General features: G+C 42.9%; 1 protein-coding gene and 12 non-coding genes across 13 annotated transcripts; all 13 read left to right on the plus strand.

The window, feature by feature from the left end:
• Nucleotides 1–3,979: 3,979 nt before the first annotated feature.
• TRNAL-UAG (transfer RNA leucine (anticodon UAG)) lies at nt 3,980–4,051 on the plus strand. Its single transcript has one exon. It is a non-coding gene; the product is annotated as a tRNA-Leu (tRNA).
• Nucleotides 4,052–10,097: 6,046 nt separating this feature from the next.
• On the plus strand, nt 10,098–10,169 carry TRNAL-UAG (transfer RNA leucine (anticodon UAG)). The gene has a single exon. It is a non-coding gene; the product is annotated as a tRNA-Leu (tRNA).
• Nucleotides 10,170–23,530: 13,361 nt separating this feature from the next.
• On the plus strand, nt 23,531–23,602 carry TRNAP-UGG (transfer RNA proline (anticodon UGG)). The gene has a single exon. It is a non-coding gene; the product is annotated as a tRNA-Pro (tRNA).
• Nucleotides 23,603–23,689: 87 nt separating this feature from the next.
• On the plus strand, nt 23,690–23,761 carry TRNAP-UGG (transfer RNA proline (anticodon UGG)). Its single transcript has one exon. It is a non-coding gene; the product is annotated as a tRNA-Pro (tRNA).
• Nucleotides 23,762–23,848: 87 nt separating this feature from the next.
• TRNAP-UGG (transfer RNA proline (anticodon UGG)) lies at nt 23,849–23,920 on the plus strand. Its single transcript has one exon. It is a non-coding gene; the product is annotated as a tRNA-Pro (tRNA).
• Nucleotides 23,921–24,802: 882 nt separating this feature from the next.
• Nucleotides 24,803–24,874, plus strand: TRNAP-UGG (transfer RNA proline (anticodon UGG)). The gene has a single exon. It is a non-coding gene; the product is annotated as a tRNA-Pro (tRNA).
• Nucleotides 24,875–35,475: 10,601 nt separating this feature from the next.
• On the plus strand, nt 35,476–35,547 carry TRNAP-UGG (transfer RNA proline (anticodon UGG)). The gene has a single exon. It is a non-coding gene; the product is annotated as a tRNA-Pro (tRNA).
• Nucleotides 35,548–35,793: 246 nt separating this feature from the next.
• TRNAP-UGG (transfer RNA proline (anticodon UGG)) lies at nt 35,794–35,865 on the plus strand. The gene has a single exon. It is a non-coding gene; the product is annotated as a tRNA-Pro (tRNA).
• Nucleotides 35,866–35,952: 87 nt separating this feature from the next.
• On the plus strand, nt 35,953–36,024 carry TRNAP-UGG (transfer RNA proline (anticodon UGG)). The gene has a single exon. It is a non-coding gene; the product is annotated as a tRNA-Pro (tRNA).
• An 86-nt stretch (nt 36,025–36,110) lies between these two features.
• TRNAP-UGG (transfer RNA proline (anticodon UGG)) lies at nt 36,111–36,182 on the plus strand. The gene has a single exon. It is a non-coding gene; the product is annotated as a tRNA-Pro (tRNA).
• Nucleotides 36,183–36,587: 405 nt separating this feature from the next.
• On the plus strand, nt 36,588–36,659 carry TRNAP-UGG (transfer RNA proline (anticodon UGG)). Its single transcript has one exon. It is a non-coding gene; the product is annotated as a tRNA-Pro (tRNA).
• Nucleotides 36,660–36,746: 87 nt separating this feature from the next.
• TRNAP-UGG (transfer RNA proline (anticodon UGG)) lies at nt 36,747–36,818 on the plus strand. The gene has a single exon. It is a non-coding gene; the product is annotated as a tRNA-Pro (tRNA).
• A 16,466-nt stretch (nt 36,819–53,284) lies between these two features.
• LOC149925032 (uncharacterized) lies at nt 53,285–54,680 on the plus strand. Its single transcript, XM_090160488.1, has 5 exons — nt 53,285–53,957; nt 54,016–54,148; nt 54,207–54,313; nt 54,376–54,472; nt 54,536–54,680. The coding sequence occupies exons 1-5, from the start codon at nt 53,404–53,406 to the stop codon at nt 54,644–54,646; spliced, it is 1,002 nt and encodes a 333-aa protein (XP_090016614.1). The 5' UTR covers nt 53,285–53,403; the 3' UTR covers nt 54,647–54,680.
• The last annotated feature ends 16,718 nt before the right edge of the window (nt 54,681–71,398 follow it).

Below are 71,398 nucleotides of genomic sequence, written 5' to 3' on the forward strand. Positions count from 1 at the left end.
TCCAAAATAACTACCGTCCGATCTCCCTATTATCTATATTCTCTAAACTCTTCGAAATTATATTGGAAAATATCTCAGCAACTGGTTTAAGCCTCTTCTCTCCGCCGATCAACACGAATTTTGTCATAAACGCTCCACCCTTACTAACCTAATGACCTTCATGAATTACACCGCCCCGAATGTGGAGAATCAAAAACCCGTGGACGTACTCTACCTCGACTTCATTAAGCCTTCGACCGAAAGCAACAACAAATACTACTAACTAAACTAGAAGCATATGGCCTTGGAGGGAATATTAACCGAACTAATAACTTAAAAATAAATGACGTATTAACCAAGACTACATATCCAACGTGGGAGTACCGCAAAGCTCTGGTCTGGGACCACTTCTTTATAGAATATTTTCTAACGATATCTTCTGGGATTTGGACAACAGCAACCGTAATAGGTCCAACACCACCTGCCGGAAGGGTTTCGCCGACGACGATAAATTATACCGACAAATAAATAAAATTAACGACTGCCTGGCACTGAAAAAGTAAATAACTGGAGTGTTAAAAACTGTATCCCACACTAATGCCTTTTACCATAAAGCATAATATAGTTAACCACCCTTACAAACTGGGTAACATACTAAATAAACGGAAGACCATGGTAAAAGACTTGGGAATAATTTTTGATAATAAACTACAATTTAATACTCACGTTAATAACCTTAAAGCTCAGTGGACCTCTAAACTGTACGCGATTGTAAAATTAGCCAAATCGATCAACTCACCGAAATGATTAACACTATTATGTGTCTCATTAATCCGTTCAAAAATCGAATGTTGTTCATTAATATGGAGTGGTTGCAACCATTATATAAAAATCTAAACCGGAAGAATCCATCGTAAATTTGCATACCTGTATAATAAAAACTTCTGTAACCTAACCTAAGTTAAGACTGTTAAAATGTAAAATTAATACCGTAATTACTAATTAACCGACTCGATTTTCAAGAGGCTGTATTCTTGCCAGTAACGTACGTTAAATCCATTAACCCCATTACTTGAATTCAAAATAATTTCAACAAACTTTATAAAAATGACAAATTCCCCTTAGACTTATAACCAAAATATTAATACCTTTAAAAGAAATGTAATGGGACGACTAAAAGAAACTGATTTCAACAAACTGGAATTGTTTCTAAAACATCTTTCATCTTTCATTTTTTTGTATACTTAACTTTAAGTAATCGATTTGAACAAATTTTCCGAATACTAGTATTTTTTCAATTGTATTATTCTCTTTTTTTAGTTACCAATGTATGCACGTATATTGCTTTTTTTGTTGAACACTAACGAGAAACTGTTTGTAAATCTAAAACTAAAAAAGAAAAAAAAAGAACCATAAAACATAGTTAAAAAAATTTATATAACAACAAACCTCTGTACAATTTTAAAAGGTGTAATAACATGTTATTGTACAGAATAAAAACACATTGAATTGAATTGAATTATTATTAGGGTTAAAATCCCGGACGGCCCCGCGAAAAAGTTGTTTCCAACCAGATTTATGGAGAGATTTCAACGGGTTAGGCACGATATTTACATCTTGAGTACGAAGTATCGTGTTCCAAGGGGTATGATTATCGCTTTGGGTGCGAGAGGTTCTGGGTTCAAGTCAAGGACGGACCCCGCGAAAAATGTGTTTGCCAACCGGATTTATGGAGGAGATTGCAACGGGTTAGGCACGATATTTACATCTTGAGTACGAAGTATCGTGTTCCAAGGGGTATGATTCTCGCTTTGGGTGCGAGAGGTTCTGGGTTCAAGTCAAGGACGGACCCCGGGGAAAATTTATTTTCCAACCGGATTTATGGAGGAGATTGCAACGGGTTAGGCACGATATTCACATCTTGAGCACGAAATTACGTGGTCCGTTGGTCTGAGGGTATGATTCTCGCTTTGGGTGCGAGAGGTCCCGGATTCAAATCCCGGACGGACCCCGGGGAAAATGTATTTTCCGACCTGATTTATGGAGGAGATTTCAACGGGTTAGGCACGATATTCACATCTTGAGCACGAAATTACGTGGTCCGTTGGTCTGAGGGTATGATTCTCGCTTTGGGTGCGAGAGGTCCCGGATTCAAATCCCGGACGGACCCCGGGGAAAATTTATTTTCCAACCTGATTTATGGAGGAGATTGCAACGGGTTAGGCACGATTTTTCCATTTTGATCACGAAACTACATTTTTCGTTGGTCTAGGGGTATGATTCTCGCTTAGGGTGCGAGAGGTTCCGGGTTCAAATCCCGGACGGACCCCGCGAAAAATGTGTTTTCCAACCAGATTTATGGAGGAGATTGCAACGGGTTTGCCACGATATTTACATCTTGACTTCAAAATAACGTGGTCCGTTGGTCTTGGGGTATGATTCTCGCTTTGGGTGCGAGAGTCCCCGGTGTCAAATCCCGGACGGACCCCGCGAAAAATGTGTTGGTCAACGAGATTTATGGAGGAGATTTCTAACGGTTCGTCACAATATTTACATCTTGACTACAAAATTACGTGGTCCGTTGTCTAGGGGTATGATTCTCGTTTTGGGTGCGAGAGGTCCCGGGTTCAAATCCCGGACGGACCCTGCAAAAAAGGTGTTTTCTAACCAGATTTATGGAGGAGATTGCAACGGGTTAGCCACGATATTTACATCTTGACTACAATATAACGCGGTCCGTTGGTCTAGGGGTATGATTCTCGCTTTGGGTGCGAGAGTCCCCGGTGTCAAATCCCGGACGGACCCCGCGAAAAATTGTTTTTCAACGAGATTTATGGAGGAGATTTCTAACGGTTCGTCACGATATTTACATCTTGACTACAATAGAAGGTGGTCCGTTGGTCTAGGGGTATGATTCTCGCTTTGGGTGCGGGAAGTCCCGGGTTCAAATCCCGGACGGACCCCGCGAAAAAATGTGTTTTCTAACCAGATTTATGGAGGAGATTGCAACGGGTTAGCCACGATATTTACATCTTGACTACAATGTAACGTGGTCCGTTGGTCAAGGGGTACGATTCTCGCTTTGGGTGCGAGAGGACTCGGGTTCAAGTCCAGGACGGACCCCGCTAAAAATGTGTTTTCCAACCAGATTTATGGAGTATATTGCAACGGGTTAGCCACGATATTTACATCTTGACTACAAAATAACGTGGTCCGTTGTCTAGCGGAATGATTCTCGCTTTGGGTGCGAGAGGTCCCGGGTTCAAATCCCGGACGGACCCCGCAAAAAATGTGTTTTCTAACCAGATTTATGGAGGAGATTGCAACGGGTTAGCCATGATATTTACATCTTGACTACAATATAACGTGGTCCGTTGTCTAGTGGAATGATTCTCGCTTTGGGTGCGAGAGGTCCCGGGTTCAAATCCCGGACGGACCCCGCAAAAAATGGGTTTTCTAACCAGATTTATGGAGGAGATTGCAACGGGTTAGCCACGATATTTACATCTTGACTACATATAACGTGGTCCGTTGGTCTAGGGGTATGATTCTCGCTTTGGGTGCGAGAGGTCCCGGCTTCAAATCCCGGACGGACCCCGCGAAAAATTTGTTTTCCAACCAGATTTATGGAGGAGATTGCAACGGGTTAGCCACGATATTTACATCTTGACTACAAAATAACGTGGTCCGTTGTCTAGTGGAATGATTCTCGCTTTGGGTGCGAGAGGTCCCGGGTTCAAATCCCCGACGGACCCCGCAAAAAATGGGTTTTCTAACCAGATTTATGGAGGAGATTGCAACGGGTTAGCCATGATATTTACATCTTGACTTCAATATAACGTGGTCCGTTGGTCTAGGGTTGTGATTCTCGCTTTGGGTGCGAGAGGTCCCGGTGTCAAATCCCGGACGGACCCCGCGAAAAATGTGTTTTCCAACCAGATTTATGGAGGAGATTGCAACGGGTTAGCCACGATATTTACATCTTGACTACATATAACGTGGTCCGTTGGTCTAGGGGTATGATTCTCGCTTTAGGTGCGGGAGGTCCCGGGTTCAAATCCCGGACGGACCCCGCGAAAAAATGTGTTTTCTAACCAGATTTATGGAGGAGATTGCAACGGGTTAGTCACGATATTTACATCTTGACTACAAAATAACGTGGTCCGTTGGTTTAGGGTTATGATTCTCGCTTTGGGTGGAGTTCGGCTTGAGTTTTTGGAGAGTGCGCTTCGTTCTTGTTTTGCTCTCTTTTTTTCTCTAGCTAAGCCTTAGCTGCATTTTCAGTGCTTTTTTTTCTAGTAGTTTTGTTAATTATCTTGAATTGGTTAGTAGTTATAGTTACTCGTGTTTTCTCCTGGTTCTCTCTTTTTTGAGGTACTGGGATGGATGTTTTAAAGCGGTCTACTTTTTTGGACTGCGATGAAAAAGTATTTTCGAAGCTTCAAGTTCTCGAAACGTTGAAAGTTGATTTCGGGCCTAACGCCGTTTCGTCTGTAGTTCCGGCCGATGGGGGCTTTTTCGTCACATTTTTTCGGGAAGAGGACGCTAGGATTTGCGCTGATGCTGGTGTGGACTTGAATGGTCAGCGCTATGGCGTGTCTGGAGTGTCAAACAAAACAGTCGTCGTAAGTCTTTTGGATTTACCTGAATTTGTGGCGGATGACGCACTTAAGGAGAAGCTCCATTCGCTTAAGTGCGAATTAAAAGGCGAAATTTTATGGCGTAGAAGAGATGGGGTTTACTTTGGTACTAGATCTATACGGGTTACATTGCCGGAGGGAGTCAATTCCCTACCTTATGTGTTGAAGTTGAAGGATATGCTCGGACGGGAGCGATTTTATAAAGTTCGTCATGATCTGCAAACCAAGGTTTGTAATGGCTGCCTCTCCTCTGACCACCTCTACATTTCTTGCCCTGAGTTCGTTTGTTACAAATGTAAGCGCCAAGGCCATATTGCTCGCGTTTGCCCAAACAAGAAAGATAAGACTGGCGATGAATCAGCAGCGTCGGCAGGTCTTCCTCCTGTCGGTGCTAAGGATCCAATGGATGTTACGGTTGCTGTTATAGATGGAGTAGAGACCCCCAAAGGTCAGGTTTCAGTTGTTATGGGAAATAAACACACGCTTTCATCTGGTCACTCTGAGTCGGATGGTTTGGAACCACCACGAAAGAAACTGGACTCCGTGCTTTTGGACCGGCCTATTCCACCTGAACCCGGCGACGCTCTATTATCACGGTCTACGGGGGAAAAGTCTCACTTGTCTCTAACTGATGACTCTTCGAACCATCTCGCTTAATGTTAACGGACTTCGGAACGACGATAAGATGCTGGAACTTGTAACTTGGATAAAGGACTATGATATTGTATTTTTACAGGAAACTCATTGGACTGGTTTTCACGTAAGCCGTTTTAAAGATTTCTATCGCGGCCGTGTTTTTATTGACAATGACCCCGACACAAAGTTTCGCGGTGTCGCCATTTGTTTTCGCGCAGGTCTCGAAGTCATCCCGCGTCGGGTTTTCCGGAGTGGCTATGGTCGTTTTCTACTTGTTTCCGCTGACATTGACGATATCGCTGTTGATTTTTTGAATATTTACGCACCCAATGATGCTCCGTCGCGTGCCGGGTTTATGTCCTCTGTTTCTCAGTGGTGTATTAATCTGCACCGTCCGATTATCGTTGGCGATTTTAACGATGTCTTAGATTTTCGGCTCGATCGGCGTCCTTTTGCGGATTTGCGTCACACTCTTCGGCCTACGCCTCTAAAGCTCTGGACTTCGGAGCTTAATTTGCGAGACCCTTGGAGGGCTACCCATGAAGATCATTTTTCACCCACTCGTTCTGGTTTCGTCTACGGTAATTATGTCATGTCGCGTATTGACTACGTTTTTGTTCGTCCACCAGACCTTCATAATATTTCTCGGTGCACCATCTCGCCGGTGCCATTTTCGGACCACAAAGCCGTGTCTTTCGTGTTTGACCTGAGCGGCGTTCAGAGAGGTCCAGGAGTTTGGTCATTTAACGCCGCGCTTCTCGAAGAGGAACGTTTTTGTACCGCGATTCAACGAATTGTTGAACGCAGTCGGGATTCGTTGGAATGGCGGGACGACATCTTTCTTTGGTATGAAAACTTGAAAGTCACGGTTAAGAACTATTCAATGTTTTACGCGAAATACCGCGCTCAGCAACGCCGAATTCATCGCGCCGCTCTTCTATCGAATATCGCTACCCTTGAAGGTCAGTATTCGTCAAACAACACCATTCTTCCTGAGCTATTGGCTGCTCGTAACGCATTGCTGGAATTGGACTTGGAAGTTCTTCGAGGACAAATTCTTCGCTCGAAGACTGAATATCAGGACTTAGGTGAGAAGCCTACTAGTTATTTTCTTCGCCTAGAAAAATACCGCCAGACTGTCAAAGCTATTGGTACATTAACTTCTTCGTCCTGTGACCAATTACGCGATGGCCACGAAATGCGCCAGGAAATCTTTGATTTCTACCGTACTTTATATGCCGCTGAAGATTTGTCTCCTGCGGCGACCGATTCCTTTACAGGACTGGTCCGCAATCGTGTGATAGCCGCTGATAAAGACGAGCTTGATTTGCCCGTTTCCTGGGCTGCCATAGTAGACGCACTGCATCGCATGAAAAAGAACAAAAGTCCTGGACTTGATGGACTTACCGTTGAATTTTGGATATTTTTCTTACCTCTAATTAAGGACGAATTTCTCCGGCTGGTGTCAATAATTGACGACACTGGAATACTCCCTGGAAGTATGAAAATTGGTCTAGTTATTTTATTGCCCAAAACTGGGGATTTGTCACTGCTGACGAACTGGCGACCAATTACTCTTTTGAACGTTGATTACAAGCTTCTCTCTAAGATATTCGCCGCCCGCCTTAGTCGTCTCTTACCGTTGATTATTTCCCCCACTCAAACGGGAGCCGTTCGTGGAAGAGATATTTCGACCTCGACTAGGACTTTTTCTGACGTGATCGAATTATTGAAATTACGCCAGGAGGAAGGCATCTTGCTCCAAATTGACCTAATGAAAGCCTTTGATAGGGTATCGTGGAACTATCTTTTCGGCCTCCTTGCTGCAATGGGTTTCGGACCCCGTTTCTGTCGCTAGTTGCAAGCATTCATTGTTGGATCTAAGGCTTGCGTCAAGGTAAATGGATATTTGACGGACATATTCACGCTCGGTCGGTCGGTTCGACAGGGATGTCCGCTTAGTCCCCTGTTGTATATACTTTCCACGGAGCCCTTGTTTGTGGCAATTAACGGTCATGGAAAAATACCGCCAATAATACTCGTGAATTCTTGTCCGCTGCCGAAGCTCTTTCAACACATGGACGACACAACGATTCTTCGGTTTCAGCCGTGTCGTGGGTCATTTCGGTTTTCCGGGAATTCGGCGAGGCCTCGGGTGCTCTTATCAATCCGGCTAAATGTCGCGGCAAGTGGCTCGGTTGCTCTCACGGTCGTGTCGCTGTCTCGGAATGTGGCATCGAAATTACTAGTGATCCTTTAAAGATTCTCGGTGTTTATATTGGGTACGATGTCGCTACGATCTCTTCGTTGCAATGGGATGAACGGTTACGCAAATTCGGCGGAGTTTTACGAACTTGGAAGGGTCGTTCTTTGTCGCTTCTCGGTAAGGTACTCGTGGTTAATACACTCGCGGCTTCTTTGCTTTGGCATGGATTGAAAACTCTAGTTATTGCTCCGTCCTGGGTTGCCAAGTTTCGCGCATCGGTGATGGACTTTTTCTGGGGTTCCGGCCCACACCACGTCGCTTACAACACTCTGGTCAGAACTCGGCAGACGGGCGGTTTCGGTCTTGTCGACATCGTCACAAACGAACGGGCGTTTCGGGTCCACGAGGCCCTCTCGTGGTTTTCGGATGCCTCGCCGACTTACGCGCATTATCTTTCCTCCGAGATTCTTGACTATTACGGTGGTGGTACAAAAGCCGGGCTACAAGTTCTACGTCTCACTATCACGGGGTACTACGCTATCGGTCTTCCGCCTCGATACCAATCCTTGCTTCTGTCTTGGAAGGAGAACTGTGCCGCCAACGTCTGGTCCTTCCCGGCGCTCAGAAACTTTATGGACGAACCTATTTTCCTTAATCCTCGGGTCTCGCTACCGTCGTTCGGTCGATTGGAGCGTAACATTTTTTGTCGCGCGGGAATGTGTCACGTCCGTGATATTTCGTATGAATTTCTGCCGGGCTTTCTTCCACTGCAGGCCATTGTTGACAACATTGCTGATATTTCAAGTACATTATCGCGGCACCGCATATCAATTTTGTTCAATGAGATAAAGCGCTCGATGCCGGTTTCGTGGCACAATTCCATAACAACGCGTAGCGCCGAAGTTGATGTAAAAAGTCCTGATTGTAGTTACCCAATTCTGACTGCATCGGGTGAAAAAGTCTCAAGTAGTTCTGTTAAGCTCGTTTATATTAGTCTCACGCTTAAATTTGATGTGGAATCTAATGGGGAAGAACGTTGGGGTCAATATTTTGGTGGTCCGTTGTTGGCCGCTCGTTGGTCTCTATTGCGGTCTGGGTTTCTTGGCCCCCAATTGTCTGCCATTAATTTGCGTGTTGTTCACCAGGCATTTCCGGTCCGTTCCCGTCTTATTCACGCCAACGTTGTTCAAACCACCGAGTGCTTATTTTGTGGGGACAACCCAGAGACTGTATAGTCACTCAGCAGTGGTGGCGATGGTTATTTTACGAATTGTTTGATTTGTCAACTAGCAGTTTTGGTAATGAAAAGTCGTTGTTAGAAAAATTTATAATTTTTGGAGTTTATCCAACGAAGTCGCTTAAGCCTAAAATGTTTTGGTTAGTTGTTAATTATTTATGTTCCGTTGTAAAACGTGAAATTTGGAAAACCCGATGTAATTTAAGTCTAAATGGTGACCTGTTTAATCAGAATGTCGCCTTTAAAAAATTACAAGCTATTCTGCGACGTGAGTGTCGATATAAACAAAAAAAAATGATAATTAAGGTCCCGTCTGATAAAGTTGTGTACCACCTTTTTGATTTAATATTCTAAAAAACAATATGCCTACAATTATAATTTAGACCGCTCATTCTAGTAGTACATGGGTTTGAAGGGAAAAATAACTTTTTATACCTTGTACATACTTTACTTTGTGTTTTAATGAAAAAATATCGCTTTGGGTGCGAGAGGTCACGGGTTCAAATCCCGGACGGACCCCGCGAAAAATGTGTTTTCCAACCAGATTTATGGAGGAGATTGCAACGGGTTAGCCACGATATTAACATCTTGACTACAAATAACGTGGTCCGTTGGTCTAGGGGTATGATTCTCGCTTTGGGGGCGAGAGGTCCCGGTGTCAAATCCCGGACGGACCCCGCGAAAATTGTGTTTTCCAACCAGTTTTATGGTGGAGATTGCAACGGGTTAGCCACGATTTTTACATCTTGACTACAAAATAACGTGGTCCGTTGGTCTAGGCGTATGATTCTCGCTTTGGGTGCGAGAGGTCCCGGCTTCAAATCCCGGACGGACCCCGCGAAAAATATGTTTTCCAACCAGATTTATGGAGGAGATTGCAACGGGTTAGCCACGATATTTATATCTTGACTACTAAATAACGTGGTCCGTTGGTCTAGGGGTATGATTCTCGCTTTGGGTGCGAGAGTCCCCGGTGTCAAATCCCGAACAACCCCGTGAAGAATGTGTTTGTCAACGAGATTTATCAAGGAGATTTCTAACGGTTCGTCACGATATTTACATCTTGACTACAAAATAACGTGGTCCGTTGGTCTAGGGGTATGATTCTCGCTTTGGGTGCGAGAGGTCCCGGGTTTAAATCCCGGACTAACCCCGCGAAAAATGTGTTTTCTAACCAGATTTATGGAGGAGATTGCAACGGGTTAGCCACGATATTTACATTTTGACTACAATATAACGTGGTTCGTTGGTCTAGGGGTATGATTCTCGCTTTAGGTGCGAGAGGTCCCGGTGTCAAATCCCGGACGGATCCCGCGAAAAATGTGTTTTCCAACCAGATTTATGGAGGAGATTGCAACGGGTTAGCCACGATATTTACATCTTGACTACAATATAACGTGGTTCGTTGGTCTAGGGGTATGATTCTCGCTTTAGGTGCGAGAGGTCCCGGGTTCAATTCCCGGACGGACCCCGCGAAAGATGTGTTTTCCAACCAGATTCATGGAGGAGATTGCAACGGGTTAGCCACGATATTTACATCTTGACTACAAAATAACGTGGTCCGTTGGTCTAGGGGTATGATTCTCGCTTTGAGTGCGAGAGTTCCCGGTGTCAAATCCCGCACGGACCCCGCGAAAAATGTGTTTTCCAACCAGATTTATGGAGGAGATTGCAACGGGTTAGCCACGATATTTACATCTTGACTACAATATAACGTGGTTCGTTGGTTGCAACAATCTTTTGGTTGCTCTAGCGAGAACTATCACGAGCGACCAACTTACTAGGTATTGTAGGCATATTATAAATATTAAATTATATTAACTAAGTAATTAAATTAAAAGGGCAAGATTTCCAAGTGAATAATTAAACAAGTTTTAATTATAAAAACAGAATATCATTAATGAAATAGCAAATACAAAATAAACAAAACCTATAACCCTAACCAATTAATACTTTTCAAACCAGCTAACTTATACACTAACCCCCAGGAATATTCCTTTAATTATATGGCCAATATTTAATAATTTAAAATTACGGGTTAACGCTTATACACGTCACTAATTAAAACTAGAGAATTACGGTTAATAATTCCTTATGGAATTTTAACTAAATACAGAGCTCCTTATAGAGATGTAAATTTTTAACAATATGTTAACTACGTAACCTCCTTACTGAGTGATATCACTCATTAAAATAGTGTGCTTAATAATAATGCGGTTTACCGCCACAATTAGGTTCTACTCATCGTTATAGTTTCGGTGGCTCCCGCCTGAAGGCTTGGTGATCAATCCAATGAAGAGTCCACGGTTCGGTACGACTTTGACGGCACACATTTCACTTCTTTAACGGCTCTTCTAATAAGTTCGCGTGTTTAAAGTAATAGTCCGACGCATCACGACTAACCCTTTTCGGGTGGCGAGTACAGTTGCGAGACGAGTGGTTTCGTTGGAGTTCACGACAGTTCTTTTTCATTTCTTTATCCGAGCGCGTTTAAGAAATCTCGGGTTAAGGTCACGTGACCAGGTATAGCTTGACGTCGAATGACGTTAATGGAAAATCCTAAAACACATTTCACCACTTTTGTAACCTTTGCAGGTGAGTCCGATACATTTTTACAATAAAACACTTTATAACGTATATACATGAAAAACCCTTGGAAATCTTCCACGCTCAAAATCTACTTAAGGAAAACTTATCTCTCAAGCATTCCACAGAATTATTACAATGCACGGGAAACCGTTGGACGCTCGAGGTAGAAACCCAAGGGACCCCCCTACGACCTAGCCCATCTCTCTTTCCGTATATCTGTGATAAGCCTATATTTTATATTTTCACTTGGAATATTTTTATTTTTAAACTTACAATATTATAATATATATTTTTATGCAATTAAAAATGGTTCGACTATAAAAGATCGTTACACTTCCCCACGACCAGTTCCGAAAGACCCGAGAGGACACTAACAAAAACTTAACTTAACTACTCAAAGGAAAAGGAGAAAAAAAATTACAACGATATCTATGTACACATATCTGCATTAGAACCCTAAGAATTTTGATCGAAGGTAGATTTAGCACGCGAACGTAATACCATAGGATGTTCGCTATGATTAACTGGTTCGGGGCACTGTGGCTTAGCCTTTTCCGTAACCTGGGTAGGGACCTCGTCCTCGCGACTATGGAACAACTTAAGTTGGTCAATGGAGAACGTGCCCTTTAAGACTTTATCGGAATTGCATTCTTTAAGCCTATAGGTAACTTTAGAGAGTTTCTCATCTATAAGATAAGGACCATCCCATTTCTTAGCTAACTTAGCCGAAATTTTATTGGCAGCCGACGACTGAATATGCGTTTTCTTTAAGACTAGTTGACCTTCTTCAAATTCAATATCCTGACGTTTTTGGTTATAATAATGGGCCTGTTTATGTTGAGCAGCCTTTAAATTTGCTTGAGCTATGCCAAGTCTCGATTGGAAGCGCTTGACTAGATCTTGAGCGTCTTCCTTCGTAAGCTGAACATCGATATTGCTAAGGGCATCTGGGCCTGGACATGGCTCTCCGGGTTCCCTGAGTTCCCTCCCTAGAGTAAGTAACGCGGGAGAACAACCGGTCGAATCGTGGAAACCCGAACGCATTGCCATTGCGAATTTTTGCAAATGGACATTTCACACATCGTGAAAGTCCTCTACGTAACACGCTATCATGAATGATAGGTTCCAATTAATTCGTTCAGCCTGGTTTGGCTGCGGATGGTAAAATGACGTAAATTTTTGTTTCACCCCCATAGCTGCTAGGGTAGCGTTCATTACATTGGAAGCAAACTGAACCCCGTTATCACTGGTTACAGATTTTGGGAGACCGTACCTAGTAAAAACCTCTTCCACCAATTTCTCAACGATTAGTTTAGTGGTAGGGTGCCTGAGGGGAAATACCTCGACCCACTTAGTCATATAGTCGACTATGACTAAAATATAAGTGTGGCCTTTGCGGCTTCTAGGAAATGGGCCTTTTAAATCAATGCCTATGACGTCCCAAGGGGAAACTATCTTACTGGACTGCATTAATCCTAATGGCTTGGTATTTGGATTTTTGTAGGCTTGACACACCTTACAGGAACTTACATAACGAAGGACGTCTCGAGTTAAACCCTCCCAAGTGTAAGCCTTTCGCACCCGAGAGAGAGTTTTACCTCCACCCTGGTGACCGCTGCTAGGAATGTCGTGAGCCGCTGCTAAGACCATATTAGTTAAAGACGGGGGAACTAAAATTCGGAAATCAGAACCAGAACTATGCTGGGCTTCTATAAGCTTATTCACTATGGCATCCTGAATTTCGTAAAAGGGAGCGACCCTTTTTACCCACCGACTAGAAAGACGATCCGCTTGTAACGAGCCAGATTCTAAAAATCTTTTAATTAATTTAATTTTGGGGTCCTTAGACTGATGGTCGATTATGACCTCCCTATCTAACTCAATAAGTCCATCGCTAGCTCCAGACGTATCGCGGGTTTCAGCTACAGTCACACACCCATCAGAATCTGCCGGCAGAGACTGATTTGCGCTTGGAATGCGTGACAACGCGTCAGCTACGACATTACTTTTGCCTTTAATGTATTTTATTGGGAAGTTAAAAGCTTGAAGTTTTTCGATCCACCTCGCAAATTTGCCAGTGGGATCTTTAGTTTTTAGCAGCCATTGCAATGACGAATGGTCGGTCCAAACGTCATATTCCGCGCCTTCTACATAAGGACGAAATTTTTCTAGGGCCCAAACTATACTTAAGCATTCACGCTCTGTGGCGGAATAGTTTTGCTCAGCTGGGTTAAGCGATTGACTAGCATAGTGAATAACGTGCATCGGGCCTGATTCATTGTCTTTATTCTTCTGCGTAAGGACGCAACCAAGGCCGGTTGCCGAGGCGTAACACTGAATGACATAAGGGAAGCTAGGATCTGGCGCACTCATTATCGGAGCGGAGACTAGGGCGCCCTTCAACTTGTCGAACGCCGATTGCTGCGCGGGTCCCCAACGAAATTTGGCATCTTTCTTTAACAATGAATTTAAAGGGTGAACTATGTCAGAGAAAGATTGAACGAAGCGCCGGTAGTACCCGGCCATACCCAGAAAACGACGCAATTGACGAACGGTTTTAGGCGCGGGATAACCCGAAATACAGGTAATTTTGGAAGGATCGACGGCGATACCGTCTTGCGTAATTAAGTGTCCTAAAATGAGAACTTCCTCCTGACAAAATTTAGTTTTTGAAGCCTTAACTGTGAGGCCTGCTTCGGATAACGTCTGCAATACTTTTTCCAAAACAAATCTTGCATTTTCTCAACATAGGAGCTTACTGACTGCCCTGGATTTTGCCTATAATTCATAATCTGTGCTAGGGACATGTTATCATTATTTTGCGAAGAAAACTCTTCCATTAAATAATGCTCAAATTGCAACCAAGTGGTAATATTTGCCTGCTTAAGCCACCATTCAAGAGCGGGACCCGTAAACATAGCGGGCGGCCAATGGGTGAGAAACACGTCTTCGGGCATTCCGCGACTAAGGAGCAGCTGTTTGGCCTTGATTAAAAAATCTTTGGGCCCCCCCCTCGGAAAACCGACCCGAATAGGTAGGAAGCGCCATCGTAGGCAGCCAGTTTTTATTGACAGGTGGCGCCGCGTACATAGTTTGTCCCAATCCCATAGCCCCGGAGTGGACAGTAGGCCCTAAACCAAACGTTTGATTAGCGGAACTTACGGAAGTTACAGGGGTGGTTCGCGGTAACGTAGAATTCATTATTGGTAAGCTAGACAATTGGGCGGTTGTAAACAGTCCCGTAGGTTGAGAAACCGGTGGAATGGCCGTAACGCTAGAGGATTTTGAAATGAGCTACCCCCCGCTACTTGGGCTTCACGTAATATTTTAACCTCAGAACGCAACTGTTTAAGCTCCGCGAATAACGTAGTTATATCTTGTCTCGTAAGTAATGGGGCATCTTCGTCACTATCCCCATTACCGTTAGCAGAATCCCTATTATCTTGATTTTTAGGCATTGTTCTATTGTGTAGGCGGGCTAACCTGGATTGATTCTGATAGTCTTTAAGGCAGGCCTCGCAAGATTGAAATTTACCCAAATCGGGCGCGCAATTAGGATGTAAGTTGTTCATACGACGGAAAGCAAATTAAGGTGAACGAAGCCACAAGGCTCCAAACCGAGTTAAAATTAAATTAAATATTTGTCTATAGAGACATGAATAAGAAAAACCATGCACAACGTAGATATATGTACAGTGACATGTGGCTATGAGCGTAGAGATTAAGAAAAATCTTAGAATGTCTTCAACGCGAGTACAATAGACCCCCTACTAAGGAGAGTTACGGTATACGAGATATACGAAAGAGAGACGAGCTCTGTGGACACGCCACCCCCCCTGGACCGGACGGACCCCCAGTTATGCAACAATCTTTTGGTTGCTCTAGCGATAACTATCTCGAGCGATCAACTTACTAGGTATTGTAGGCATATTATAAATATTAAATTATATTAACTAAGTAATTAAATTAAAAGGGCAAGATTTCCAAGTGAATAATTAAACAAGTTTTAATTATCAAAACAGAATATCATTAATGAAATAGCAAATACAAAATAAACAAAACCTATAACCCTAACCAATTAATACTTTTCAAACTAGCTAACTTATACAATAACCCCCAGGAATATTCCTTTGAATCCTAACATAATATGGCCAATATTTAATAATTTAAAATTACGGGTTAACCCTTATTCGCGTCACTAATTAAAACTAGAGGATTACAGTTAATAATTCCTTATGGAATTCTTACTAAATACAGAGCTCCTTATAGAGATGTAATTGTTTAACAATATGTTAACTAGGTAACCTCCTTACAGAGTGATATCACTCATTAAAATAGTGCGCTTATTAAGAATGCGGTTTACCGCCACAATTAGGTTCTACTCATCGTTATAGTTTCGGTGGCTCCCGTCTGATGACTTGGTGATCAATCCAATGAAGAGTCCACTGTTAGGTATGACTTCGACGGCACACATTTCACTTTTTTAACGGTTCTTTTAATAAGTCCGCGTGTTTAAAGTCTTAATACGACGCATCACGACTAACCCTTTTTGGGTGGCGAGTATACAGCTGCGAGACGAGTGGTTTCGTTGGAGTTCACGACAGTTCTTTTTTATTTCTTTATCCGAGCGCGTTTAAGAAATCTCGGGTTAAGGTCACGTGACCAGGTATAGCTTGACGCCGAATGACGTTTATGGAAAATCTTAAAACACATTTCACCACTTTTGTAACTTGCAGGTGAGTCCGATACATTTTTATAATAAAACACTTTATATTGTATATACATGAAAAACCCTTGGAAATCTTCCACGGTCAAAATCTACTTAAGGAAAACTTCTTTCTCAAGTATTCCACAGAATTACTACAATGCACGGGAAATCGCTGGACGCTTGAGGTAGAAACCCAAGGGACCCCCCTACGACCTAGCCCATCTCTCTTTCCGTATATCTGTGATAAGCCTATATTTTATATTTTAAACTTACAATATTATAATATAACTTTTATGCAATTAAAAATGGTACGACTATAAAAGATCGTTACACTTTGGTGCTTTTTTCCTCAAATGGATTCAAGCCTTTCTAGTCCACGCCAAGTAATGTGTCCGGGTCAATGGCTTTTTGACGGATTTTTTCCCCCTGCGACGTTCCGTTCGCCAGGGTTGCCCGATAAGTCCCCTCCTCTATATTCTTTCGACAGAACCACTTTTCGCTGCGTTGTTGCGCAATCCGGCTATTCCACGGCTCCCGATGTTTGGTACCGGCCACTTACCTTTGCTGTTTGCGCACATGGACGATAATACGATTCTGACCAGTTCGACTGATGGTATGGTCGAGGCTATTCATGAATACGAGCGGTATGGTCGAGCGTCCGGAGCCAAATTAAACGTACAGAAATGTCAAGCGCAGTGGCTTGGGTCGTATCGCAATCGCCTTCCGATGGTTCTTAAGTTCTTAAGTTCAGTAATAGCTTAAGAAAGGCTGAAACCACTCCGGAACCCGTGCTGATAGGGGCTTATCAAGTTGTGTAAGGTGAAGTGCGACGAGATGGCCGAAGAACTTGCGACAGGAGGGCGATAGGGCGGTGCTCGGCAGGGTCAGATCGGTCTCCGCCTTTAGGTATTGGTGTGATGTTTGCTCGGCTCCAGTCACGCGGGATAGCACCCTCGTCATAAGACGACTGGAAGATGGCTGTGAGTGGAGCTGCTAATGCATTGGCACATTTGCGGAGGACAACAGGTGCTTTGTGTGGTTTGGCTTTAGCAAGTAATTGGTATATTCCCTTGGTAGAATATAATATGTCAGGCATTATCGGTGCTCGGGGTTCCAGAAGAGGAACTTCACCCAGATCGTACACCGGGAAAGTACTACGGAAGGTAGAAGCCAAGAGATTGGCTTTATCAACTGCCGTAGTGTACTTCGTGCCGTTGCAGGAAAGATCAGGGATTCCAACAGACTTTGCCTTGGTGGAGACAAGCTGGTAAAATTTTTTTCTGTTCGTTGTAAGGTCCGAGGCTACCATGTCAACATGGTGGGTGCGTGCGGCACGAAGAGCATATTTGACAATAGCTCGATGCTTATTAAAAGCCTGAGTATTGGCAGCAGATGGATACTTTTGGGATCTGTTATACCGCCGTTTTGTGATACGCATCAGACGGCGAAGGGATGAGCCAACCCATGGGAGATTGTGTCGTGTGGAGAGATGCTTGATTGGTACATGGGCTACAACCACTGACCCAACGGCGGCAGTAAATGCGCTCCACATCTCCTCAACAGAGGTGGTGGCCGGAAGGGTTAGTTTTGAGAGCGAGTTAGCCATGGCAGCGAAATCCGCCTTGTTGAAGTTATGAACCGACCTGGGCGCATTCCGCGACGGCGGACGGACCCCACGAAGTTTGAGTAATAGAAAGTCGTGATCACTGACGCCCGGAAAGTGAGAGATGGACTCGAGTATGTTATCATCAGACACCAATACCAAGTCAAGTATGTTATTTTCCCTCGTGGGCTCAGTGACGCGCTGACTGAGATGAGAGGCGAGAAGTGAATGAAGGAAGCTCGTAGCCACCGACGATGAACTCGTCTGTGTCTCCCAGGTAATACTGGGAAAGTTAAAGTCTCCGGTGATGACTAGATCCGATTTACCCTCAGCCAGACAACCAAGGAGGGAGTTGAGCTTCTTGGTGTACGCTGGGGTGGCTGTAGGCGACCTGTAGATGCAGCAAAGACGGAGACACGATGAACCGATAGACACCCGCACAGCTACCGCTTCGACATCAGTTTTTAGTTCTAAGGGATAGGATTTGAAATCCTTACTGACAGCGAGACATACACCCCCACCGTTAATGTTTCTGTCTTTCCGGTAGACCACGAAATCCGGACCAAATAGCTCGAAGGACGAGATGGTAGAATCTAGTTTTGTTTCGGAAATCGCGATGAAAGTCGGACTGTGAGCATCGATATAAGCACGCAGCGCATAGTGTTTGGTCTTTAGTGAGTTAACATTGGTATACAGGAGAGAGAGCGGGGCGCGACAAAGTCATTACGACGAAGGTTGAGGGTCCTGGGTCACGGAGAGCCCGGACGATTTGGCTTGAGGGGCCGGAGGATGATATGAGCCCACGGTTATACCCTCGGTCCACCGTTCTGGCGCTAATGCAAGGAAAGCTTCATGCGCGGAAATTTTTACGATGAAAGAAGCGAAATTTCTTCGATCAGCTCTAGGCTCAAGCTGGACCTCGACGGGATGAATTCCTAAAGCAAGGAGGTGAGATTCAATCTGGGCCTCCGTAACAGAGGAATGCACCTTCGATACTAGCAGAGACCTGGTGGTTCTAGCTGCCAGCTGGTGGCCATCAGTGGAAGTGTTTGTGCCCCATTGAGCTGGGGAACGTTTCCCGCGGTCCTTTTCGCTTTTAGAGAAAGCCACCCCTTCAGGCCACGTTGACTGATCCAGAACCTTGTCCAAGTGATCCTTGCTTACATCAAAGAAGTTGGTCTGGAAGTCTTGCCTGTAGAGGGTACGAAGGCGTAGCACAAAAGGGGTGATTCCATACCTCTGAAGGTGATCTTCTAGAGCTCGTGGAGACAAATCCAGGCTAAGACGGTTGACGTATATGCTGATTAATTGTTCGGCAGCCGGGATGGACATGGAATCAGATAGAGCAGTGCCCTGGACGGGCTTTCTCCGCGACTTGATTAGGTTTTTCGGGCCCTGATCTGCCTTGGGTTTCAAACGCTGGGTCTTTTTCCTAGTGGCCTCCTTCCACCCCTGCCCAGGATGACGAGGGCGAGCTGCTGTGGCAACTACCTGAGTGACTTGGGTGTTACTGTGTGTGGTTATTGGGTTCCCCGGAGCGACTGGTAAGCCAGAAGGCGGATTGATAGGACTATTGGTGGCAGGAACCACCTGCTTGGCCGTAAGCTGACTCTGGGTAGTAGATTGTCGAGGATGGGTGTTCTTGGCAACGACCGCGAAGGACGGGACCCCGCTGCGGGCCCTCTGTTCCTCCAATAGTTGTCGTCGAAGCGATTGATTTTCACCCTCAAGGTAGGTAACTCGGGACGTAAGTTTCAAGATCTGTTCAGCAGTGCGGCAGTCGTGTTTGACGAGCATTGATGGAAGGTGTTCACAATTTTTGCAAGCCCAGATGCCATGGACAGAAGCATTAGGTTTGAGGCCAATACAGCAAAAGTGAAACCAATGGCGACAGAAGGCACATATCACCATCTTTCCTGCTTCCTCGTTTTTCCGTCCTACCTTGCAATCAACATAACAGTGCGTTACGGGTGGAGGCAGAGAGGCTGTATTCACCGATGAGCCCGACGGGACATCTTGTTTGCCGCTATCGCTCTCTCCTTCGGCAGAAACGGGAGGCAGAGCTGCCGGCCCGAGAGAAGTAGCCCCGAGTGCCAGAGGGTCGGAGGGGGAGGTCATCAGGGGGGTGCCGGTTGAACTGACTGCAGCCGTGGCTGGCATTCCGGAGTGATGACGTCAATGAAGCGATGCGAGTGAAGAGGGAACAAACAAGGCGCTAAGCCTTGGCCACGACTCACGACAGAGGGAAAATGATTTGTTTTAGCCGAAAAAACAATAAGACACTCACCCCGCGACTGACAAAAAGAAACTAACAAGTTTAAAAACCGAAAAAACAAAACTGGAAGTTATAGTACACATTAAAGCAATAAAGCAAAGCAAGTAACACAGAGCGAATACAACGACTAACCACGCTGTTCTACTATTAAATTTACTATGATGGTGATCTCTATGGTGTCCATAAGTGGCGACCCACTGAAGATTTTGGGGATTTATTTAACGAACGATGGTCAAGAACTGCTCCGTCTTAACTGGAACCCCCGAATGGACAAGTTTTCCGGCACTTTACGCTCCTGGAAACAACGTCGTCTTACGTTAACGGGCAAAATTGTCGTCATTAACGTGCTGGCGGCCTCCACTCTTTGGCATACTCTGAGCTCGGTAGATTTGCCATTAGACTGGGCACAAAGATTTAAAATGGCGGTGATGGATTTTATTTGGGGTCCGGGCATGCGTCACGTGGATTACCCAACACTAATTCGTCCGAAATCTGAAGGGGGGTTACGGCCTCGTAGATTTCCAGCAGAAATTGAGGGCTTTATCGGCGACTCCTCTGATTCCGTGATGAAGGGCGTCTCACGGTTTTTGCTCTCCTTTTATGGCTTTCAAGTCTTTCGGCTTCAGTTCGACCAGAAACTATTACCAAGAATGGATCCCCGGTATCGCAGTATTGTTACCGCGTGGAACAGATTACTTGTCGCCAATGACTGGACTGTTTTACCACACGTGAATCCAGTCTTTGAGCCGATTTTTCTGAACCCGCGAGTTACCGGTTTTTCCGCGTCGGCGCAAGAGAGAGCTACTTTCGCGCGCGCGCGGCTCGTTTTCGTGAGAGATATAACGTATGAGGTCATCCCAGGTTTCCTCCCTCATACCGTCATCTTGGACATGGTTTCGTCGGTTCAACCGCGTTTACTGGATCGGTCAATACTTTCGCTATATCATAAGAGGTTGCGGCACATTCCACCGGCCTGGGCTCATTTTGTGGACTCTTTGGATATTCTGGTTCATGAGCCACCGGTTTCCGAATTGGTTCGGGTCATCAACTCTAAAGAAGAGGCGGTCGTTTTTAGCGAGCTCAAATCGTCCGACTTTTACCGTTCTTTGGTAAAGCAAGCGTGTTCCATGGAGTCTCGAGGCGAAGGACGTTGGAGAAGCTTTTTCCCCACGCCACTTGCGCAAGTGCATTGGGGAAAAGTGTCCTGCCCTCTAATGGCCACGCGGTACGCGGACATAAACTTTCATCTCATCCACCAAGCGTTTCCGGTCAAAGAACGGTTACTCCATGCTGGTCTCGTCGCGGACAATTTGTGTTTATTTTGTAATTCGCTATGCGAAGCAGTCAGCCATCTTTTTGTAACGTGTCCGGTAGTTCAGGAGTGGTGGACTTGGCTTTTTATCATTATTTTAAAGCTCCCAGTTTCAGTTCTTACCGTTTCAGAGAGGCACATTCCGTTTATTTTGGAAGAATTTGCTTTGTATTGCGCCTCCTCGGGGGCCGAAGTCAATCTCTCGAAGAGTTCGGGAATTTGCCTGGGAAGTTTACGCGATTCCGCTGATTCTTCGTTCGATGGCATTGCTATTGGCAACGATCCCATCAAGGTGTTGGGCATCTTCCTTGGACATGAGCCAACCAGGATCCTCCGCCTCAATTGGCAGGGGCGCTTAGAGAAATTTCGAGCTGTCCTGCGGGCCTGGAAAGGCCGCAGCCTAACTACTCTTGGCAAAGTGCTAATTATCAATGTTCTAGCGGCCTCTGTTTTATGGCACGTTTTGGATGTTTTCTCGCTACCTGAAGACTGGCTATCTCAGCTTAAATCTCTCACTTTGCAGTTTTTGTGGTCTAACGCTCCACATGGCGTCTCTTTGGCCATGCTTACGCGTCGACGGGACGAAGGTGGAAACGGCCTGGTTGATTTTGCCCGTAAGGATAGGGCTTTTCGGTTGAAAGAGTGCTTTTCATTATTACGGGGCACCTCGTCCGATTATGAAGTCGCAATTGCGTCGGAATTATTTAACTGGTATGGAAATGGACTGAACTATGCCCTTACTATTTTTCGGAAACGGTTCATAAAGTCGTTAAGCGTATTTTTACCTCGTCGTTATTCCTCTAGGTTGACGTCCTGGCACGAGTTCATCCGGGTTCGGGCTATGATTATTGATAGTTTGCGCAATATTTATCTTGAACCGTTATTTTATAATACCCAGTTTCCCAGTCCCAATGTCTCTCTCGCTGATAAGCGGGTTTTGGCTAAGGCGGGCCTTGTCCTTCTCAAGGACGTTTGTTACGAAGTCGTTCCGGGCTTCCTTCCGCGGGTCGCCATTGACGATTTTTTGATGACTCGTTGGGGGCTACATTAAATCACTTTTCGTTGATTGTTTCGAAAATTTTGGACGTGATTCCAGACGAATGGTGTCGTACAATTGCTGATCCATTTTACCATAGGAAGGGTGGGCATGAGCGGATTCAAATCCTAGACGAGAAAAAGGAACCGTTTGATTTTTCGACAGCGACTACTAAGTTCATATATCTTGCTTTAGAGGATTTACGCATAGAGTCACGTAGCATGGAGCGTTGGCGGTGTTGGTTTGGTGGTCCAATGGGCAGGGTGAAATTCAAAAAGCTATCGAATTCGTATTTGGTCCCAGATTTTCAAGTACCAATTTAAATGTTCTTCACGCGGCGTTTTTGACACGGCATCGCCTTTTTCCGGGAGGGGTTACAGCTTCTTCTACATGCCTTTTATGTAATACGCAACCTGAAACGACAGAACACTTGTATCTGGCGTGCCCTGTTACGGGTCAGTGGTGGAACTGGTTTTTTTCCGAGGTCATAAAGATCCCTCAATTATTGAAGCAATCCGTTGAACGCGATCTGCTTATCATTTTTAGTTCATGCCCTCAGGGGTTGTTACTGCACAAAACGGTTTGGGACGTGTTTTTTTTTTGCTTAGCAGTGGCTAAAAATGCTCTTTGGACAAACCGTTGCAGATACAGTCTCCAAAAAGAGACGTATTTAAGGGCCCTCCTGTTTCTGTTTCGGGCGATTGTCCGGTAGGAAGCAAAGAATAAGCTTAGATGGTATCTCACGCACGAGCCGGCTGACAACCAGGCTATTTGCCTGCTTCGACATATTTAATTTTGTTTAATTTGCTATGCGCTTCTGGTATATATTCGCGGGGCGGGTTGTTTGTGGTTTTTTACACTCATGAGTCATTAATAAGCGCTATTTTTATTGTTTAACAGTTGTTTTCTTAAAACAAAAAATGGGTTTTTAAATATTCTAATGTAATTTTCAATATGACCGCTTTGTAACTTGGTAAGTTTTTTATGAAAAAAAATTATCGTTTTCTAGATTAATTATCGCTTTGAGTAAGAGAGGTCCCAGGTTCTAATCCCGAACGGACCCCGCGAAAAATGTGTTTTCCAACCAGATTTATGGAGGAGGTTGCAACGGGTTAGCCACGATATTTACATCTTGACAACAAAATAACGTGGTCCGTTGGTCTAGAGGTATGATTCTCGCTTTGGGTGCGAGAGGTCCCTGGTTCAAATTCCGGACGGACCCCGCGAAAAATGTGTTTTCCAACCAGATTTATGGAGGAGATTGCAACGGGTTAGCCACGATATTTACATCTTGATAACAAGATAACGTGGTCCGTTGGTCTAGGGGTATGATTCTCGCTTTGGGTGCGAGAGGTTCCGGGTTCAAATCCCGGACGGACCCCGCGAAAAATGTGTTTTCCAACCAGATTCATGGAGGTGTTTGCAACGGGTTTGCCACGATATTTATCACTTGACTACTAAATTACGTGGTCCGTTGGTCTAGGGGTATGATTCTCGCTTTGGGTGCGAGAGGTCCCGGGTTCAAATCCCGGACGGACCCCGCGAAAAATGTGTTTTCCAACCAGATTTATGGAGGAGATTGCAACGGGTTAGCCACGATATTTATCACTTGACTACTAAATTACATGGTCCGTTGGTCTAGGGGTATGATTCTCGCTTTGGGTGCGAGAGGTCCCGGGTTCAAATCCCGGACGGACCCCGCGAAAAATGTGTTTTCCAACCAGATTTATGGAGGAGATTGCAACGGGTTAGCCACGATATTTATATCTTGACTACTAAATAACGTGGTCCGTTGGTCTAGGGGTATGATTCTCGCTTTGGGTGTGAGAGTCCCCGGTGTCAAATCCCGGACGGACCCCGCAAAAAATGTTTTTTCCAACCAGATTTACGGAGGAAATTGCAACGGGTTAGCCACGATATTTACATCTTGACTACAAAATAACGTGGTGCGTTGGTCTAGGGGTATGATTCTCGCTTTGAGTGCGAGAGTTCCCGGTGTCAAATCCCGGACGGACCCCGCGAAAAATGTGTTTTCCAACCAGATTTATAGAGGAGATTGCAACGGGTTAGCCACGATATTTACATCTTGACAATAAAATAACGTGGTCCGTTGGTCTAGAGGTATGATTCCCGCTTTGGGTGCGAGAGGTCCGTGGTTCAAATTCCGGACGGACCCCGCGAAAAATGTGTTTTCCAACCAGATTTATGGAGGAGATTGCAACGGGTTAGCCACGATATTTACATCTTGATAACAAGATAACGTGGTCCGTTGGTCTAGGGGTATGATTCTCGCTTTGGGTGCGAGAGGTCCCAGGTTCAAATCCCGGACGGACCCCGCGAAAAATGTGTTTTCCAACCAGATTCATGGAGGAGATTGCAATGGGTTAGCCACGATATTTACATCTAGACAACAATATAACGTGGTCCGTTGGTCTAGGGGTATGATTCTCGCTTTGGGTGCGAGAGGTCCCTGGTTCAAATTCCGGACGGACCCCGCGAAAAATGTGTTTTCCAACCAGATTTATGGAGGAGATTGCAACGGGTTAGCCACGATATTTACATCTTGATAACAAGATAACGTGGTCCGTTGGTCTAGGGGTATGATTCTCGCTTTGGGTGCGAGAGGTCCCGGGTTCAAATCCCGGACGGACCCCGCGAAAAATGTGTTTTCCAACCAGATTTATGGAGGAGATTGCAACGGGTTAGCCACGATATTTATATCTTGACTACTAAATAACGTGGTCCGTTGGTCTAGGGGTATGATTCTCGCTTTGGGTGTTAGAGTCCCCGGTTTCCAATCCCGGACGGACCCCGCGAAAAATGTGTTTTCCAACCAGATTTACGGAGGAGATTTCAACGGGTTAATCACGATATTTTCATCTTGACAACAAAATAACGTGGTTCGTTGGTCTAGGGGTATGATTCTCGCTTTGGGTGCGAGAGGTACCGGGTTCCAATCCCGGACGGCCCCCACGAAAAATGTGTTTTCCAACCAGATTTATGGAGGAGATTGCAACGGGTTAGCCACGATGTTTATATCTTGACTACTAAATAACGTGGTCCGTTGGTCTAGGGGTATGATTCTCGCTTTGGGTGTGAGAGTCCCCAGTGTCAAATCCCGGACGGACCCCGCAAAAAATGTTTTTTCCAACCAGATTTACGGAGGAAATTGCAACGGGTTAGCCACGATATTTACATCTTGACTACAAAATAACGTGGTCCGTTGGTCTAGGGGTATGATTCTCGCTTTGAGTGCGAGAGTTCCCGGTGTCAAATCCCGGACGGACCCCGCGAAAAATGTGTTTTCCAACCAGATTTATGGAGGAGATTGCAACGGGTAAGCCACGATATTTACATCTTGACTACAATATAACGTGGTTCGTTGGTTGCAACAATCTTTTGGTTGCTCTAGCGAGAACTATCACGAGCGACCAACTTACTAGGTATTGTAGGCATATTATAAATATTAAATTATATTAACTAAGTAATTAAATTAAAAGGGCAAGATTTCCAAGTGAATAATTAAACAAGTTTTAATTATAAAAACAGAATATCATTAATGAAATAGCAAATACAAAATAAACAAAACCTATAACCCTAACCAATTAATACTTTTCAAACCAGCTAACTTATACACTAACCCCCAGGAATATTCCTTTAATTATATGGCCAATATTTAATAATTTAAAATTACGGGTTAACCCTTATACACGTCACTAATTAAAACTAGAGAATTACGGTTAATAATTCCTTATGGAATTTTAACTAAATACAGAGCTCCTTATAGAGATGTAAATTTTTAACAATATGTTAACTACGTAACCTCCTTACTGAGTGATATCACTCATTAAAATAGTGTGCTTAATAATAATGCGGTTTACCGCCACAATTAGGTTCTACTCATCGTTATAGTTTCGGTGGCTCCCGCCTGAAGGCTTGGTGATCAATCCAATGAAGAGTCCACGGTTCGGTACGACTTTGACGGCACACATTTCACTTCTTTAACGGCTCTTCTAATAAGTTCGCGTGTTTAAAGTAATAGTCCGACGCATCACGACTAACCCTTTTCGGGTGGCGAGTACAGTTGCGAGACGAGTGGTTTCGTTGGAGTTCACGACAGTTCTTTTTCATTTCTTTATCCGAGCGCGTTTAAGAAATCTCGGGTTAAGGTCACGTGACCAGGTATAGCTTGACGTCGAATGACGTTAATGGAAAATCCTAAAACACATTTCACCACTTTTGTAACCTTTGCAGGTGAGTCCGATACATTTTTACAATAAAACACTTTATAACGTATATACATGAAAAACCCTTGGAAATCTTCCACGGTCAAAATCTACTCAAGGAAAACTTCTTTCTCAAGCATTCCACAGAATTACTACAATGCACGGGAAATCGCTGGACGCTCGAGGTAGAAACCCAAGGGACCCCCCTACGACCTAGCCCATCTCTCTTTCCGTATATCTGTGATAAGCCTATATTTTATATTTTAAACTTACAATATTATAATATAATTTTTATGCAATTAAAAATGGTACGACTATAAAAGATCGTTACACTTTGGTGCTTTTTTCCTCAAATGGATTCAAGCCTTTCTAGTCCACGCCAAGTAATGTGTCCGGGTCAATGGCTTTTTGACGGATTTTTTCCCCCTGCGACGTTCCGTTCGCCAGGGTTGCCCGATAAGTCCCCTCCTCTATATTCTTTCGACAGAACCACTTTTCGCTGCGTTGTTGCGCGATCCGGCTATTCCACGGCTCCCGATGTTTGGTACCGGCCACTAACCTTTGCTGTTTGCGCACATGGACGATAATACGATTCTGACCAGTTCGACTGATGGTATGGTCGAGGCTATTCATGAATACGAGCGGTATGGTCGAGCGTCCGGAGCCAAAATAAACGTACAGAAATGTCAAGCGCAGTGGCTTGGGTCGTATCGCAATCGCCTTTTGATGGTTCTTAAGTTCTTAAGTTCAGTAATAGCTTAACAAAGGGTCGAAACCCATCACGTCAAGACAATAAAAATGTTAAAAAAATGTTACTCGTACATGTCCAAGTACGAAGAGAGTGCCTTCCGGAAAGGAACACGGCTCGGAATGTCTTTCAGATGCTCCGGAAGAGAATTCCACTCGCGGATGGAGGAGGGGAGGAAATAATGTTTTCGAACGGCGAGGCGAAAACCGGGGAGAACCATAGAGGCCGCACGATTTCCTCTAGGGGGGCGATGCCAGCCAGAGATGACCTTCGAAAGCGCAGCGAGGGCACCACAAGTGCGATGTACAACACTATTTACGATAACCAATCTCTTAAGGCGACGACGCGAAGTCATGTTATCCCATTTGAAGTTTTTGAGAACTCTCGTCATAGAGGTACTCCACGAAAAGCCAACGCTGGCAGCGAAGCGGAGGGCACGCCGCTGAATGCAGTCAACCGCATGGACACCCGCAACAGTCGAGGGAGCCCAGACGGCAGAACAGTACTCTAGGATCGGAAAAACATATGTTTTAACTCCAAGAGACTTCGTGGTGAAGGAACAGTGAGAGAGGTGGCGGCGAATGAAACCCAGCGCTCTCGCAGCCTGCGCGGTAACCCGGGTGATGTGTGTGGTCCACTCTAGTGTATCTGTGAGAGTCACTCCCAGATACTTTAGGGAGGGGACCTGTTGGAGATCAACTCCATGGAGGACATATTTAGTGACTTGCTCTGGCTGGCCCACCCTGCGAAGGGAAAGGACAGAGCATTTGGCTGAATTCAGCGGTAGAAGCCAACGCTCGCTCCACTTGCCGATAGAGTCGAGGTCAGATTGTAGGATGGCGCAGTCCTGCTGCGAGAAGATAATCCTGGAGAGCGCCACGTCATCCGCGAAAATATACAAGGTGGAGACAACGTTTTCCCCAACGTCATTGATGTATATGATGAAAAGTAGCGGCCCCAGGACAGAACCCTGCGGCACCCCAGAAGAAGCTGGAAGCCAGTCTGACGTGGCTCCTGGAAGGACAACCCTGAATTCCCGATTTTCAAGGTATGCCGACAGCCAGTTGAGAGTGCGGCCTCTTACTCCGTAAGCGTGGAGTTTCGCTTTGAGAAGTTCATGTGAAACCGAGTCAAAAGCTTTGCGAAAGTCTAGAAAAATAATGTCCACTCGTCCGGTCTGCTCTAGTCCAGAGGTCCAATCCTCGATGCAGCAGAGAAGCTGAGTTTCGGTGCTGAAACCACTCCGGAACCCGTGCTGATAGGGGCTTATCAAGTTGTGTAAGGTGAAGTGCGACGAGATGGCCGAAGAACTTGCGACAGGAGGGCGATAGGGCGGTGCTCGGCAGGGTCAGATCGGTCTCCGCCTTTAGGTATTGGTGTGATGTTTGCTCGGCTCCAGTCACGCGGGATAGCACCCTCGTCATAAGACGACTGGAAGATGGCTGTGAGTGGAGCTGCTAATGCATTGGCACATTTGCGGAGGACAACAGGTGCTTTGTGTGGTTTGGCTTTAGCAAGTAATTGGTATATTCCCTTGGTAGAATATAATATGTCAGGCATTATCGGTGCTCGGGGTTCCAGAAGAGGAACTTCACCCAGATCGTACACCGGGAAAGTACTTCGAAAGGTAGAAGCCAAGAGATTGGCTTTATCAACTGCCGTAGTGTACTTCGTGCCGTTGCAGGAAAGATCAGGGATTCCAACAGACTTTGCCTTGGTGGAGACCAGCTGGTAAAATTTTTTTCTGTTCGTTGTAAGGTCCGAGGCTACCATGTCAACATGGTGGGTGCGTGCGGCACGAAGAGCATATTTGACAATAGCTCGATGCTTATTAAAAGCCTGAGTATTGGCAGCAGATGGATACTTTTGGGATCTGTTATACCGCCGTTTTGTGATACGCATCAGACGGCGAAGGGATGAGCCAACCCATGGGAGATTGTGTCGTGTGGAGAGATGCTTGATTGGTACATGGGCTACAACCACTGACCCAACGGCGGCAGTAAATGCGCTCCACATCTCCTCAACAGAGGTGGTGGCCGGAAGGGTTAGTTTTGAGAGCGAGTTAGCCATGGCAGCGAAATCCGCCTTGTTGAAGTTATGAACCGACCTGGGCGCATTCCGCGACGGCGGACGGACCCCACGAAGTTTGAGTAATAGAAAGTCGTGATCACTGACGCCCGGAAAGTGAGAGATGGACTCGAGTATGTTATCATCAGACACCAATACCAAGTCAAGTATGTTATTTTCCCTCGTGGGCTCAGTGACGCGCTGACTGAGATGAGAGGCGAGAAGTGAATGAAGGAAGCTCGTAGCCACCGACGATGAACTCGTCTGTGTCTCCCAGGTAATACTGGGAAAGTTAAAGTCTCCGGTGATGACTAGATCCGATTTACCCTCAGCCAGACAACCAAGGAGGGAGTTGATCTTCTTGGTGTACGCTGGGGTGGCTGTAGGCGACCTGTAGATGCAGCAAAGACGGAGACACGATGAACCGATAGACACCCGCACAGCTACCGCTTCGACATCAGTTTTTAGTTCTAAGGGATAGGATTTGAAATCCTTACTGACAGCGAGACATACACCCCCACCGTTAATGTTTCTGTCTTTCCGGTAGACCACGAAATCCGGACCAAATAGCTCGAAGGACGAGATCTAGTTTTGTTTCGGAAATCGCGATGAAAGTCGGACTGTGAGCATCGATATAAGCACGCAGCGCATAGTGTTTGGTCTTTAGTGAGTTAACATTGGTATACAGGAGAGAGAGCGGGGCGCGACCAAGTCATTGCGACGAAGGTTGAGGGTCCTGGGTCACGGAGAGCCCGGACGATTTGGCTTGAGGGGCCGGAGGATGATATGAGCCCACGGTGATACCCTCGGTCCACCGTTCTGGCGCTAATGCAAGGAAAGCTTCATGCGCGGAAATTTTTACGATGAAAGAAGCGAAATTTCTTCGATCAGCTCTAGGCTCAAGCTGGACCTCGACGGGATGAATTCCTAAAGCAAGGAGGTGAGATTCAATCTGGGCCTCCGTAACAGAGGAATGCACCTTCGATACTAGCAGAGACCTGGTGGTTCTAGCTGCCAGCTGGTGGCCATCAGTGGAAGTGTTTGTGCCCCATTGAGCTGGGGAACGTTTCCCGCGGTCCTTTTCGCTTTTAGAGAAAGCCACCCCTTCAGGCCACGTTGACTGATCCAGAACCTTGTCCAAGTGATCCTTGCTTACATCAAAGAAGTTGGTCTGGAAGTCTTGCCTGTAGAGGGTACGAAGGCGTAGCACAAAAGGGGTGATTCCATACCTCTGAAGGTGATCTTCTAGAGCTCGTGGAGACAAATCCAGGCTAAGACGGTTGACGTATATGCTGATTAATTGTTCGGCAGCCGGGATGGACATGGAATCAGATAGAGCAGTGCCCTGGACGGGCTTTCTCCGCGACTTGATTAGGTTTTTCGGGCCCTGATCTGCCTTGGGTTTCAAACGCTGGGTCTTTTTCCTAGTGGCCTCCTTCCACCCCTGCCCAGGATGACGAGGGCGAGCTGCTGTGGCAACTACCTGAGTGACTTGGGTGTTACGGTGTGTGGTTATTGGGTTCCCCGGAGCGACTGGTAAGCCAGAAGGCGGATTGATAGGACTATTGGTGGCAGGAACCACCTGCTTGGCCGTAAGCTGACTCTGGGTAGTAGATTGTCGAGGATGGGTGTTCTTGGCAACGACCGCGAAGGACGGGACCCCGCTGCGGGCCCTCTGTTCCTCCAATAGTTGTCGTCGAAGCGATTGATTTTCACCCTCAAGGTAGGTAACTCGGGACGTAAGTTTCAAGATCTGTTCAGCAGTGCGGCAGTCGTGTTTGACGAGCATTGATGGAAGGTGTTCACAATTTTTGCAAGCCCAGATGCCATGGACAGAAGCATTAGGTTTGAGGCCAATACAGCAAAAGTGAAACCAATGGCGACAGAAGGCACATATCACCATCTTTCCTGCTTCCTCGTTTTTCCGTCCTACCTTGCAATCAACATAACAGTGCGTTACGGGTGGAGGCAGAGAGGCTGTATTCACCGATGAGCCCGACGGGACATCTTGTTTGCCGCTATCGCTCTCTCCTTCGGCAGAAACGGGAGGCAGAGCTGCCAGCCCGAGAGAAGTAGCCCCGAGTGCCAGAGGGTCGGAGGGGGAGGTCATCAGGGGGGTGCCGGTTGAACTGACTGCAGCCGTGGCTGGCATTCCGGAGTGATGACGTCAATGAAGCGATGCGAGTGAAGAGGGAACAAACAAGGCGCTAAGCCTTGGCCACGAATCACGACAGAGGGAAAATGATTTGTTTTAGCCGAAAAAACAATAAGACACTCACCCCGCGACTGACAAAAAGAAACTAACAAGTTTAAAAACCGAAAAAACAAAACTGGAAGTTATAGTACACATTAAAGCAATAAAGCAAAGCAAGTAACACAGAGCGAATACAACGACTAACCACGCTGTTCTACTATTAAATTTACTATGATGGTGATCTCTATGGTGTCCATAAGTGGCGACCCACTGAAGATTTTGGGGATTTATTTAACGAACGATGGTCAAGAACTGCTCCGTCTTAACTGGAACCCCCGAATGGACAAGTTTTCCGGCACTTTACGCTCCTGGAAACAACGTCGTCTTACGTTAACGGGCAAAATTGTCGTCATTAACGTGCTGGCGGCCTCCACTCTTTGGCATACTCTGAGCTCGGTAGATTTGCCATTAGACTGGGCACAAAGATTTAAAATGGCGGTGATGGATTTTATTTGGGGTTCGGGCATGCGTCACGTGGATTACCCAACACTAATTCGTCCGAAATCTGAAGGGGGGTTACGGCCTCGTAGATTTCCAGCAGAAATTAAGGGCTTTATCGGCGACTCCTCTGATTCCGTGATGAAGGGCGTCTCACGGTTTTTGCTCTCCTTTTATGGCTTTCAAGTCTTTCGGCTTCAGTTCGACCAGAAACTATTCCTCCCTCATACCGTCATCTTGGACATGGTTTCGTCGGTTCAACCGCGTTTACTGGATCGGTCAATACTTTCGCTATATCATAAGAGGTTGCGGCACATTCCACCGGCCTGGGCTCATTTTGTGGACTCTTTGGATATTCTGGTTCATGAGCCACCGGTTTCCGATTTGGTTCGGGTCATCAACTCTAAAGAAGAGGCGGTCGTTTTTAGCGAGCTCAAATCGTCCGACTTTTACCGTTCTTTGGTAAAGCAAGCGTGTTCCATGGAGTCTCGAGGCGAAGGACGTTGGAGAAGCTTTTTCCCCACGCCACTTGCGCAAGTGCATTGGGGAAAAGTGTCCTGCCCTCTAATGACCACGCGGTACGCGGACATAAACTTTCATCTCATCCACCAAGCGTTTCCGGTCAAAGAACGGTTACTCCATGCTGGTCTCGTCGCGGACAATTTGTGTTTATTTTGTAATTCGCTATACGAAGCAGTCAGTCATCTTTTTGTAACGTGTCCGGTAGTTCAGGAGTGGTGGACTTGGCTTTTTATCATTATTTTAAAGCTCCCAGTTTCAATTTTCGGTTTTTTATCTGAGACTCGTGCCCAGTTTATCGTTTTTTCGATTGTTCCGTCGACCATTAAGAGACCTCCAATTTTCTGGTCGGTAGCGAAATTGCTTTCCGCGGTTCTTAAAGACGAAATATGGCGGGGACGTAATTTGAAAAGTGTTGGGAAAATAACGCGGGTTCCAGTTCTAACAAATCGTATTAAAGCGTGTGTTCGCAAAGAAACTAATAACCAGTTGAAACTTTTAAAGCCGGATACCACTCAAAATTGTATTGTGTTAAAAAATATTTTATTGGGGCCTTTTAAGTGAATTTTTTCATTGCTAATGTTATGAGTGTTTGATGATTTTGTGATAAAAGTTTTATTATGTTCCATTTTTCATAACTGCTTGAGTTTTGTTTTTTTGGGTGCGAGAGGTCCCGGAATTGTTTTACAATTTGATCTGACTAAGGCTTTCGACCGTATTGAATGGCCACATTTCTTAGCAATTCTGGAATCGTATGGTTTCGGCCGGCTGTTCTTGAGTTGGATGCAAATGTTTTTGGTGGGAGGTAAGACCTCCATTAAGTTGCATGGCTACGTCTCGGATTATTTTGTCATCGGGCGTTCCGTTCGTCAGGATTGCCCTTTGAGCCCTTTGCTGTATGTCTAGGTGGCCCTGTTGGAGTCTGAAAAGCGTATCTCCCGTATTATGCTGACTGGTAGGGTTCCGGCTCCGGTTACGTTTCAACACGTCGACGATACGTCGGTTCTTACCGTTTCAGAGAGGCACATTCCGTTTATTTTGGAAGAATTTGCTTTGTATTGCGCCTCCTCGGGGCCGAAGTCAATCTCTCGAAGAGTTCGGGAATTTGCCTGGGAAGTTTACGCGATTCCGCTGATTCTTCGTTCGATGGCATTGCTATTGGCAACAATCCCATCAAGGTGTTGGGCATCTTCCTTGGACATGAGCCAACCAGGATCCTCCGCCTCAATTTGCAGGGGCGCTTAGAGAAATTTCGAGCTGTCCTGCGGGCCTGGAAAGGCCGCAAACCCTAACTACTCTTGGCAAAGTGCTAATTATCAATGTTCTAGCGGCCTCTGTTTTATGACACGTTTTGGATGTTTTCTCGCTACCTGAAGACTGGCTATCTCAGCTTAAATCTCTCACTTTGCAGTTTTTGTGGTCTAACGCTCCACATGGCGTCTCTTTGGCCATGCTTACGCGTCGACGGGACGACGGTGGAAACGGCCTGGTTGATTTAGCCCGTAAGGATAGGGCTTTTCGGTTGAAAGAGTGCTTTTCATTCTTACGGGGCACCTCGTCCGATTATGAAGTCGCAATTGCGTCGGAATTATTTAACTGGTATGGAAATGGACTGAACTATGCCCTTACTATTTTTCGGAAACGGTTCATAAAGTCGTTAAGCGTATTTTTACCTCGTCGTTATTCCTCTATGTTGACGTCCTGGCACGAGTTCATCCGGGTTCGGGCTATGATTATTGATAGTTTGCGCAATATTTATCTTGAACCGTTATTTTATAATACCCAGTTTCCCAGTCCCAATGTCTCTCTCGCTGATAAGCGGGTTTTGGCTAAGGCGGGCCTTGTCCTTCTCAAGGACGTTTGTTACGAAGTCGTTCCGGGCTTCCTTCCGCGGGTCGCCATTGACGATTTTTTGATGACTCGTTGGGGGCTACATTAAATAACTTTTCGTTGATTGTTTCTAAAATTTTGGACGTGATTCTAGACGAATGGTGTCGTACAATTTCTGATCCATTTTACCATAGGAAGGGTGGGCATGAGCGGATTCAAATCCTAGACGAGAAAAACGAACCGTTTGATTTTTCGACAGCGACTACTAAGTCCATATATCTTGCTTTAGAGGATTTAGGCATAGAGTCACGTGGCATGGAGCGTTGGCGGTGTTGGTTTGGTGGTCCAATGGGCAGGGTGAAATTCAAAAAGCTATCGAATTCGTATTTGGTCCCAGATTTTCAAGAACCAATTTAAATGTTCTTCACGCGGCGTTTTTGACACGGCATCGCCTTTTTCCGGGAGGGGTTACAGCTTCTTCTACATGCCTTTTATGTAATACGCAACCTGAAACGACAGAACACTAGTATCTGGCGTGCCCTGTTACGGGTCAGTGGTGGAACTGGTTTTTTTCCGAGGTCATAAAGATTCCTCAATTATTGAAGCAATCCGTTGAACGCGATCTGCTTATCATTTTTAGTTCATGCCCTCAGGGGTTGTTACTGCACAAAACGGTTTGGGACGTGTTTTTTTTTGCTTAGCAGTGGCTAAAAATGCTCTTTGGACAAACCGTTGCAGATACAGTCTCCAAAAAGAGACGAATTTAAGGGCCCTCCTGTTTCGGTAGGAAGCAAAGAATAAGCTTAGATGGTATCTCACGCACAAGCCGGCTGACAACCAGGCTATTTACCTGCTTCGACATATTTAATTTTGTTTAATTTGCTATGCGGGGCATTAATAAGCGCTATTTTATTGTTTAACAATTGTTTTCTTAAAACAAAAAGTGTGTTTTTAAATATTATAATGTAATTTTCAATATGACCGCTTTGTAACTTGGTAAGTTTTTTATGAAAAAAATTATCGTTTTCTAGATTAATTATCGCTTTGAGTAAGAGAGGTCCCAGGTTCTAATCCCGAACGGACCCCGCGAAAAATGTGTTTTCCAACCAGATTTATTAAGGAGATTGCAACGGGTTAGCCACGATATTTACATCTTGACACCAAAATAACGTGGTCCGTTGGTCTAGGGGTATGATTCTCGCTTTGGGTGCGAGAGGTCCCGGGTTCAAATCCCGGACGGACCCCGCGAAAAATGTGTTTTCCAACCAGATTTATGGAGGAGATTGCAACGGGTTAGCCACGATTTTTACATCTTGACTACAAAATAACGTGGTCCGCTGGTCCAGGGGTATGATTCTCGCTTTGGGTGCGAGAGGTCCCGGGTTCAAATCCCGGACGGACCCCGCGAAAAATGTGTTTTCCAACCAGATTTATGGAGGAGATTGCAACGGGTTAGCCACGATTTTTACATCTTGACTACTAAATAACGTGGTCCGTTGGTCTAGGGGTATGATTATCGCTTTGGGTGCGAGAGGTCCCGGGTTCAAATCCCGGACGGACCCCGCGAAAAATGTGTTTTCCAACCAGATTTATGGAGGAGATTGCAACGGGTTAGCCACGATTTTTACATCTTGACTACAAAATAACGTGGTCCGCTGGTCTAGGGGTATGATTCTCGCTTTGGGTGCGAGAGGTCCCGGGTTCAAATCCCGGACGGACCCCGCGAAAAATGTGTTTTCCAACCAGATTTATAGAGGAGATTGCAACGGGTTAGCCACGATTTTTCATCTTGACTACTAAATAACGTGGTCCGTTGGTCTAGGGGTATGATTCTCGCTTTGGGTGCGAGAGGTCCCGGGTTCAAATCCCGGACGGACCCCGCGAAAAATTTGTTTTCCAACCAGATTTATGGAGGAGATTGCAACGGGTTAGCCACGATTTTTACATCTTGACTACTAAATAACGTGGTCCGTTGGTCTAGGGGTATGATTCTCGCTTTGGGTGCGAGGGTCCCCGGTGTCAAATCCCGGGCGGACCCTGCGAAAAATGTGTTTGTCAACGAGATTTATGGAGGAGATTTCAAACGGTTCGTCACGATATTTTCATTTTGAGCGCAGAACATCAGGGTCCGTTGGGTTAGGGGTATGATTCTCGCTTTGGGTGCGAGAGGTCCCGGGTTCAAATCCCGGACGGTACCCGTGAAAAATGTGTTTTCCAACCAGATTTATGGAGGAGATTGCAACGGGTTAGCCACGATTTTTACATCTTGACTACTAAATAACGTGGTCCGTTGGTCTAGGGGTATGATTCTCGCTTTGGGTGCGAGAGGTTCCGGGTTCAAATCCCGGATGGACCCCGCGAAAAATGTGTTTTCCAACCAGGTTTATGGAGGAGATTGCAACGGGTTAGCCACGATTTTTACATCTTGACTACTAAATAACGTGGTCCGTTGGTCTAGGGGTATGATTCTCGCTTTGGGTGCGAGAGGTCCCGGGTTCAAATCCCGGACGGACCCCGCGAAAAATGTGTTTTCCAACCAGATTTATGGAGGAGATTGCAACGGGTTAGCCACGATTTTTACATCTTGACTACTAAATAACGTGGTCCGTTGGTCTAGGGGTATGATTCTCGCTTTGGGTGCGAGGGTCCCCGGTGTCAAATCCCGGGCGGACCCTGCGAAAAATGTGTTTGTCAACGAGATTTATGGAGGAGATTTCAAACGGTTCGTCACGATATTTTCATTTTGAGCGCAGAATATCAGGGTCCGTTGGGTTAGGGGTATGATTCTCGTTTTGGGTGCGAGAGGTCCCGGGTTCAAATCCCGGACGGACCCCGCGAAAAATGTGTTTTCCAACAAGAGGTAGCCTTTAATACGAACTTAAAACAGCACAAGTTAAGCCCGTTTAAGGCTCGATAACGCAGGTCGTAAGACTGAAAAGCTTGCTGCGAGAAATCAAGTTCTCTTATGAAGATCTAAAATCTCCTCCTCTCAAGTGTTCAGCAGCGACAGAGCGATTACCTTGATCATTTACCAGCGTCCCTCAATGTGGTCAGCGAAGCTGACCTTGTTTATATTTTTTGAAATAATGTTCAAATTATGTCAAAAATGAGAACCGTTTTGCTTCTAAAAACTAAAAAACTTAAACCGTTTCTGAGTGATGGTGTCTAATATCTTAAGTAAAACCAATTGGGGAATGCCACTAGAAACGTTAAGAAAATAAAATTGCTAACCATTTGCAACTGAAAGCTATTTTGCTAACGGATATTGTAAGAAAGGTCGTGTTTCCTGTTACAAAATTTCAATTTTGCCAACAGCTTAACCAAAATCGATCTGTGTCATACTTATGTTTATTATGTTACTGATGCTACAGTCTGTGGGTGTTTCAGGCAAGTGCAACCGGTGCAAAAGCACATGGGCTCGCGCCTAAAGGGGCCTCGGTTATCTCTCCAATCTAATTGAAATTCACCAAATTAATCCGCTTTAGGTATATTGTTTTCGCACAATATAGTCCATTTTGAAAATTTAATTTCCTTTTAATTTATACTACGATGAAAATTATAAGGTCCAAACTTTATAATGCTAGGTATAGTATTAATCGTAAGATTCTTTTCGTTTTCATAGCTTCGTGTACCATAGCTCACATAAAATGTACCCTGACTCAAACAAGGTTAATATTTGGTTTTGACTAAGAATTCAATCGAGACAGCGACTTTTGACGTAACGTAAATCCAGTCAAATTATTGGTAGTAAAATATCGAAATATCTCGTGAAATATAATATGAAAAAAATACAATAAATACAACGCTCGCTCGGCCGCTGACACGGATTTAACGCAAATTTCCAATCTATCGTTGCCCTCTGTATTTTGGACGGGTCTAAGTAACGAAGATGGCTAAGAATGCTTCGATCTAATTCGACTTTCTAAAACGTTTTGTTATTAATTTGAAACTAGACGATTACGTGTTAGCCTATAAGCCAATCCAAGCGAGGTTGACTGAGCTTATGTGATTATGAAAAGCTAATCAGAGGAAAAAGAACCTCGAGGCACCTACTTTGAGGGACTAATTTGATTGCTCAGCTTCGATGTTAGTGACATCTCTCGCCTGCCATGATACTTAAAATATGAGCTGAAACTTGCTTTAAACACTGAATAAACACAGGTTTTCGAATTTAAAGCTCATACTGTACCATTGAAGTTCAAGCACCATCGGACTAGAAATTATGCGCGGTCAAAGACATTTCTTTTTAGGTATTAGCTTTCTCGTTATCGAATATTGTTGGTGAGCTACAAAGCTATTTAAGTTTCAAGATGGGCGCCATTTTGAAATGGCGGCCATCTTAGATCTTAAAGGGAATAGCTTTATATATATTGTAGAACATGTGTGGAAAGTCCCGTGTTTGTATCACAAAGTGCAGTGTTTTTGTACACCACCCGACAACAAAATTTGCTAAATAGTCGTTACTAGCATTTTAAAACGTTGGTTTAATGAACTTAAACACAAGTTATAGTGCTTAAACCTAAATATTCGTGATCAGCGTCTTCAGTTATAGTAGAAAAGACACAAAATTCTGTGCCCGTAAGTATCTTCACGAAAATTCAGCGCAATTTCGGAAAACGCGCGTGCAATTCAATTTACTGGGTGGGGTGTTACAAAATTAGTCTTATACACCATTTGCCCCCACTTATGTTCAGGGCTATCGAATGGTGCTTTTTTCAGCTTTGTACCTTATAGGTCGCTTATTAGTCGTTTTCGGTGATGACGTCATCAGTCTTATATGACGTATGCCCCCACTTTCTTTATAAGACTTGTATACCCAAATGGCTAATAGATAGGCCAAGTTTTGATCGTGTACCTTATAGGTTGCTTAACGGGTCTCAGAATGTGACGTCACGTAGCTTATATTTCCCAAAAGCCCCCACTCCGGCCCGTAAGACTTGCAGATATTGGGTACCCGTCAAAAACGTTTTTCAAAAAAGTAATCACCCACCGTGTACCTTATTACTTGCTTATTTTGGCATGGGCTCTTGGACTATTAGTAATAATAAAAAAAAATAGAAAAAGCCTGTCTGTTCGTCTCACACCAAACCGATCGGTGTTTCTGTCCGCCGAAAACCGCTCTCTCTCACTGATTCCAGGACCTACTTAAGTTTCATTACTTAAGGTAAAATAGTAAAAACTTGAAACATTTGGTGCCGAAACCCGGGAAGATCAAACGACGCGATAACCAGTTTGAAGTAAAAGAAATCAATCAACAAAATGCCAAAGAAAAGAAGTCAATCAAAACGAAATCAACCTCAAAATTCGGAGGAGACGACTTCGAGAAGAGTAGTTAGAGAAACAGCTATCATAGAAGATTTAGAGTCGGAGGGGGATAATCCAAACCGACGTGAACCGATGGAGTGACAACGCCTTAAGCTACCAAGAGAAACAGTTCGTTCTCAAATAAATAAAGTAATTAAGGAAATGGAGGACCTTCTCAATAATGTTAACTCAGACGTCGCCGATGTCGAAGATCGTCTAAATATACTGATCAGAAAAGAGCCAACGCTGATTTCTTTGGAATAACAAGTTCAATCTTTGAGGGAGAAATTCTGAAATTCAACGGGTTTTGGAGCAGATATAAAACCAACCTTAATAAAGTAGAAAAATTTAACTATTTGATATCATATTTATCAGGTGAGGCTAGAAATTTAATATCGAGTTATGAAGCTGACGTTTCTGATGGCTTTTTCGACGAAGCTGTTAAATTATTGAAAGATACCTACGGCCGGACAGATCAAATGATACTGCACCATCATAAGTTAATGTTAAAATTAGAGCCAGTTACGAAAGTTAGAGATTTAAAAGCGTTGCGTAATTTGCTATTGTCGTGCGAATATCACATCCGTAGCTTAAAAGCGCTAGGTTGTGATACTGGAAGTAGTAGCTCATGCTTGTGCCCAGCTATCTCTCGTGCTATACTCGAAGAAGTGAGATTAGAATTTATCCGTACACGCACATCGGACTCTGAATGGAATTCCGATACGCTCGTAGCGTTTCTGCGCAAAGAAGTAGAAAACCGCAAAAGATGCAGTCTTCTAGGTGGAGAAACCGAAAAGGAGAAATATGAAAGCAAACACCCCGTAAAACCGCCAAAGCCAGATTTTCAAAGCGTCATCGAAAACCTTTATTCGAGTTCCGCGGCAGCCCTCTCAACACGGGTAAATCAGCAGCTTCTTCAAGGAAATATGTATTGCATTTTTTTTGAGAAGTGGATACTCACGGGTCATCAAATTGCCCCGCCCATTCCATTGGCACGCAACGATAAAAAATCAGCCAGGATCAAAGATGTTTTAATTGCCTAAAAAGGAATCACAACGCGAGGGTTTGTCCTTCAAAATTTAGATCAGAAGAAAAACTAAAACGTACCGACGAGAATTTCAGCACAGAAAACAAAAAATGCGTCTCAGTTACGATAAATCAAACTGTATTTCTACAGACAGGGCAAGCGATCGCGAGAAATCCCCGAGACAACCTTTCAAACAAGGTGTCACGTGTAAGATGCTTGCTGGATGGAGGGAGTGAAAGCGTCTGCCAGTGATAGGAATTGCCTCAATAGCTATAAACAATTAGATCGTGTCGAATTTATCACAAAAACCACAATATGGCCGTATGTCCATCAAGCAACGCCAACAAAAGGCACCGAAATCCAAACCAAAATCAGAAGAAAAACTAAAACGTATCGACGAGAATTTCAGCACAGAAAACAAAAAATGCGTCTCAGTAACGATAAATCAAACTGTATTTCTACAGACAGGGCAAGCGATCGCGAGAAATCCCCGAGACAACCTTTCAAACAAGGTGTCACGTGAAAGCGTCTGCCAGTGATAGGAATTGCCTCAATAGCTATAAACAATTTTGGAAACGAGACACCTGAGTCTTCTCGAAGAAGAAAAGTATTGTTGACATTGGAAAACGTCAATCAAAAGGGAACCAAAATCGAAGTAGTGGCTATTGAGGTACCTTATATTTGTCAAGCGGTCGCCAATGTGAGCTGTGAAGCAATGAAGAAATTCGTGGAAGCTAACAATTATCAATTGGCGGATGAATTTTGAGATGGTCCAAAAGGTGCTAACAAGGTTCTCATCGGAAGCGATTTCTACTGGGAATTTGTAAATAGCAATATGCAAAGGTTAAGCCCTTCGTTAGTGGCGCGGGAAACAAAACTAGGCTGGACTCTACAGAGACCCATCAAGGTAAATCAAACTGGAATTGGGAATTATGAAGTGGTACAAGTTAGTGCTACGAGTTAGTGTTGAAGAAAGATCGATATCGGATACGATCAAAAGGTTTTGGGAGCTGGAGTCGCTAGGTATCGATTCAAACGAGGACCAAGTTCCGACAAACAATAAATGGAAGAGTTTGAAAACAATGCCACCCTTCAAGGCGAACGTTATCAGGTTAAACTACCTTGTCTCGTCAAGAAATCAACTCTAAAGAACAACTTAAGCGTAGCAACAAAGCGAATGGGAAGTTTAATCAAACAATTTGAAGCTAATAGAGAATATTATGAATATTACAAAAGTATCATTACTTACCCGCCTCCGGCCACTTCGCGGTAAAGAAAACACTGGCCAGAATTCAAAAACAGTTTACCTGGCCGGGACTAACCAAAGATGTTTACGACTATTGTCGATCGTGTCTCGTTTGTCAGGCGCACAAAGTACCACCCTTATTACCCGCCGGTTTAATGAAATCCAATAGTGCTACGGAACCCTGGGATTGTATTTCGATAGATATCAAAGGGCCCTACCCCCGAAGTAGACGCGGATTCCGTTACATACTCGTGGTTACCGACTACTTAACTAAATGGGTTGAGATTTTACCCCTACGACAGGCCATCACCCGTCCTATAGTGAAACATCTGGTTGACGATGTATTCTGCCGGTATGGCCTCCCTTCGAAGGTGTTAAGCGACAATGGTTCGCAGTTTGTCTCAAGAATTTTTAGGGGCCTGATGCGTCAGATGGGCGTTACGCAACGGTTTACTTCTCTTTATTCCCCCCAGAGTAACATTACAGAGCGGCTTAATAGAACAATTGGCACCAAAATCTCGTCTTTTGTTACGGATGACCATAGGGATTGGGATATGAACTTACAGCTTCACGCGATGGCTATTAGGTCTGCTATTCCGGAATCCACGGGTTACAGCCCCGCGTTGTTGATGTTTGGGAGAGATATTCGCACTCCTTTAGATGTAGTGGCCGATGTTGGAAATCCCCCCTTGAATTATTAGATGAGGAGCGCAGAAACGCCTATGGGATAAACCTCCTACCGCGGGTCAAGAAGGCCCTGGATATTGCGAGGGATCGAATGAAAAAGGCCCAAGACAGGCAAAAGCGTTATTATGACAAGCGGCATAGAGATGTGGAATTTAATGAGGGAGATTTAGTGTGGCGAATGAACCACGTCTTGTCCAACGCGGCAGAGTATCAGGCTAGGAAGTTATCCCCGGGGTATGATGGACCGTAAAGAATAAGAACAAAGTTTCGTAAATTGATCTACGGACTGGTGTTGATGAATAGCAAACCGTTAAAAGGAACTTACCACGTTTCCCAGTTGAAACCCTTTGTTGAGCGACATGGGCTTCAGTTAAAGGATGGGGACCTTGATTTACTCGTGCCCGAGACCGTATTGGATACGAAGGAGGCCGATGACGTACCCTGGAGAACGCGTGCTTTAAGACCCCGTAATGCCGATGCCAGGTCAGTTTGTGGGTCGCGCCCCAATTAAAACTGGAATGGTAAAAAAAAAACTTAATTCTTAAGTTTTAACGTTCGCGGTGATCAGTTCTAAGTTCCCGTAATAGGCTATCTGTGGATGCAAATAGCTCCTGTCACAAAGTTACTAAAACTATTTAGCTGTTAAACGTTGTTTGCTGTTAGTGTTGATTGCGTTGTTTAATTGAGTTGTTTAGGTAAGCTACTTGGGTTTAGCTGCTTTGGATTAATCGTACTGATTAAGCTGAATTAAGTTCGATAATCCTGTTGTTTATTTTTATTTTTTTGTTGTGCATTATTCCCCTGTAGCACAAAGAGTCGATTTAGGGTCGGGCTTTAGTCGAATAGTCGCTTTTCGGTCCTGGTCCAAATGCCGACTCTAAAAGTCTTAAACCTTTTTGAGATAATTTCGCGAAAGTTTGCTTTTTCAAAAATCTCTTAACTCAAGTAGGTCATATTCGTGTAATTAAATATTTTAGGGAAATACATTGTTAATTCAAATCGAGGGAATGTTCTGCGAGCACTGCTAAAACACTTTCTGCCTCTTAAACTGTTTGGATTTAATCTGAAATTACGATAAATCGTTGATTCATGTTTACAAACTTAGAAAAAGATGTTACCAATACAAACACAGCTAAATATTTTTTAGGAAATCAAATTGGTACACTTTTTAGGTCGAGTCGGAAATACGGTTAAATTGGTCGTCGGCCCAACGTCGTTTCGGAGTCGCTAAACTGTCTACTTGAAGTCGGCTCAGAGTTATTTCAGATTCGGCCAGTAGTCATTTAAGAGTCGGTTATATATTCATATTAAGTAAAATTCGGTCGGCCGACCATTATTCTACTAGGACAATATTTGTCGGCCCCATATGCGGCTAGGACATTTCGACTAAAAAAAGGAAGGTCGGCCAACTGTCGGCCGACCATGCTGATCGACCTTTTTTGTCAACGTCGGCCCGACCTCAAATTGCTACATATGGGATTAATTTTTTAAGTTGGCATACAGTCAAACGTTAAAGGTAAGCAAACCGTCGGCCGACCCTTTTTCGGGTAGGACATTTCGACTCAAAATAGTACGGTCGGCCGACCACAGATTTTTAATAATTCGTCGACGTCGGCCCGACTCTGAAACAATTATTTTGTGCTGCAGGGGTTAGGTTTTGTTTTGTTTCCCTCGGCGCCCTGTAAATAGCGAGCAGTCTGCATTGCCCGTCTCTTTTTTTATATATATGTCAGTGTTCGGTTCTCTGGTTGGCTTATGTTTCGTTAGCTGCAATTTACAGTCATTCGACTTAGTGTTTTTACGCTCATGCCTACTTCCTGCTGGTTATCACAGTACTTTGTTGTTCGACCGTTTCGTACCGCGTTTATTTGATTTAGTTATTTCATCCCATACCTGCTGCCCGTTTTATCATTGCATATACGCCATGGCCGGCTTACCCTTGCTGTCTATCTTTGGTAGTGTGTTCACGTCGCTGTACATTGCATTTACGAATAGTCTCACGTGGACGTTTGACGCTAGTCGGGGGGAGGTTGGAACATAAAAGTTACATTAAAAAGTTCTTAGCTCTCGTTAGATATATTTCAAAAACCCTAATTATTATTCCGTGGAATTCAGTTTATTTTTCTCCAGGGAGTGTTTCCGCATGTTACGAAGCTCGCGCGGGACGCGAGTGGAGTAATTTACTCCATATTCGACCATTCCCTAAGATTCCCATTGTGTGTAGGGGAGTGATGACTCCGTAGGCCTAGGGGTCCCGCTTCCCCGCTTTCTTCGCACCGAAGTCGTTCACTATTGTCCGCTTAAAGCGATAGCTGCTGCTGTCTTCCCCCCTTGCGTAAAAAGTAATGCCATTGTATTTTTAAAGTATTTCAACCGTAAAATGAAGGTCACATGTGGCCATCTCCTTATCTTTCCTTAACCCCGCGAATACTTGTTCTTTCTTTAACTTTTCTAAATATGGTTTGCCAGCAGATTTATAAATGTATCCCACATGTTGAAAAGTGTCGCGTATGTTTCCCAAATGTTGAAGGTGAACCGATGTTTCCCAAATGTTGAAGGTGTACCGATGGTACTGTGTTCTCCATATGCCAAGAGATTTTCCACGTGTGTGGCCCAGGTGTAAGGGGTGTGACCCCTTCACCAATTGGGTAATAAAAGGTCAGCCCCTTGCCGACCATTTGGTATTGAAAACAATGACGCTCCGTTGATGGACAGGAGGCTCGAACAAAACTAAGCTGCAGAGCCGATAACCCAAAAGTTTTCCCTAAGTCATGCTTGGAACTCGACTTCTACTCGGAGCTGAAAGCTTGCCTACTACGATCGCGCCAAATGACATAACTTTTGTCTTAATATCAGTTGTGCTCGGTTTACGGCTAAACTTAGCTGCGGACTCTCTCATAAAAACCTAACTCGCTGAGTCCGAGGATTTGACCGTGCGTCGGCCCAAGCTGTTGCGCGGGCAGGTAACGCTGGTGCGTGAGCGAGTGATCCGACTGCGTCCAACAAGATCTCCAATGAGTGCGCTGCCGCAGTGAACCAATGCAAGGGGACTGATGACTAGGTATAAAAACCGTTGACTTTTAATGTAAATATTGTGGGAATTGATGTATGGGAAATTGTTTACGTTGCGTTATTTATTTTATGTTTGAGTGTTTAATTACTGTTTGTTTCGCCCTATTAAACCCTGGTAAAACCATTGAAATCTAAATTTAATGATAGTTGTAAGCTTACCATTTTCTAGAGCAGTAGCTACGCTATCTCCAATAGTGAACGATACGCGTTTCACCCGGGACGAACTTAATTGTAACGGCAGAATAGGTAAGTTAGCCATGGTGCGATCAACCCTTTATTGCGAATAGAAGGGTGCGTGTAAAAGTGACGTAAGTTACGTTACACGCTTTCGGAGTCACAAAAGTTCACCATTCCATTTGGCAGCTACAATAAAACTACATTTAAAAAATATGATCAAACCAAAGAAGAAGTCATATCCCTATCTAACGTTATCTACGTGGACGACTGGGTATTCGAAAATGACGATGACGATAAAGCCGATGAAATGTCTTCAGGCGCCAATCAAATTATGAAGGAGGCAGGAATGCATCTTAGAAAGTGGAAATCAAACTCAAAAACATTAGAGAAAAAATGGAAAGACGATGAAAACTTTACAATGGAAGAAAATTCTGGCGAATCAAACGCGTCTCTTAAAGTATTGGGACTGCAATGGCAAAACAATCAAGACGTCATTACTTTCGATCTCAGTAAGACCCTGGACACTTTGAAAAATCCCAAACGAAGTAAACGTTTCATCCTTAGTACGGTCGCGCAAATATTCGACCCAATCGGAATTCTTGCACCGTATACCTGATGGGTTAATTCGCGTAGGCGGTAGGTTGGAACAGTCCGAACTGAGCTACGAGGAGAAGCATCCCACAATTCTCAACAAGGACCAAAGATTATCTTATAGCCGAAGAATGCCACAAATGGGTCATTCACGGAGGTGTTCAATAATGCCACAAACTGGTCATTCACGGAGGTGTTCAAGAATGCCACAATAGGGTCATTCACGGAGGTGTTCAAGAATGCCATAAACGGGTCATTCACGGAGGTGTTCAAGAATGCCACAAAAGGGTCATTCACGGAGGTGTTCAAGAATGCCACAAACTGGTCATTCACTGAGGTGTTCAAGAATGCCATAAACGGGTCATTCACGGAGGTGTTCAAGAGTGCCACAAAAGGGTCATTCACGGAGGTGTTCAAGAATGCCACAAACGGGTCATTCACGGAGGTGTTCAAGAATGCCATAAACGGGTCATTCACGGAGGTGTTCAAAAATGCCACAAAAGGGTCATTCACGGAGGTGTTCAAGCTACATTTACGCAATTACGTACGAGGTACTGGATTCCCGCCGGTAAGCAACTGGTAAAAAAGGTTGTAAACGATTGTACAACATGTAAAAAATTTCAGTCAAAAGCAGGCGAAATGCCATTCGCTCCTCTTCCACCGGGCCGAAGCAGTATCTCGGAAGCTTTTACTGTCGTAGGAATTGATTTTTGTGGGCCATTGTTCATAAAGGGCAGAAATAATGACAAGGACTTGGAAAAGTCAAACGTTTGTCTTTTTACGTGCGCCGCTGTCAGAGCGGTACATTTAGAACTGGTCCAAACTCAATCAACCAGAGATTTTTTACTGGCCTTTCGTCGATTCGTGGCCAAGAGAGGACTTCCAAGTTTAGTAATCTCGAACAATGCTAAGAGTTTCGTAAAAGCGGATTCTGAACTTCAAATTATCTTTAAAAACATAGACAAATCGGAGGTAGAAAATTATTTCGCTAACCACGGAATCACCTGGAGATTCAACGCGGAAAGAGCCCCTTTCCTCCAAAAAGGACTAGGCAAAACCACATTAGACTATCCTGAAATGCAAACAGTATTAGCGGAAGTAGAAGCTGTTATTAATTCAAGACCTTTGACCTATATATCTTCAGATGCGGGGGAACCAGAACCTTTAACCCCAGCTCATCTACTGATAGGGAAACGATTGACCCCTCACTTCACCTATACATAGTTAAAGTGCCAAAGCCATTAAGAAAAGGCTCCTAGTGGTGAACGATGGGCACACTGCGACCCAGCGTAACTCGGCATAGGTAGCACCGGAGATTCCGATGGGCTCCAAAAGCCGGGAAACATGGTCACATAGCCTCATATGGAGACTTGCCGTCCCACACCCAAAAGACGTGAATCTCGGATCAAATAGATCTTCGAGTAATAAACTACATAAATACTAAATCAAATAGTCAGAAATTCAAACTATTTGATCCGAGATTCGCGTCTTTTGGTTTGCTCGAAGACCTATTTGTACGAGTTACTAGTAAGTTTTTTAATTTCTTCAAATTTGTTTAGTATTAAGCTATATTATCCCTTTTAATTATGGACTAATCTACTTTTTCGCGTATTTTATCATCCTTCGCACAGTCCATAGGTGGTTTCTTCTAACTTAACTTATCGTATATACTATTATCCACCACACTCCCCCTTTTTGGCTTTCCGTTGCTATACAACGCGTTTTGAAATTTTTAATGTTTAGGCTTAGTTTCTCTTTTAGATAGAACAATCGCCAGCCAGATTTCCCGCACGGTACTGATGAGTTCCAAATAGAACGAAACCGGTCTACCGTTGGAATTTCTGGCTATTTTATTTAGTATTTATGTAGTTTATTACTCGAAGATCTATTTGATCCTAGATTCGCGTCTTTTGGTTTGCTCGAAGACCTATTGGTACGAGTTATTAGTAAGTTTTTTAAATTCTTCAAATTTGTTTAGGATTAAGCTATATATTATCCCTTTTAATTATGGACTAATCTACTTTTTCGCGTATTTTATCATGGAGGCAATTGGTTGGTCTAACGAAAACTATATGGTGGCCCTGATGATTATCACGGAAACGGGCATAGATTAAAACGGAGATTTTCGCTCGCCATCAGCGAATGTAGACTCGGCTCCTAGTTGACATTAAGCCTTGTCTCGAATAAAAGTCCACTAACCTTCCACACTCTTTATTTTAAAACATCAAAATACATGATTATATGGAAGAACGTAACAAATTCTGGAGTATCGGACTTTTGTTAAATTAATTTTCTAGTAGGTGTATTTTACGAGCGGGTGTCCTTTATTTTCTTTCCGCAGCGCGGTTGGTCGGTTTCTTAGCTACGGCACCCATCCAATGATTGAAGGAGATTATCTGATTTATCGCGTGGAGTTCGGTATCGAAAAGTTGATTCGAGTCTGTGTCTGGGACCCCTTTTATATCCTGCTAACTTCCGCAAATTTCAACGTGGAATTTCTACGTGCTGGAAGGGAGTCGAGAATATATCTTCAAGCGGACAATCGTGACTCTATACCAGGCATCGATGTTGCGATTGAGGTCACTGGGAAGTTCCATTTAAGAGTGTGATGTAAAGTGCTCTCTTCTTTGTCTGTGGAATGGTAGTGTAGAAAAGATTGACAATGAAATCAAGCTGGGTTCACAAAGTCGTTTGGAATGTTGAAGGCGGGGGAGAAGGCATTCCGCCATCTTTTTTTTTTAGAGTCAAACGATATGGTGTCGGCTAGAGCCTTAGACACCAACACAACAAATAAACGTCACAGACAATAGCGGCACCAACGTTAGAAGCGCTGAAGGGATCGCAAAAATCCCGACAGCAGGCGGAAGTATGCCGGGCGGGAGCTACCTGCATTCCGCCATCTGCGCTGACCTTCGACATGAGCTTTTCACTTTCACTTTCTGTTAAAAAATTGTCTTTCACAAGATAGAGTTCAACGACGAAGCTCTGGGAGATTTCCTTGTTTACCAATAAAAATGGACGCTGCCTTTGACAATAAAAAAGAGCAAACGCCTTTGGGATATCAGATGACCGGCATGACGTCAGTACCGTTTCGCTATACAGGGTGTCCACTAAAAAACGATCCAGGGCGAATATCTCAGAAACCGTTTTCTCTAGGAATTTGAAATTTTTATGTTACGTAGCTCGTGCAGGGGGCCAAAGAAGAATGATAACCTCGATGACCTTGAACCATGTCTTCAAGGTCATCCAAAAACTATCTCGAGAACCGTAAGTGTTAGAAAGTTGGTTTCAATTAGAAAAGTGTTCCCCGTCACGTTTTATGCCTACATAGCTTGAACATGATCGGATTCGACCAATAGTAAGTCGAGAAAAATTTTACCAAAATCACAAATGTCGTAAAAGGGAAAATTGCAAGACAGCGCTAATAACTCCAAAACAAGTCGTGCTACATTATCGAAATTTGCTAGACAATCGCATCATGGTAGGATATTTTAATATTTGGAAAATTGAATGACTTTGAACCATTGTCTTCAAGGTCATACTAAAATTGACCTTGAAGACATGGATTTTCCGCCTTAAGTCGAAATATCAATATTCCCCTCATATTTAGGAATTATATGCTGTACATTGCGGAGTTAGCATTACCAAGAATGTATTTATTTGTACCATAAGGGTCTAATCAGAACTGAAATCGGTGCAATCACAAAGTTACGCATTTGTCGGCGTTACTTGGAAATTACAGAAGAATCTTGCTTGATTTCTATGAGCGAACCATAGAAAAAGAAGGTCAAAGAAGGCGTTTATCTAGTGCTGATCAGGTTATTCAGCTCATAATTTCTTTCATACTCAACAGACAAGGTAATCCATTTTCAAATTGTATCTGATTCATTATCCCAAAAAACCAATCCGAACTATGATATAATTCATCTACCCCAATTCAGTTAACTGGAATGTTATCTTAGAATGTATACATTGCATAATCTGGTCAAAAGCTAATAAAAATAAACAGTAATAAAAATTTTAACTTTACTATAAAACCGGTAACTGAAATCTGAACAAAAACTACCTGTCGTTACAGTTGGTATACAATGAATTCAGATTAATTTCGGGTTTAAACTATCTGTTTTGCATTTTGACCGGTATTAACTTTTCTGATAATATCAGAATACAAACGCAGAGAATCTGATTAACTGTAATAATTTCATCGGATAAGATGACGCAACTTACGCAATGAGTTGGAAGCGCAAATTTATCAGATACAATCTGAATATAAAATTTTGACAACTCCAACTAATTGGAACTCAAAGCTCAACGGATAGCAAATGTTGTTTCTCTTTTCGGTGTAACTGTCGCGAGCCAGATTTACCGCACCGTACTGATGAGTCCTAAATAGGACTAAACCGGTCTACCGTTGGAAATTCTGGCTATTATATTTACCTTTATCTAGTTTTATACTTGAAGATCTATTTGGTCCGAGTTTCGCGTCTTGATGTTTGCTCGAAGACCTTTGGTACGAGCTATTTTAAGTTTTTAAATTTCTTCAAATTGGCTTAAGGTTTAGCTTTTTTATCCCTTTTCATAATGGACTAATCTACTTATTCGCTAATGGTTATATTACGCAATTAAACTGAAAAATAGTCAAAACTGAATGATAAAATAGTCACGGCTATTGAATTTCCAAAATATATCAATATTATCAATTATTTTTGGTCAATCAAAACGATACGTCACACCGACTTCTCAAGTCAATGACTCCGATCAACAACCGAAGAATAATATGACGGCAAAACCAGAAACGCGAAATGGCGATTACTAATCGATGTCATCGATGAGCTACTACGTAACTTCGGTAGCGGGGTAGAGGATTACACTCCGGTAAACTCCCTACACTAAAAAGTAAACAATTGATCCTTACCTGATATGAGGTATTCGAACTGAAACTGGTCAGTTTTCTCATTCAGCTTCATTAGAACGTCTACAACCATGACCATCCTTGACGAACTGTACCTTGGAGCTAAATAAGCGAGTTTCATTACTATCTGACAAAAAGATGGTCATAAAGTCAGTTCAGGCTTCCCTTTATTGTGATAAGTACCATACTAATAGTTAGTTTTAAAGTCGATAGATGGTGGTGAGCTTATTGCTTTCCCATTTTTTTCACCTCCAAATTTGATGTACAATAGCTCTTTCTATAAAATAATATATACGCATACATGTATCAACAGTGTTATTTTTTGGAGAGCGCGCTTCCTAACATTTCCGTGTAGAGGGTCTCGTGCGTTTTCGCGCGAGCTCAACAAAAACAAAAATATGCGCGCGCTCTCTAACAATGGCTGCGTTCTCCATGATAATCCTATGGGAATTTCCCGAGTTTAGCTGTCGAAGGCATCGTCTGCAGCTTTCAAATTTATTCCACGATAGATTACGCGTCGGGTGTAGCGTAGTCACTGCCTCTCATTGGCTGAAAGGTACCATGTGATTAAATATGACCTGGCGACAGGCCCAGCCGTAGGCGGCAGCATTCTAGTTACCTATGAGATTTCTATGGTTGAACTTGAACTTTCCATGTTGGCGCAAACTTTCTGAAACCGGATTTCGCATGTACCTCGCGCAATGCCCAAATTTGTAGCGATACGCGAGGGGGGTCGGCACCGCTAAGAAGGGATAAAGTAGTTTCTCAGTTTTGATTGCGCTGGCTTTAATTTTTGGTGAGAATCCAAGACTTTCTGTTTATGTCTATTTACTTTGGGTAGCATCCTCATTCATTATCCAACAACCAACCGACCAGCCCATACCGAAACCTCGCATTCCAGTTCATCATGCCATACCTCAGACTTCAACGCAGCCTCAATTCGAAGCCAGTCACAATCCACTTAATTCTCAACAATCTACCATCCAACCAGTTACACAGCCAAGCAAATTAGTCAATAAAACACCGGCGTAGCCAACTCTACAGAAAACACTACCATCACAACAATATCCGACGATAACTACTCCAATCCTGTACAGTTTACAACCATCAGACCACATGCACCTACTCATTACCACCCAGTCCATTGGAACAATCACCGCTAAACCCAGTCGATAAAGGCCAGCATCAAACTCCGGGAAGATGCGGAGAGTCCCACCAGCGTTGTCGAAATCCAATCAGCGAATTGCTACCTCACCATTTTCAAGTATTAACCCGTGCACCATTCCCGACACAGAAAAATCAAGAAACAGAAATTATAACAACTCGCTATGGTCGGATTATCGTGACACCGTATAAACTAAATATATAAACAAGAAAAAATTTGTTGTTATAGATGGCGCTGGTTTGGTTAGCCATCACAGGTGGCGTTGTAAACCATTTAGCTTTGCAAATGGTATATTAACTTATTAAGGCCGAACAATATGAATATGTATCACTTCGATTTTAACTTATAATCATGTTTAAAGGGGCTCCAAAGTTCGGTGGCAAAATGTGTGTAAAGTCAGTAAAGTGCGAAATTTACGGTTAACTCTGCCCGCCTCTGATAAGGCCGAGTAAGGGGTTGGGGGGAAGGAAAAGCATGCTCAATTTTCTTTTTTTTTGCTACCGAACTTTGGAGCCCCTTTAAATACATTTTTCTATCTATATATTGCGTTATTCTAAACTACAACAATTTTATGTGTGACCGCTATTTTCATTTAATTACGATGTTCATATACAAGTCCTCAGGGCCTCATGTACAGCTCATTGTGAATAAATAAACAAAAATAAAAAAATGAAATGTTGGGGTAATGTTGTGTGTACTCTAGAAGCATGCTAGAAGAAAATGGGGAAAGCCACATTTTAATGCTATGCTGAAAAAGCTAGGTGCGCTAGAGATAATTTCCAGTTGCCAAGATTTTGTTATTTAGATTTGTTCCGTTTACATTACGCATGGGAACTTCTTTTGAAGGATAAATAACAAGTTCCATTTACGATTTGTCTCAACTCTCATCAATCACTGTGAATAAACCTAATATTACAAAATGAATAAAAAAGATAAAGCGATAATTTCGGGTAATTCCATTTTTAAACCTAAAACAAAACTGAATTGTGCCGTTTTAAAGGCAATGTTCCAAAACACCAAAATGTATTCTAAAACCCAAGTGCCAATGTTTACTCAAAGACGTCTAAAGCCTTCGATTAATTTGTTGGTCAACAAAACTGCGGAACAAAATGCTGAAGAATCCCATGATTTATACGTGCCCAGTTCACAACAATCAGTCAAATCTAATAGACCCAAATTATTGAACAACAAACCATCATCAACAAATGAAACTGAAGTAAGCCGTTCACGCTCCACACTTTCTAAACTAAAGTCACGCTCTTTGCTAGCAGGACTGAAAGCTAGTGAACGGTTAAAAGGATCGCGCTTTCGTTTTCTTAATGAAAAACTATACACCAGTACTGGAAATGAAGCGTTGGAGTTCTTTGAAAATGATCCCGATTCTTTCAAACAATATCACGAAGGCTATAATAAACAAGTTTCCAAATGGCCCCTTAATCCAGTTGATATTTTCATTCAAGATATCCAAAAAATGTAAAATACTATCTACTAATATTCAACTATAAAAATGTACAATTTTAACATTTTCCAGGCCCAAAAACTTAGTGATTGCGGATTTAGGGTGTGGAGAAGCTAAAATAGCCCAGATGTTTTCAAAAAGAAAAGTTCATTCATTTGATTTACATCCCCTCAATGACTTTGTTACAAAATGTGAAATATCCAAGGTTTATAAGCAAGAATTAAATGTTTATTTCAATTTCTAAAAATATTTTTTTGTCAAAGGTTCCTCTTGATGCCAAATCCGTTGATGTAGCAATATTTTGCCTTTCACTTATGGGAACTAACATAAAAGAATATCTATTAGAAGCTAGAAGGATATTAAAGCTTGGGTACGTAATCCTATTTATTAAATTTTCTTAATTATTATAACTTTAAATTTATTTAAAAATAGAGGTGTATTGAAAATTGCTGAAATTCAGAGCCGCTTAAAAGAGTCCACAAATTTTGTCAAGAAACTTAGTAATTTGGGTTTCAAGTTAGTAAACCAGGTAAATTATTACTAACTGATCTTGAAATTTATCATTTTTCTAATTATTAATTAATTATAATAGGATTTATCGAATAAAATGTTCGCCTTGTTTGAATTCAAATTGGGAAAAAAGAGGCATACAAATATGGTAAAAGATATTACGTTGGAACCATGCTTGTACAAAAAAAGATGAATACATTAACTTTTTCAATAAATATTATTGTCATTACATGATAAACGAAGCATGTACAATATACCTCTTAAATTGAAGTATCCATCTCGCTATATTGCTAATGTTACTCGCTTAAAATGTACCTTCTCAGGCTGCTGCTAGTTTTTCAAAAGAAAAAAATAGTGCTGGGGGAGGTGGATTAATTACATACTAAAACCATTACATTAGAAAAATATGGTTTGTTAAAAAGTAAATATCTGAACTCAGTTCATTTTTACAGTTTACATAGTTGCTTGGGTAAATTTTAAGCAATGATTTGGACACATCCATGGTTTGACAGAAAATTTTGCCTATTGCAAACTGCCTGTGAAAGTACATGTTTTATTTTTGGAGCCTAAATGTAAACTGCTCTCGGAAGAGAAAAAATGATAGTATATAAAGAGTTAACCGCGGTGTCATTAGATCATAGTTTAGATTTGATACGGGTTTTCAAAAATGTTTTGAAAATAAATTAAAGTTAAGTAAGAAATCAATAATACCAAGATTACTCAACTATATAAGTGGTACAATAACATCGGCATTGGGTAGGATATGGGGAGTTTTCAGCCGCGTATTAAGTGCTTCCACTTGGACAATCTAAATTATCCCTCTGTCGGTTCTAATAATTTTCAGCCGCCTATTAAGTGCTTCCACTTGGAGAATCTAAATTATCCCTCTGTCGGTTCTAATAAATCCCTTTTTACCCCTTTCACAATTTTTTTAACTAAAACAATAAGATTTATAATTTTAAGGCCTTAAATAAAAAATTTCTTAAAAATATTTTAAAATCTATGACACACTTCGGAATCCCAGTTAATTTCATTCTCGGATTCCAATAAAGGCAGAGGCGCGGTATTTGAAGTACTAAACCAAAAAACTTCTAGCGAAAATTAGGAAAATTCCCAAAATCATTAATTTTCCCTTTTTCCCTCTCTTCCAAAATTATAATCCATTCTACCACATTTATTATTCTTGCACGCAATCGCCATCTAAGCGATTCAAATTCTGAAATATTTAAATTTAAAAAATATAATTATGCAATTTATTTAAAAAAAAATATTTACATAGGATATTTGATTTTTTTTTGTGTTATAAAAGTAAAATATTTTGATAAATTACTTCCGAGATTAAAAGACCCCACCAGGAGCCGCTATTCGCGACCGAAACGAGACTAGTTTCGTAAGAGCGTTAGCTTCTTCCAGGGGAAGAGTTTCGTTTGGCCGACCACATAATACACGTTTCGCCGACTGAGAAGTCGGCCAAATGGACAGTGCATTTGGCCGACTGCTCGTTTGGCCGACTGCTCATTTGGCATTTGGACGATACTAGGTGCGTTTGGCTAGGTACTGTTCTCTAGGTCGCGTTTTAGAAGGCCCAGCTTGGTTATAAAGAACGGGGCGGGGGGGGCACCGGTCCAGCCCCCCAGCGCTCGAGCGAAGTGAGTGCGCGGCGCCGTCAGGCGCCAATACTTAGAATACATTCTATAAGTCAACCTAGCACTAAAGACATAGAGAAGGACAGGCTATAGTATAAGAGTCGGTGAAATGAGCAGTTGTTCATGAAAACAGTCGTTCAAATGAGCAGTCGGTCAAATCATGGAGGAAGAGAGAGGAGGCTTTATGAATAACCTTTTTACCCCGGGAGCTTGATGCCAACTCCCACAGGGTAGGAGAGTGGGGGCTGACAAAAAAGGGGATCAGCACCCGTCAACTCTCACGGCCTGGCTGCGCGTTCTCTAGTTGGCTCTCTCTATTTTTGTTGAAATTGTTGCCCGTTGTGAAATTACACCGAGTACGCCTAAGCACTAAAAGAGGGCGCCAAATAGGGAACAGGTGAGACGAAAACTGACGGATGCTGATCCCCTTTTTTGTCAGCCCCCACTCTCCTACCCTGTGGGAGTTGGCATCAAGCTCCCGGGGTAAAAAGGTTATTCATAAAGCCTCCTCTCTCTTCCTCCATGCTCAAATGAGCAGTCGGACAAATGAGCAGTCGGTCAAATCGGCTGCTCAATTGGCCGACCAGAATTTCGGCTAAAAGAGTAGTCGTCCAAATGAGTAGTCGGCCTAATGAGTAGTCGGCCATATGGTCTGCTCATTTGGCCGACCGAAAAGTCGACCAAATGAGCTGTCAGCCAAATGGGAATTCGGACATATGAGCAGTCGGCCAAATGAAAAGTCGGTCAAATGAGGAGTCGGCCAAATGCACCCCACCCCTTCCAGGTAGCACCTATGTTCAGAGAGCATATAATATATATAAGGGGGGGGGCTGGACCCGGAAACCACAGCCTTGTCTACGCCACTGGACACAACCATGGGTTGGAAGAAAATTGTGCCCATTGGGAACGTAAAAGTACATGTTTTATTTTTGTAGCGTAAACTGCTCTTCGATTTGATATGGGATTTCAAAAATTTTTTTTTTAAATAAGTTAAAGTTAAGTAAGAAATCAATAATACCAAGATGGGACAATAACCATAACCATGAGCCTATCAACCCTAAGAATGAAACGCGCACAGCGCCCTTTGTACCACCCATTGAGTTGGGAATAAATAGAGGTACAAATAAATCTGGCTGGCGTTGGACCAATTTCGTTCAATAAGGAGACTTATTCAACTTTATCGTTCTACCCTGGCGGCATCTGTCTCTAGTGGTGGAAACTATATTGCAATTGAATTTTTTCGCGAATCTGATGCGAAATTAAAATGTATGATTTCTCGTAACAAACAAACCTTTGAAGTTGTTTAAAAATAATTTTATTCTGTCAACACGATCCTTTTTAACCCAAGTTACGGTGAGTTAGCTAATAATTACTTATTTTTAGCCATGTAACTTTACGAAATATAGATGGCGCTATCACCGAATTATAAAGATGAATTTCGTACAGTCTTATCAGAACAGGTCCCGCGTAACCATGGCAACCGAAATTGTAATTGTAATTCTAGCAGTATTATTCCCAATTCAATGGTACCACCACTGGATGGGCGAAAAAGAAGAAATCAGGCGATAGTATCGGCACCTGGTAGAGATAAATTGAAGCTTCTTCCTTCCCTCTTTCTCTCTCTACGCACCTCTCTCTTACTAAAGCAGCTGCCATCATGCATTGCGAGACGCGTTACGTTTCTCTTTTCCGCCACCGGGTGGATTTAGCGCTGTACTTCCGACAGTCGTTAGCTTGAACCAACACTGCCTTTCGATTCAAACTTAGGGTTGATAGGCTTATGCCATAATGTATAGGCATTGGGTGGGACAGTGGCGGACTGGGTCTAATATTGTGGGCTGCCAGAAGTCAAAGGGCCCCAGCTTTAACAACTATAACGCTATCATGTTTGAGGGGCCCACTTCATGAACGGTCCGTGGGACCCACCTGCCATCGGACAGGTTCACTCTATGGCCAGTCCGCCACTGGGGTGGGATATCGGGAGCTTTCGTCCGCCCTTGGAGGAGGGAAGTATGCTGGAGTGGAAAATCCCATAGCGGTAATAAGAACGTCCTTTCCCGCCTATTGCTGTTAGAATTACCCAGACTACCCCGGTTTTTGGACGGACGTCAGCTTTATCTGCCATCATTCTGGCTTGATGACGTCCGACCAAAAAGAGCATGATGGGAATTTTACAGAGCCGCAGGTGGCGCCCGACTTTTCCACTCCAGAATACTTTCCCTTCCAAGGTCCGCCTACGAAAATTCCAATCCACGTCCCCCTTTCTACCGATTTTATTATTCTTGCACGCTATCGCCATCTAGGCGATTCAAATTCTCAAATATTTAAATTAACAAAATATAATAATTAAATTTATTTGAAATAAATATTTATAGACCTATAGGATATTTGATTTTTATTTTGTGTTATAAAAGTAAATTATTTTGATAAATTTCTTTCGCGATTAAAAGACCCCACCAGGAGCCGCTTGTCACGACCGAATCGAGTCTAGATGGCGTAAGAGCGCTAACTTCTCCTAGGTAGCACCTATGATAAGCATAGGCGCTACCTAGGAGAAGTTAGCGCTTTTTATTTAAGAAAAAACCTTTTTATGACTTTTTAATTTGACTGTAGAAGACGCTAAATCAAGTATGATTTAGCGTCTGCTACAGTCAACTTAAAAAGTCATAAAAAGGTTTTTTCTTAAAGGGGCTCCAAAGTTCGGTGGCAAAATGTGTGTAATGTCAGTAAAGTGCGAAATTTACGGTTGACTCTGCCCGCCTCTGCCAAGGAATGAAAAGCATGCTCAATTTTCTTTTTTTTGCCACCGAACTTTGGAGCCCCTTTAAATAATCTTATCAAATATAAGCAAGCGATGCAAAAAATATATTCAAATGCAAATAACATTCATTTTAAAGTCAAATTAACGAATAACGATGGGGAAAAACAGCCACTATCTATCAAGGTTTCAATGACGAATCATAGGGGGCGTAGCAAAATGTTTCGGTCGCGAATGAGACTTGACCAAGATCAGATTATTCGTGTAAGAACACTATCGCTACGCCCCCTTTGGTTCGCCATTTAAAGCTAGTTAGGTTGCGGCTAAAGCAGACGCTATTAGTTTATGCTCATCGTTATTTGAAAATTTGATTTTATAAAGAATGATACTTGCATTTTAATATAATTTTGGCGTCGTTTGACTATATTTTAATAATTTTATTTATGAAAAAACGTTCTTATTACTTTTTAATCTGTCAGTAGCAGACGCTAGATCATAGGCGCCACCTCGGAGAAGCTCCAAGGTCAGAAAAATACACTATTGGGAATTGGGAGCATATTGATAATATCAGAAGTATATAGTATAACTTTATGGGGGAGGTAACTACTTCTCCTTAAAATTTATACTATATACTTCTGATATTATCAATATGGGGAGGGGGGGGTGACTTTCGGGGTAGGCAGGGCCGTGATTGGGGGGGGGGGGGGGGCGAGCCGGGCGGTGGCCCTGGGCCGTTAAAATTTTCCCATAGGGATGTATATACCGGAGGGCCGCTACACTCAGTTTCGCCCATGCATTTAGCCCGGGGCCGCGAGACCTCTAAGCACGGCCCTGGGGATAGGTACATTTGTTCGAATTTCAATCGTCCGAATCGGTAGCATCACTTGTCCGAATTCAGTCGCTAAATTAGTATTTCTTATTGCTGTTTTTTTTGTCCGGATTTTTTTGGCGGATATAGTAAGTGGGAATTGCGTTGAATGTTGTGGATATTTTATGTTAGGTTAGGTTAGGTTAGATTAGGTTGACGTTAATGTTCCTATTTTCTTATATTAACAATATTTAAAAAAAACAACCAATTCCTAATGTTCGAAAAAACGGACAAACGATTATTCGAACAAATGAAATTCGCCAGTAAAGTTAACATAAATTGAACGACTAAATCACCAACAAAAGTTGTGATAAATTTTTCGGGCAAATGAAATACGTTTTCGGACATACGATCCTGTTTTCCGGCATTCGGACAAATGATCAATCGGTCATTTGTACCACCGTTCGGACGAATGAAATTCGAACAAATGTACCCAAATCGACTTTCGAACCCCTACATTTACAATTAATTAAGGGGTCCTTGGCACCAGTGACCCCTTGCTCTTCTATTTTTTTAATAGCCCAATGTATTTGTCCCAATATAAGAAAAATTGGTTTACACAGTCATAGCCTTCTTAAATCTACACACGGACCTCCCAGGCTTAATCTAACGTCGTAAGTATTAGTAAATAATTTTTTCTTAATTGTTAATAACAGTTTACTTTAATTTGAGATCACAAAAATATCACAGTACAATCGGGTACCTAATACATTACTGAAATTGCAAATTCAGTTTGAAGAAATTCGGAATTGTATTCGACTAATTCCTAATCCTCAACATTTGAATTTATTTTTTTTTCCCCAGTAAGGCCTCATAGAGAGTACCAGGGTTGGCAAGGTGGTAACCAGACCGGATTTAACTTAATTTCATTTGAAAAAAAAACCCAAGAAATTTTGGATTTTTCAAAAGTTCAATAACACTCCAAGAAACTATAAAAATAAAAATATAAATATAAACAGGAAGCTTTTCTTTAATCAGGAAAATATTTGCTTAATACAACCTTTAAATCATTAGATATTTAAGTTCAGAGGTTTATCTTCATATTATTGATTATTCTAATCAATTAAATATCTATAATCTATTTAAGATGATAGGTACTTCTAAGTTCTTCACTTTCTTCTTAATATTTTGTTTTTTAGAATACCTATTTATCTAAACTAGTTTCTCAGCTTTTTCGTAACCTAAACGGTTTCTAAGGTTAGTTTAAATGAATCCATAAGTATAAAACCCGCCAAAAAAATGTATCTACTTCCATCCATACTGGATCGATCTTTCTTCCACATCTTGATCTTGAGAGGCGCCACGTCACACTACTGATGGTAGAAAATTTTCGACTTCCCTCTAGTGAATTTACAGTACAAGAACAAGAGAGAGAGAGAGAGCTAGAGAGTAAGACAATTTGACCAGCTTTGAAGGAATCGAAATTAGCAGGAAACCCGAATTATTAAACTGGTCCAAGCTGAATTTTCATAATTAGATGGAATTCATAAACTGGTCCTAAGAACCAGTGAACCCCTAGTTTTTGAATAATAAAACGTGTCCGAGCAATTAATAAACTGGTCTTTGACCCAGTGACCACCGCTTATTTCCAAGCCTGATATTGGGAGAAGCTAGCCCCGTTAAGCCATCTAGACTCGATTCGGTCGCCAACTCTACTTTTTCTTAAACAAAACTGGTTGTTTTTGACTTTTCCACCTTATTCGTTATTGGGAAAGGGATCTAAAAAATGGTCGTAACTACACTTGTTTATTATTTTGAGAGAGTTTCTACGTATCTACAATAGATGGCGCTGTTGGAAAATTCATATAAATTTACGCCTTTTTTGTGCTCAGGCGGGGGAAAAGATAATCGGAATTTTTGCAGGACAGGTGCTTCCATGTCGGTATTGGGTTGTTATCATTGAGTAGTATAGTATTTCTAGAGGCACAATTTTATCTGATATGGCTGGGGTATCGACCATCAAATCTAATATTAGTCGGTAGCGTCAAATAATTTTTTTTAAATATCGTCTGCTAGTGCTAGATAGCGCCACTAGCTTAAATTATTATAACCACTGGCCTGCAGCATCCACTCTTAATCCTACTGCTATGTGCGAAGTGGGAAATGGTCAACCCATTGCTGCACCTTCTGCTGGGTTGAGTAGCTTGCTACAAAGGTGCGACCATCAGTAGTAGGGTACTACTACCCATGCTGGATTTGTCACCTGTCTGGGCTAGGTGGACGCTGAAATGTAAAAAATCATCCATATTTTACTTTTCATTAAAAGTCTTAAAATTTTCTCAACTTAGTTCATTAGATCAATCCGGGCCCCCTCCATCAGGGCCGTGCTTAGAGGTCTCGCAGCCCCGGGCGAAATGCATGGGCGAAACTGACAAGTTGTGAGTGTAGCGGCCCTCCGGTATATTCATCCCTATGGTTAAATTTTAGCGGGCCTGGGCGACCGCCCGGCTTTCCACCCCCTAAGCACGGCCCTGCCCTCCATAAAAAATCCTGGGTGCGCCACTGACGCTGGCGTAGGGCACTATGCTGATAGACCTCCGGTGGTATGGTCTCTGTTACTAGGTACACCGGGCTATAAATTCTGACACACTGGCCTGCAGTAGATGCCGCCACCGACTAATGATAACTGTTTCGATTCGTAGATGATTTCAAGATACACTGAGAGAAATTTGTCTAGTTGAAACTATAAGCAATCCTGGCAACTGGAGTAGCCAGGTTTGTACTGTATATTTGAAGTATTATCCTGTAAAATTGCTTTATCGATTATATCTGATAATTTTTACAGGACAACCTCTTGTAATTTCCAATAAAACAAAATTGTAATTTTAGCAATTAAAACTGTTTTTTTAACTAAATATAAAGCTGCAAATGCTACAGGACGGTGATATTATATTTCACCGAAAACATCTGGTGGTTTTTATAGGCAAACATCTCGTAATTTCTACTAAACCGAAATTGAAATTTTAGCACTAAAAGCTGTTTTTTTAACAAAATATAAAGCTGCAAATTCTACAGGACGGTATTTTCACGGCATTACGATTTTTTGAAACCCAACAGATAATATGCGGAAAATAAGAAGCGGGAATTTTAAAAGTTAACATTTTGTTTCACCCTAAGCCTTAAAATATCATGTAATTATGAAAATATAACCAAGTACTTAATCATTTAAAACATTTTTAATTGTGAAAATATCACAAAATACTTTATCAGTTAACATATTTGATTTTAACAATATTAAACAAGTTAATAGATTGAGTATTATCACAATATATCACAGCGCATGCTTGTACAAAATTTTAACTACAAATACGCTGAGGTTCGTCTAAATTCAAGGTAACTGTTTTAATTGCATTGGCATTAGGAATCTTCTTAAAAATTGTCGGTTCCCATTTCCGTCGAAGTTTTTCATTTTAAGGAAATTTGTGAAACTAACTTTAGTTAAAGCAGCGTCAGTTTGCTTTTTAGTCGACCAGCAATTTTTGATCAAACAATAATTAACCATGGGGGAACTAAATAAAAGCAGACAATTCTTTCATGTCAATTTCATTAAACGCGTAACGTTATCATAGAAAGTAAACAAATAAGCCTTACATAGCTTGATGAATTAAAACGCTTGAAAAATCACACGCGCCACCGTTTAAATGCAGTTGTTGACTAGCAAGCTAACGTCACGTGGATGGTTTTTTCTCCATATTACCGACATCTGGCGGTTATCAAATGCGGAAGCGAAGAGTCAGATTTGAAAAAAAAATTAATGTTCATAAAGCGTGGATGAATTTGTGCATGGCCTCGGCCAACTTAGATCTGATCTAGCTGCACGTGCGAGTGCAGCGAGAAGGGAAATTAGTTGGCCGTGGCATGAAAAAACCTTCAGGATTTCATTACTAATTTACCATGTAAATTCCTTTTTTCAAGATTTTTTTAATTTTTTGTAAAGTTGTAATTGAGCCGCCCTGTTTCAAAAAGGTGTATTTTATTCGGCAAAATCATAGATAATAAATAAATAGAGGCCCTAATGTATATGGCGAAGTTGACCGCGAGTGCCGACCGACTTTTCGCCAATGTAGGAAGCCATGGCCCATGAGATGGGCAGATTACGTGGCGCCATCGACGGGCGGTGAAATGAAATACATTATGCCTTTTGGAAAATCAACTGTCATTTGATGTAAACAAAAGAAGGATAGATGGCGTTGCAAATTCTGCCCATCTCCGCTTTCATACATGCGTGGGGACTCTGGGGAGGGATAAATTTTCCCGGTCAAAAACAGGGGTGCCTTAACGCGGTAATATTCCCTCTATTTCTTTTCTATCTCTATGGGCAAAATAAAAAACATTTGAACCTTTGATAAGGCGCAGGGCATGAAATAAGCACACTCACTTGTCAGTGACAGGACACTGGACTTTCTCCAATAAATTTCGCAAATGTCCGATATCTTTTCAAAATCTTAAGGGAGTCATTGGACATTTGTACGATAACTTTTCAATAAACTGGGAACCTTTTTTTCTATAAAACAAAAATATAAAACAATTATTTACCAAAATAATGAGGAAGTACCGAGTTGATAGTTTTGTCAGTCTATCCTCTCTGTGAGTCTGTGCTAAAGAGAGAGGGATGGCGGCCCGGGGAGGCTGTGTCGGAGGGTGGGAATAAAAAAACTCGAGTTTAACAGAACTCCTACTTGACTGGCGACTCCTATCTACATGCCTATAGTTGTTAATAATTTTATTTTGTAAAAAAAAAGGTTCCCATTTTATCGAAAAGTTTATAAGACAAATGTTCAATGACCCTCTAAGATTTTGAAAAGTTATCAGACTAGTCCAATGCCTTTTGCCCTGTGTTTATTTCAAACCCTGCAGTCAAGTAAGGTCACTAGGTCTGTGTTGCCGACTTAATGCTGGAAACCACGGAATCAGGAGCTAAAATAAGGATTTTTTTTGAACTGGCTAAAAATAAAACTGATAACGGGCGAGCTGCTATATAAAATCTATAGTCTGTTGAATCCCGTTGTTTAACTTAGGACCGAAAGGTAATCTGATACTTTTTCTGATATTTTTCGGTATTCTTGACGTCACCAACATAAGTTTATTTAACAATTGCGAATGAAAACTAGGGCTAGGCGCCCTCATTTAGCGGCAGGCGCAAATAGTAAAAGGTGGTGTTTAAGCAGACGTTACTGACAATACAAGTTTTAAAACCAATGCGGAAATTTATGGAAATATATTTTTTCCCTTTGAAGTTACTTTCTTACATCACAGAACAGTAAAGACTTTCAGAATAAAGTAAATTCGACTCTAGCAGAAGCTACACACGTAAGAAGTGGCGAAAAAACGAATATTCGTGATTCCGACACGTCGCTTTTTTATTCACTATCGAAACGAGTCTAGGATGTGCAGCGATGCTCAAGTCTTAGCGTCTGCTAAGAGGGTAAACTGTGTATCAATCGTCTGCTAGGACTTTTGCTCTCGTAGCATTAACTGCATTACCTATTTGTACCCACTCGAAATTTCTGACGACCGTCGAAATGAGGCACAGCTTTAGTTTTTAGGTATAGCGAAAAGAGATACGCAACTCTATGGGGTGGCTGAGTGGTTAGCACTTTCACCTCGCAGCCGGATTCGATCCCAGCTTGTTGCACTGGGTGAAAATCCGGAACCAAAGTGCACTCCTTCTGCGTAGAGTTTGCAAGTTCTGTCCCCACTGGTTTAAGGGGTTTTTCACCGAGATCTTCGGTTTCCCCTTCCATAAAAACTTGCCGAGGTTAACGGTATATGAGTAAGTGTAGGGAGCTGACGCTTAGCTCGCGTGGCTTGACGGGCCTGCCACCACCCTCCTACGCAATATAACCCGGCCACTGGTCAAAAGGCCTTATAAGTCGCTAGATGACTTAGGCCTGTAGTGGTGCCTATAAGGTATTAGCTTCAAAACCCGTGCTACGATTACCAGGAGTCAAAGCTATATCGCCACTGCACTTAATAAATTAATTCTTTTTTTTTAGTCTTCCAACCTGTAAAACTGAATTAATGTAATTTACTGGAATATATGTACAATCGAGAGCATTGTTTTTTGGGAAATTAACACTCTTGTAATTTTTTCAGGTTTTAAGATACAATAAAAACCAGTATTAATTACAGTTTCACAACCTGTAAATTTATCTTTCTGGAATTAACTGCAATATTTACTGAAGCTTCCAGTGTTTTGAATAAACGGGCGCACCTGTGATTTTTACAGGTTCGATTAACATGACTAAAACCCGTAATAAATACAGTTTGACAACCTGTAAAGCAATCTTACTGGAATTTCCTGCAATATGAACCGAAGAAACCAGTGTTTCGTAAAAACATGTAACTCCTGCTATTCTTTCATGTTAACACTACAGAAAAACTGTATATTTTACAGCACTTTCCTGAATAAATAGTTTACAAGACGTTACTGTATTATTTTCCAGTTAAAACTACGAATTTTTCTCTTAGTATAGTGCCCCGAGCCATTAAATACAAATATTGACTCTAGAAGTGCTATATTCCCAACTCAATGGTTGTTATCCAACCTTTATACTTTTGCCACAGAGTTATGCTCCACTCGTCATTGCCCAAGGTAGCCGTTTAGCAAACCACAACTTAAAGCGCCACACCAGTGTTTGAAAAATATTGGTGAAAATGAAGTAACTCCGATTTTCCGTACCCTTGTGAAAGCAGATCTATTCTTGAACTTTTCCCGGTTTCTGGAATGCCTAAGGTCACCATGATTGTCATAGTATTTTTGATCTTGTTTGGTAGACAGTAAACTAAATTTCAACGTCTTTCTGGCAAGGTTTTTTGAAGTTGGGGTAAAAAAGAGGAAGATTTCATGACAGCATGCGCCACCATCACTCCTTCACGTCTTCAATAGATATTGAGGTAATTTGTACAGTTAATCATGTCTACGATGATTCATTTAAATAGGTGCTTAAATAAAACATGTTCAAAGAAATCGCCAAGAAGTAATATATCTGAGAGCCAGGACCTGCAAGTTTCTGCTTGTTGAAATAATGGAAACTTTTTACCTTTAAACAGAACGATGTGTTTTTGCAAATTAAAGAAAAGGCTACTTGGCTAAAAGGAAACACTTGTGAAAAGTTTCCATTATTTCAACAAGCACTGGATAAACAGCAAATTTTAGGTCCTTGTTCTCGGAAATTTTACTTCTGGATGATTTCCTCGAAGATGTTTTATTGAAGCGTCTATTATTAACGAATTCAAAGTTATAGCAAAATTTATAGGATATTTCGGAAATAGCCTTTATTTCCTAAATATACCGTTCAGTTGAATTAGATGGCGCCAGGTGCTCCATGAGGCATCTTGATTTACGTCTACCATAGATGTTTGTTGAACAGGCTACTCGGATTGGAACAAGCAGTTATTAAAATTGAAAGTGCTACACGTTTCTAAGGCGAAGAACGACGACCACGTTCAATCCGCCTGGTGCTTCGGAATTCGGCTATTCGGCAGAAGTTATTGGACACGAAGAGAATCTGAAATGATCACGAAATTGGAAGAGAAATAGAGAAGCGCCAGGTGGAATAGTGGTCGTAAGCAATTTGAACAGGGAGCTGAGGGGGAAATCCGGCTCGATTAGAAAACCTAGTAACTCCTAATGTGGCGGTAGAAAGCAGCGACTAATCTCAAGATGGGGGCAATGCGAAGAAGAAAAAGAAGATGAGATGACGAGGGAAACTAAGGAAGTCCTTGTTGAAATGCCTGAATATTGGCTACCTTATTGCAGGGCGACGTAAACGAGAGAAGCAGGTCTGCCGGAAAAACTATGGAGTGTGACGCCCAATTTGGTCCAGCCCAACAAAAAACCGCGAATTCTAAACTAGCTCAATATTTCGCCAAAGCAAATTTAGAAAGGAGCCCAATTTTTCGCCCAAAAACGGTAAGTATTTCTGAAACAGCCCAAAAGGAAGCCCAAAAATACAACTTTTGGCAATATTTAATAAGGACTTTTTTAAAACACACTTTATGAACGTTACAATAACAATACCTCAATTACAGAGTAAAATTCGCACCAGAGACCCTTTTAGGCCAGTGGCGACCGTGGGGGGCCAACCATGACATTTTCACCAAATAGGAACCCTTTCGTTTTAAGTATCGATTTTTTAATTCATTTAAATTTTTAAATAATTAAAAAAATTATGCTTTAACTATTGGTAAAAATGTAGAAATATTGCAATATTTTCAGAGAACTTGTAAAAATGGGGAAAATAAAAATAAAATTATAAAGGGCCCTTTTGATATCCTGCGGGGAAGACCAAATTTTGCCATTACGCCACTGTCTTAGGCAACTATAATAAGCTTCGAACTTATAGCGCCATCTTCCATTTACAATCTCCGCTAGATTTATCACTCTTGTAGCTTGAAAAACGCGCGGACAATTCAAATTCGGATTTTATCTAGAATACACTTTAGTGTAAGAAGCCAATATTTCAATAGTGACTTTAAAAAAATACTAAAATTAGTTATTCCACAGGGAAGAAACAAGAGAATCCCAAAAAATCGCCCAACAGGCAACAACCCAAAGACAAATTAATTGCGAGTGAGCTTTTAAAGAAGCACAATTGGGCTGGAAAACCAGCCAACTGGCAGCCATGGGGAGAAGTGGGAGGAGCTCATATGAATGAATATGGAATTAGTATATTCTCCGTTGTGGAGACATTCTTAAGGGGCCAAGAGCTTCCGGCTTTGAACAGAGACTTTCACTGATTGGAGAACCACGAAAAGAGAGGTGACGAAGTTGGAGTTGTCTATCGAGAAGGAATGGAGTGCGAAATGATACGACGTTGTCACGAACATTGTTGGATTAAATTTACTCTGGGCTCTGAAGTGTTCTAAGTTGCGGTTATATATATGTCTACTGAAAAAGAAGACAAAAGTTGGAATCAAAGAATTTGGAGATGTCTATCGAGTGTTTTGACTCGTATTAAATCTGAAAGTGATCCCGCAGTTTCCATTATTGGTTTTTTAACGACCATATTGATGAATTCAGTCCACAGAATAATTATAATGCCAGGGAAATGAAGAAGTTCGTGACTGACCATGGCTACGAAATCTGTAATTTAAATCTGAAATGCACTGGTGAAATCACGTGGTCGGCAAAGGGTCAGAGAGAAGGATTACCCCTGGGGGATTGAGATAATGAATCTGATATCTTATCACAATCCCCCAAAGGTAATCGCAAGATTTTCTGTCTCTCTCTCTCTCTCTGCTTTCCCCCTTTCATCCCCCCCAATCCCCCAATGGTAATCGCAAGATTTTCTCACTGCTTCCCTCGGTGTTATCACAATCCCCCAGCGGTAACAACAAGATTTTCTCTCTCTGCTTTCCCCCAATCCCCCAATGGTAATCGCCAAGATTTTTCCTCGCGCAGATTTCTGGAGGATGGACTTTACCCCTCCGCTATCTCCCATTCTCCAGAATTTGTTTTCCTCGCGCAGATTTCTGGAGGATGGACTTTACCCCTCCGCTATCTCCCATTCTCCAGAATTTGTTTTCCTCGCGCAGATTTCTGGAGGATGGACTTTACCCCTCCGCTATCTCCCATTCTCCAGAATTTGTTTTCCTCGCGCAGATTTCTGGAGGATGGACTTTACCCCTCCGCTATCTCCCATTCTCCAGAATTTGTTTTCCTCGCGCAGATTTCTGGAGGATGGACTTTACCCCTCCGCTATCTCCCATTCTCCAGAATTTGTTTTCCTCGCGCAGATTTCTGGAGGATGGACTTTACCCCTCCGCTATCTCCCATTCTCCAGAATTTGTTTTCCTCGCGCAGATTTCTGGAGGATGGACTTTACCCCTCCGCTATCTCCCATTCTCCAGAATTTGTTTTCCTCGCGCAGATTTCTGGAGGATGGATTTTACCCCTCCGCTATCTCCCATTCTCCAGAATTTGTTTTCCTCGCGCAGATTTCTGGAGGATGGACTTTACCCCTCCGCTATCTCCCATTCTCCAGAATTTGTTTTCCTCGCGCAGATTTCTGGAGGATGGACTTTACCCCTCCGCTATCTCCCATTCTCCAGAATTTGTTTTCCTCGCGCAGATTTCTGGAGGATGGACTTTACCCCTCCGCTATCTCCCATTCTCCAGAATTTGTTTTCCTCGCGCAGATTTCTGGAGGATGGACTTTACCCCTCCGCTATCTCCCATTCTCCAGAATTTGTTTTCCTCGCGCAGATTTCTGGAGGATGGACTTTACCCCTCCGCTATCTCCCATTCTCCAGAATTTGTTTTCCTCGCGCAGATTTCTGGAGGATGGACTTTACCCCTCCGCTATCTCCCATTCTCCAGAATTTGTTTTCCTCGCGCAGATTTCTGGAGGATGGACTTTACCCCTCCGCTATCTCCCATTCTCCAGAATTTGTTTTCCTCGCGCAGATTTCTGGAGGATGGACTTTACCCCTCCGCTATCTCCCATTCTCCAGAATTTGTTTTCCTCGCGCAGATTTCTGGAGGATGGACTTTACCCCTCCGCTATCTCCCATTCTCCAGAATTTGTTTTCCTCGCGCAGATTTCTGGAGGATGGACTTTACCCCTCCGCTATCTCCCATTCTCCAGAATTTGTTTTCCTCGCGCAGATTTCTGGAGGATGGACTTTACCCCTCCGCTATCTCCCATTCTCCAGAATTTGTTTTCCTCGCGCAGATTTCTGGAGGATGGACTTTACCCCTCCGCTATCTCCCATTCTCCAGAATTTGTTTTCCTCGCGCAGATTTCTGGAGGATGGACTTTACCCCTCCGCTATCTCCCATTCTCCAGAATTTGTTTTCCTCGCGCAGATTTCTGGAGGATGGACTTTACCCCTCCGCTATCTCCCATTCTCCAGAATTTGTTTTCCTCGCGCAGATTTCTGGAGGATGGACTTTACCCCTCCGCTATCTCCCATTCTCCAGAATTTGTTTTCCTCGCGCAGATTTCTGGAGGATGGACTTTACCCCTCCGCTATCTCCCATTCTCCAGAATTTGTTTTCCTCGCGCAGATTTCTGGAGGATGGACTTTACCCCTCCGCTATCTCCCATTCTCCAGAATTTGTTTTCCTCGCGCAGATTTCTGGAGGATGGACTTTACCCCTCCGCTATCTCCCATTCTCCAGAATTTGTTTTCCTCGCGCAGATTTCTGGAGGATGGACTTTACCCCTCCGCTATCTCCCATTCTCCAGAATTTGTTTTCCTCGCGCAGATTTCTGGAGGATGGACTTTACCCCTCCGCTATCTCCCATTCTCCAGAATTTGTTTTCCTCGCGCAGATTTCTGGAGGATGGACTTTACCCCTCCGCTATCTCCCATTCTCCAGAATTTGTTTTCCTCGCGCAGATTTCTGGAGGATGGACTTTACCCCTCCGCTATCTCCCATTCTCCAGAATTTGTTTTCCTCGCGCAGATTTCTGGAGGATGGACTTTACCCCTCCGCTATCTCCCATTCTCCAGAATTTGTTTTCCTCGCGCAGATTTCTGGAGGATGGACTTTACCCCTCCGCTATCTCCCATTCTCCAGAATTTGTTTTCCTCGCGCAGATTTCTGGAGGATGGACTTTACCCCTCCGCTATCTCCCATTCTCCAGAATTTGTTTTCCTCGCGCAGATTTCTGGAGGATGGACTTTACCCCTCCGCTATCTCCCATTCTCCAGAATTTGTTT

Source organism: Leiobunum rupestre, chromosome 10 (assembly GCF_980474605.1).
Source record: "Leiobunum rupestre chromosome 10, qqLeiRupe1.1.hap1, whole genome shotgun sequence".
Classification (NCBI taxonomy): Eukaryota; Metazoa; Arthropoda; class Arachnida; order Opiliones; family Sclerosomatidae; genus Leiobunum; species Leiobunum rupestre.

Bases quoted from the DNA above. Each gene is read 5' to 3' on its own strand.
- LOC149925032 (XM_090160488.1), top strand. From the start codon at position 53,404: ATGAATAAAAAAGATAAAGCGATAATTTCGGGTAATTCCATTTTTAAA. The intron at 54,149-54,206 runs GTTTATAAGCAA...TTTTTGTCAAAG, and splicing joins CAAAATGTGAAATATCCAAG to GTTCCTCTTGATGCCAAATC. The intron at 54,473-54,535 runs GTAAATTATTAC...TAATTATAATAG, and splicing joins GTTTCAAGTTAGTAAACCAG to GATTTATCGAATAAAATGTT.